General features: G+C 39.5%; 1 protein-coding gene across 1 annotated transcript; it reads right to left on the reverse strand.

Moving 5' to 3' along the window:
- Positions 1 to 20,246: 20,246 nt before the first annotated feature.
- LOC139722767 (oxysterol-binding protein-related protein 11-like) lies at positions 20,247 to 44,356 on the reverse strand. The gene is made up of 17 exons (XM_071634056.1): positions 44,349 to 44,356; positions 41,534 to 41,639; positions 40,939 to 40,986; positions 39,801 to 39,959; positions 39,101 to 39,364; positions 38,060 to 38,101; positions 37,310 to 37,452; positions 29,514 to 29,647; positions 28,762 to 28,892; positions 28,205 to 28,290; positions 27,932 to 28,013; positions 27,059 to 27,293; positions 25,881 to 25,991; positions 24,481 to 24,641; positions 23,407 to 23,523; positions 21,238 to 21,399; positions 20,247 to 20,564 (listed from the first exon to the last, which is right to left on the reverse strand). Exons 2-17 carry the CDS (start codon positions 41,630 to 41,632, stop codon positions 20,442 to 20,444), a joined length of 2,097 nt encoding a protein of 698 aa, XP_071490157.1. The 5' UTR covers positions 41,633 to 41,639; positions 44,349 to 44,356; the 3' UTR covers positions 20,247 to 20,441.
- Positions 44,357 to 57,119: the final 12,763 nt, after the last annotated feature.

The following is a 57,119-nucleotide window of genomic DNA, read 5'->3' on the forward strand; positions in this document are numbered from 1 at the left end:
CGGGAATCGGGACATGAGAAGGGTTGATGGAAAGCACGTAAGATATAGCACGGTGGTAAAAAACAAACAAAACAAAAACAAACAAGAAACAAGCCAACAAAAGAAAAACGAATCTTCTGAGGATGACCCCTCCATGTCACCGTCGGCAAAATCAAAAGATGGGATGGTGCGTCGACCGACACAAGCGAATTGTCTGTCTGCGAAGTTTCCCTCTACCCAATGTCTGGCGTGAGTAATAAATTCTCTGTTGAGTTACAATGGCGGCAACTGGTACAAGCCAAAGATAGTTGCCTATACAATCTCTTTTTGAACAAGCCCATTTTCTCTGTTCACGTAGGATCAATATTGAACATTCAATACCTACAGCCAATTTCCGCTCGCTGTCCACTAGACCGTGACAATAGTCTTTTATATACAGTCGGGAGTTACGGCTTTTCTTTTCTTTTTTTTTCGCCCGCAGGTAAAACGATTTATCATTTTTCAGACTGTTATTGGCTTCATCCTATGACTGGGACTGTTCCTGTGTCAGCTTTGTCATGGTTCTTTCTGCTGAAACATTTGTTGGTTCCTGCAGGTATAATTATAACAAATAAAGCAAGAGACAAGATAATGCAGCTGGTTCCTTCATGCTTTATTATAGCCATCAAAAGTGACTTTTGATGAATTCGTTGCTTCATGATTTGTTGAATGTTGCATATTATGTTTCATTGCATGACACATTTTTAGTGTTATTAGAGCAGGCGGTATCTTAAAATGTGTCAATTGTATTTATAGACGTTACTGAGAGAAATAATTCTATTAATTCTCCATCAGATAATGTGTTGCATCGCTATGCCTCACCACTAAGATTAATTCTATTCATTCTCCATCAGATAAAGTGTTACATCGCTATGCCTCACCACTAAAATTATTTGCTTTCTCTTTTAATTTCTCTCGCGCTCTGTGTCTGTCCGTCTCTCTCCGTATCTCTCTCTCCCTCTCTCTCTCTCTCTCTCTGTATATATATATATATATATATATATATATATATATATACATATATATATATTTATACATATATATACATGCTACAAGAATCTTTTCACAAGATAACCACTTTTTGCTCAGATGCCATTATGTCTGCGCATAGTTGGGTCAATGGTGAAATATATTTCATTCTGTATCTTCGTTATGACGTGTTATTTCTATGGGAGTGCAGTTTTTCTGCAAATGAAAATTGATATGACTATGCACTAGCTCACTTCTGCTTCAATGAATTTCTCCCCGATTTTAATATGTTGTAGCTGTGACTTTGGGCTATCGTGAATGTACCCTTCCTTTTTTTACACGATGTCGGGATTATGTTAAAAACTTGGTTGAATTTAAATGTAACCCCGGGTTACAAGGTCTGTGATGAAGACCACAGAGTTTGGAGTCTTCAACCTCAGTATATACATACACAACCCCTTCCTCTCATATGCACATGCCCTCTCGTGCATTGTCCTCCAGTCCCTGCTTCTGTCCTTATCTTTCTTTTCCCCTCTCTCCTTCTACACGGGGATGCAGACCCCTAATGTACGTAAGTCTCTCCTCATCTCGTATTCGTCTTTCCCCTACCAACACCAATACTGCCAAATTTTGGGAGATAAAGATAAAGTTCCCATAGTGCCACGTCCTCTTGCCCCCTTGGACGTTGGAGAGAGTGGATGTAGTAAGGCGTGGTGCTGGCTCCTTTCAAGGTACCTCCTTTCAAGGGTTCTCTTCATGGATTCATCTCCTCGATAGTCTACACGCGAGACCTCAGTGACAGTAACGCGAAATTTGGATCTTCTTTGGATGTGACCCCCCTGATTTGTTTAACGTTGTTGAAGGACGCTCTGCTGTTAATCCAAAGTAGCAGTTATTTCCCCATGAAACAACGCTGTTAATAGTTCTCTGCTGATAGCCGTTGGAGGATATTTGAAGAATATTTATTGATGCCCTTCTCATTGAACCCCATGTAAATTATATGTGTCAAAGATATTGTTGCTCCAGCCAATAGTAATCTGTGATTAAAAGGAGGAACATCCACACGTGTAAACATAACCGTTGAATTGTACATTGTATTTATTTACATTGTGCTAAGAGAGCGAACCTGGTGTTACAAATGGCGACCCTGCCAGGACCTGCTCTCGATTAGATTTGTGTTATGTGAATTGTCACAATCTATATACGATTTACACATTGTTTTGATGTTTGTTATTTGATTATTCGTAAAGGAGCCAGCACCAGCGCATGTTAATGATATAGTGTTGTATTGTAAAGAAAGTACATCACATTAAGGAGGTATTTACATGTATTTTGCATATGTGCGCAATTTACCAAGCAAGTCAAAGCGACCTCCTCTGAAGATAAATAGGTGATATTCTGTAGTTGTACGGAGTATATGTTCTCAGAATTTTGTACTGATTTCTATTACATTGAATTTCATCGTGATAGACTATGGCCGACTTTAAATCAAACCTTCTTGCCCCTGCTAAGGCTTTATGTAAGAAGGAAGATATAGCCCTTGATATGGCGTTATTACTCATTGGGGAAGAGGTAGATGGTGTGACCACGGATGAGCTAATAGTTGCCTTGTCTGAGGTGGTAGATTGTGTTCGGAGTGGCATGGTTTTGGAGCGTCAGTCTCACATCCAGTCTCCCTCTGTAGCACTCCTCGTGGAACTGGAAATCAAGTCCTCCCAAGTGATGATGCGGGACCAAAGCATTCACTTGAACATACATGGGGCACCTAGGCCGTTTTTCTTGGCACTACTCTCTGATGTGGCCGGACCCTCATCAAGACGAGTGACACTTGCGGAAGCCAAGAGGAACTTGAGGATGGCAGATCCTGCCCCATTGCAGCCTCCCTCATCTTCAAATTACAGATCCGCCTTACCACAATCGAGTCAGGAGCATCAACATGCCTCTCCGTACAAACATCAACAGGCAGGACAAAGCTTACCCATGAGTATCCCTGCTACTTATAGGAAACTGCGACCCTTCTCTGGATCTCCGTCAGCCAAGGACGAAGATCCCTTCGATGTCTGGGTGGATCAGGCCGAGGGTCAGCTAGAAGAGTGGACGGATGCCGGCATTGGAGAGGTGGAGAAGAGAAGGAGGATAAGTGAGGCTCTCAGACCACCTGCTTCGACCATAGTGAGGGACCTGAAGCTCTATAACGTTCACGCTTCGGCTGGAGACTATGTTTCTGCTCTAGATGCTGCTTTTGGCACCACTGAGAGTGGAGAGGAAATCCTGCTGAAATTCCATGATACCACCCAACAGGAGCGAGAGAAACCTTCAGATTTCTTAATGAGGGTTAATGTGGTACTCCGTCGTGCCATCCGAAAGGGAGGAGCAGAACCGGAGAGAGCAGACTACCTGAGACTCCAGAAATTCATCAGGGCCGTTCACGATGAGATGCTTCTCATAAGCCTTAGGTTGAGGGACCATCTGCCAAACCCGCCCTCCTTCATAGATCTACTCAGCCGAGTGAGGAGATATGAGGAGGAGGCCTCCCAAAAGAGGCAGAGAACACCTACCAGGGGTAGGAGCCTGCAGGCCCTCGCCGAGCCATCTACAGGTGTCATGGAAGCTCGCTTGGCAAGATTGGAAGAGCAGATGGCTGCGGTGAAACTGCCGAACATCGCCATGTATAACGCCTACCAAACACCCCAAGCTGCAACCAAACTCCCTGACTTCTGCTACAAGTGTGGTCAAGATGGACACTTCCGCAGAAATTGTCCCAACCCTCCCGACTTAGCAGCAGTGAACCAGAAGTTGTTGAAACATATTAATCAGCTGCAGGGAAACGAGCAAGGGCGCCGGAGTCGGAGCAATCAGGGGCCCGGATCAACTCAAGCTCCCCAGACCTTCTCCCAGCAGCAGTAAACGAACTTCATCCAGATACAGAAAGCAAAAGTCAAGGAGACGTTCCTGATGGTTTGGTGGGGGAGAGAACCACATACCCCTGCCTCATCGATGGTCAGCCCTCAAAGTGTCTCTTGGACAGTGGCTCCCAAGTCACCCTACTCTCCGATGGACTTAGCAAGAAGCTAGGCAAAGAGATTCTGCCATTGGAAGACCTCATCCTATGGCATGGTGGGGGAGGTCACATACCATATATTGGATACACACATATCGAGCTCGGTTTTGACCCATCATTCTCAGGGACATCCAAATGCGTTCATACCTTGGCCCTTGTCATCCCAGACAATCCAAACACAGCTATCCATCCTGTGGTGGTAGGCACAAATTCTGGAATCTTTGAATCCCTGCACCAAGCTTGTCAAGTAGAGAAAGAAGGTGAAGTCAGCGCAGTCTGTGCGGCAATCTACCAAAGAATGCCTGCTGAGACGAGAACGGATGTCAAGCAGTTACCGATCCAGTGGGGACCCATCCCACAGGTGGCAAAGGATCGTCTGGTCTATAAACTTCAGGAAAGGTCCAGTGTTTTCTGTCTCTCTGACCAGGATTATGGAGTGACGAGTAGAATAGAGCACCGGATTAGACTAACAGATGAGACCCCCTTTCGAGAGCGTTCGAGAAGGGTAGCTCCCTCCGACTTGGTGGATCTACGGGCCCACCTGCAGGAGCTCTCCCAAGCAGGGATCATAACGGATTCGAAGAGCCCCTATGCCTCCCCAATCGTCCTCGTCAGGAAAAAGAACGGGAATCTCCGTCTTTGTGTGGACTATCGCACATTGAACTCTCGAACTGTTCCTGACCAATATGCTGTACCCTTGATCCAGGAAGCAATTGATGCCCTCAATGGAAACCAATGGTTTTCTGTGATAGACCTGAAGTCGGGGTATTATCAGATCCCTATGGCAGACTGCGACAAAGAGAAGACGGCGTTCATTTGTCCAGTAGGATTCTTTCAGTTCGAAAGAATGCCTCAAGGCGTGAAAGGAGCCCCCGCTACCTTTCAGCGGTTGATGGAACGATGTATGTCGGGTCTCCATATGTCCGAAGTCTTGGTTTATATGGATGACATCATTGTCTTCGGGAAAACTCTGGAGGAAATGGAAGAACGCCTTCTCCGTGTTCTCGACCGTCTACAGGAGTATGGACTGAAGATTTCCCCTGAGAAGTGTCAGCTGTGCTGCACCTCTGTGAGGTATCTTGGGCACATAGTTTCTGGCGAAGGTGTGAGGACAGACCCAAGCAAGACAGAAGTGCTTCGAGACTGGCCTGCTCCCAAGACTGTGAAAGAACTGCGCTCTTTCCTGGGATTCACCGGATACTACCGGAGATTCGTGAAGGGGTATTCGAAGATTGCTCGACCTCTTCATGAACTAACTGCAGGCACATCACAAAAGGGACGCACAAAGGAAGCTGGGAGACCCAAACCTTCAGCAAACATCAGTGAGAAGTGGACTCCAGAGTGTTCTAGGGCCTTCAAACACCTGAAGGATGCCCTAACCACTGCACCTGTATTGGCATTTGCGGACCTACAAAAGCCGTTTGTCCTCCAACTCGATGCCAGCCGAGATGGGTTAGGTGCAGTTCTGTGCCAGGACCACGACGGACACCTGCGTCCTGTAGCGTACGCCAGTAGGGGCCTCTCCAAGTCAGAGCGAAATTACCCAGCCCATAAGCTGGAGTTCTTAGCGCTGAAGTGGGCGGTTGCTGAACGTTTCAAGGACTACTTGTATCTTGCCAAGAACACCGCCATATTCACTGACAACAACCCTCTCACCTACGTTCTGAGTAAAGCTAAACTAGATGCAACAGGCCACCGATGGGTGTCAGAACTAGCAAATTATGACATAACTATCCACTACCGTCCCGGTCGAGTAAACACCAATGCTGACGTACTCTCCCGACTGCCCAAGGTTAGAGGTGCAGATGACTACACAGACCTCAGCTACCTGGAAGCCCGGCTGAGAAATGAGGTGGCAGAACCGGACCAACAGATCGGTCTTGAATCTACAAATGCCGTCTTGATGTCTGCGTCTAGCAAGGAGGACACACCTTCTGCACATCTAACTTCTAGTCCACTGATAACCTGCCTTTCCATACGTGCCGAAGCCATTCCCGACGATTATGAGTTCCCACATATCAGTAATATGTCCAGCCCAACCAACTGGAAGAGTGCCCAGAATGCTGACTTAACCATCAAGAAGGCTACATCTTGGGTTCAGGCTGGTCGAAAGCCAAATGGACGCACCCTGAAGACACCAGAGGAACGCATCCTTGCACGAGAGTTTCCCAAACTGAAACTCATTGAGGGAGTACTTCACAGGATGCTGAAGGACCAAGATAGCGAGCCCGTTTACCAGCTAGTGCTTCCGGAATCTCACAGGAAGGATGCACTCCGCAGACTTCATGATGAACATGGACACTTGGGCACTGACAAGACTTCCTCCCTCATTCGGGCTAGGTTTTACTGGCCCAAGATGGCCCAAGACATTGAGAAATGGATAGGGAACTGTAGAAGATGCCTCGCCCGCAAGACCCTTCCGACTAGGAGTGCACCACTCCACAGCCTCCAGACAACTCAACCGATGGAGTTGGTCTGTATGGATTTTCTGGGTTTGGAAATGGATGGAAAGGGATTCAAGTCCATTCTAGTCGTAACTGACCATTTTACGAGATACGCACAGGCATTTCCCACAAAAGATCAATCCGCTCGCACTGTCGCGAAAACTCTGTGGGAGAAGTACTTTGTGCATTACGGCCTACCTCAACGACTACACTCCGATCAGGGCCGAGAGTTTGAGGGCAAAGTCATAAAGGAGCTTACTCAACTTCTTGGCATCAAGAAATCCCACACTACACCCTACCATCCCCAAGGAGACCCCCAACCTGAACGGTTCAACCGTACCCTTCTCAACATGTTAGGCACCCTAACAGATGAACAAAAGGTAAACTGGAGCCAACACGTAGCAAGCCTGGTCCACGCTTACAACGCTACGAAGTCAGCGAGCACAGGGTACAGTCCTTACCTGCTTATGTTCGGCAGGGAAGCAAGACTCCCAATCGACGTAACGTTCAACACACGACCAGATGGGACATCTGCCCTAGACCACGTGAAGTACGTCTCAAAGTTGAAAGCTGGTCTTCACCGAGCATACCGAGCAGCGAAGGAGGCTTCGGAGAAAGCAGCAGCCACCAATAAGCGACGCTATGATCTGAAAGTTCGTGGTGGAGAACTTCAGAATGGTGATAAGGTGCTCGTGCGAAATGTAGGATTGAAAGGTCCACACAAACTGGCGAATCGATGGAAACCTGATTCGTATGTTGTGGTGGGACGCAAGAATCCGTCCCTGCCCGTATATGATGTCCAGCCAGAAGCCGGAGGTAAAACTCTGACGCTGCACCGAAATTTGCTTCTCCCTATTGGGTCAACAGATGTGCCCGATGATGAGCACCCACCTGTCCCCTCTCCCCGGACTTCAACCACTAGACGCCCCAGAGCGAGGGGGCGGCGAGTTAATAGAAGCCCGCAACCAACCACAGCCCCGCCATCGAGTGAATCTGAGAGCGATGGATGGCTCATACCTCCTTTGCCATCACACCGTCGTTGGGACCAGGCGATCCCCAATCAGCAATCCCGTGGTCAGCAAAGAACAGGTCAACCCGAGCATGTTCAGGCTCAGGCCACCGGAGACACCCCTCAGGAAGGAAACGTCACTGAAAATCGAACTCCCACTGCAGAACGACAACACCCCGAGGCAGGAATTCCCATGACTTCTGAAGAGATTTCAGAACAGGATGCTCCCATGGCAAACGACTCTCCAGAAGAAGTTCAGAGCCCTTCCCCTCTTGATGTCCAAAGTCCAACATGCGAGCTGCCTGAAGAAATTGATTCACCAGGCGAGACACCTGCCGTTGGAGATACCAACGTTCCTGAGACTACTGACATTATTGGCACTCCTATCGACCCTGATAGAGCTGATTCCCCAACTTTAAATGGCGTTCCCGAAAATCCGCACTCCCCTACTCCAGACCCACCTGGTGAAGGCAGAAACATCGCCACTGATGAGGAAACTGCAAACCACAACGAGGTTGCTCAGGGAGTTGGTGGTGAGACTGGCAATCCCTCACCGTCGTCTTCTGGGCATACACATTTGAGAAGGTCGTCAAGACAGAGTGTGGCACCTGAACGACTAAACTATTTCGGACGAGGTCAACCACTGAATTGTTCGGTTACGACCAGCCCAAAACGTGAAGGGTTGTTTACTGCATTAAGACAAAGACTGTTAGGCTATTGATTCGAGCTAGATTGCTAATCATGTATTGAAATATGTTTAAGTGAGTTATATTATGCCCTTTTCTTCCACCGGGACGGTGCGAGATTTGGTGGGGGAGAGTGTAACCCCGGGTTACAAGGTCTGTGATGAAGACCACAGAGTTTGGAGTCTTCAACCTCAGTATATACATACACAACCCCTTCCTCTCATATGCACATGCCCTCTCGTGCATTGTCCTCCAGTCCCTGCTTCTGTCCTTATCTTTCTTTTCCCCTCTCTCCTTCTACACGGGGATGCAGACCCCTAATGTACGTAAGTCTCTCCTCATCTCGTATTCGTCTTTCCCCTACCAACACCAATACTGCCAAATTTTGGGAGATAAAGATAAAGTTCCCATAGTGCCACGTCCTCTTGCCCCCTTGGACGTTGGAGAGAGTGGATGTAGTAAGGCGTGGTGCTGGCTCCTTTCAAGGTACCTCCTTTCAAGGGTTCTCTTCATGGATTCATCTCCTCGATAGTCTACACGCGAGACCTCAGTGACAGTAACGCGAAATTTGGATCTTCTTTGGATGTGACCCCCCTGATTTGTTTAACGTTGTTGAAGGACGCTCTGCTGTTAATCCAAAGTAGCAGTTATTTCCCCATGAAACAACGCTGTTAATAGTTCTCTGCTGATAGCCGTTGGAGGATATTTGAAGAATATTTATTGATGCCCTTCTCATTGAACCCCATGTAAATTATATGTGTCAAAGATATTGTTGCTCCAGCCAATAGTAATCTGTGATTAAAAGGAGGAACATCCACACGTGTAAACATAACCGTTGAATTGTACATTGTATTTATTTACATTGTGCTAAGAGAGCGAACCTGGTGTTACATAAAGCTTATCTGTAATGTACTGAGATGTTTTTATCTTTCTGCAACTTTCTTTGCAATAACTCAAGAAGAACAGCCCCATCACCCCCAAATTTTGCACATGTTTAGTTCATGTCACGTACATTATTTTATAAGATAACAACTATTGATCGGACATCATTTTGGGTATGTAAATTAGGGTCAAAGGTCATAAATGTTTCATTCTGTATCTTAGTGAATCCATGTCTTATTTCTCCCATATTTTGCACACGCAAAGACTATGTTATAAGAATCTTTTCACAAGATAACCACTTTTTGCTCAGATGCCACCATGTCTGTGCAAAGTTGGGTCAATGGTCAAATATACATGTACTTCATTCTGTATCTTCGTTACGACGTGTTATCTCTATGGGAGTGCAGTTTTTCTGCAAATGAAAATTGACATGATTATCTTTTTCGAGCACTAGCTCATTTATGCTTCAATGAATTTCTCTCAGATTTTAATATGTTGTAGCTGAGATCTTGGACTATCGTGAATGTACCCTTCGTTTTTTCATACGATGTCGGGATTACGTTATAAAACTTGGTTGAATTTAAAGCTTATCTGCAATGTATTGAGATGTTTCTTTCTTTCTGCAACTTTCTTTGCAATAACTCAAGAAAAACAGTTTCTATCACCGTTAAATTTTGCACATGCTTAGTTCATGTCACATACATTAATTCATAAAATAACAACTTTTTGATCAGACACCATTTTGGGTATGTCAATTAGGGTCAAAGGTTATAAATGTTTCATTCCGTATCTCAGTGAATACATGTCCTATCTCTTCCATATGTTTTACATTGATATAGCTGATTCTGGGTGCATGCACTGGTCGGGGAGGAAGGTCTCGAGCCTCGGTGATTAAGTTTGCCTTTTCCTCCCCTGGCAACCAGCAGCATGCACCTGGAACCACCACAATTTTTATATCATGTATTTATGATTTTCTGTTTGTATTTTATATCAGCTTGTATTGTACATTGTATATTGAATTGCCGAATAAATAATAATAATAATAATATATATGATATTATATAATATTATATATATCTTTGATATAGTATACAATATACATAATACGGACACAATCATATGCATATATTTATATGTAAGCAGTATTATGTATACATAGTGTGTATAATCAATACATTATATGTTATGTTCTCTGTGTGTTTGTGAGCGCATCTATAGATGTGATGATGAAAAGAATAAATAGCTGAGGATGGGGTATACTGGGAGGAGAGAGAGGAATCAGAGGGGAGAGGGCGAGCGGGTGGGTGAGGAGGGAACGATAGGCCCGGAGGAGGAGGAGGAGGAGAGAGAGAGAGAGAGAGGGGGGGGGGGGGGGTTGGGGGGGGGGTACAAGAGTGGTATATTCAACAGCCAGAAACTTCCATTCATCATCCATTTGGGATACCGCAAAAACCGATTACAGCTACACTATGGACGTCGGGAAGTGCTTCAGACGAATTTCCTTTGAAAATAATACCGACGTCAAAAAGCCTACATAATGATATCAGGTATCTGGTTGATATACATGGTTCGAAAAATATAATATGGGAAATAGTAACTGCCTACGTATGATAAACATGCGTAAAGAAATTAATTGGTGATAATCGTCACCAATTACCCACACACACACACACACACACACACACACACACACATCCACATCCAAACACATAGTATCCTCCACACAGTTTCATCGAACTGTAAATATTTGAAGACCCTATACTCTTGTCAATTAACCACATTATTTACCCACCATAGTCTATTACGGTCATGGAATAGAACCAAGAAAACTAAACCGACGGTGTCGGGAGTGCCGTTATGGATAAACCATCTTTGAAAAGGAATAGCTGAACTCGCCAAGCTGCAGTACTGGAAGTCCGGGACTTCCCACGAAAGATTCCGGAGCCCTCACCAGTAAGTAACCATGCATCCTCCCACAAAATTAACAGGAAGTCAAATATCAAGTGGGAATCATAATAATGTTTGTTTGCTTGGCAATGTTTGCTTGCTTGGCTTGTTTTAATTTTGATTGCATTATTTTATTGCAGTAATATGGGCAAACAATGTCCTTTATTGTACCTTCCCCTTCCCTTGTCTTCGATATTTTCATTGAATAATGACGATTCCATCATGCAGAAACATCTTGAGGACGGTTTCTTTTTCCACGGCAAAAGAAGAAGAAGAAGAAGAAGAAGAAGAAGAAAAGAAGAAAGAAAGCCACCCGGTCCTTCTTCTTTTCTCACTTATTCACTCTCAACACTTTGTTCTCTGACAATGTGGTAGACATCCAGAAATGGGATTATCCCAGCTACGCTTCCCAAGTTCTTCTTACTGTCTACATTCATGTGGACACCACGAAAGAACTTACTTTTCATTTCCCTCAGAGATTGCTTGATAATTCACTCAGGTCGCTATATCAAGAGAAAAAGAAAGATGGACAGAAGATCTTTAACCGTTTGTATTCTGAGAGTGCCGATTGGCCCAGAAAACCCCATAGCATTGTATACATTGTTCGAAGTCCGTGGTACGGAAAGGATTAAGAGCGAAGAAGTCGTCACGCACGATAGACTGGCGAGAAGGATTATCCCTTAAGCCGAAGCAAAATGTGATCATCCCCAGGTCGTGTCATCATTAGGATTACACGGACGACCTTGTAACCGTCTTGTAGCTATTTGAGACCGAGCTCACTCGGATGCATAATAGCATCTTTTTAGATGTTCTACACGGAGGGTTTCTAGATAGAACTTATAGCAAGCTTTAGATCTACGCGGGGATTCACGACGCTAATCCTACTCACAGAACTCTATCTGTGATCCTACCACGACGCGGTTCAGGCAGAAAATTTTGTTGTGCACATGCGCGAGACAATTCAACCCGGGCCGGGGGGGGGGGGGGGGGGGGGGGGGGAGGGGGGTGACGGGTCGCATACAGTTAAACCCTTTTTACACTTGTGTTTCTTTACCCCGTACTTTCTCTGACCCGCAGGACTATCGTTAATCCCGTGCTATTTTTTTCAGCTTTTTACACTTGCCAATAAATCCCGTACAAAATCTTGTCCCGGGCTAAAGAGAAAACTGACATTTTTACACTCGTATAATTAGTCCTGTACTTGGTGTGGTTCAGGCTTCGTCTCCGTCGCTTAACCCCGGATTATTTCTTCGTTCTGTTTACACTCGCTTGCTTGGCACCGCAATTGCGGTACTAACCCTGCTTTTTTGCAGGGCCAGATAGTACGGGATTATCGGTGGGGCTAGCCCACTTTGGCAAAAACAAGTGTAAACAGAAAGTGGGCTAAGGAAAGTCCAGTACCAACGGTGGGGCTAAGGCCCCCCCCCCCCCCCCTTAGCCCCACCGCTGGTACAGGACTAAGCAAAAATTTGCAATATTTAGTGTGAAAAACCCTTTAGTGTCGCTGCAGATCCAAAAGCTTGCTATGCTAATTCAAGAGATGTGACGACGGTGTACATACATTGTAGAAAGCAAAACCGAACAGGTCAATAGTTTGATGACAAAAAGAATATAGGAATAGGAAGAAGAAGAAGAAGAAGGAGGAGGAGGAGGAGAAGAAGAAGAGAGAAGAAGAAGAAGAAGATAAAGAAGAAGAAGAAGAAGAAATGGATAAATAAACAAAAGAAAACAAGGGTGGAAAAAGTGAAAATGGAGAAAATAAAATGGAGGAAGATAAACAGGAAGAAAAAAGAACAAGATAAAGAAGGAGAACTCATGAGATGGAGAAAAGGTGAGAAAAAAAGAAGATAAAAGAAAAGAAAAGAGAAGAAAAGAAGAACGTTCATAGAGGAGGAAGAGCAAAAAAAAAAGAGGATGGGAAATAAAAGATCAAGAAAGAAAATGAAGAAAAGACATTGATAGATAGGAGAAAAGGTCAAGAATAGGGTTTTGCACTGTATGTTGATTAATCACACAATTGAGATTCAATAACAATGTCAATATTTGATCATTTTAATGATATTATGTAGAATATGATATGTTTATGGGAGCATGAGAACACAAGCATAATAGGGTGCCCTCTCGATGTGAAACGCACACTCACACCAGGGGCGAATCCAGGAATTCTGTAAGGGGGGGGGGGGGGGAACAACTAATATTTCTGATGCCACTTCCGGATTTCATTTCATTTTTTTTCTTTTAATTTCTCTTGTTTAAAAAAAAAATAAGGGGGAGGGGTGTGCGCACCGGGTGCGCCCCCTCTGGATCCGCCACTGCACACACAAACACACACCATTTGGTTTGTATATTTATTTGAATTTCTGTCAATATCAGCATCGTATTCACAATGAATGAATGCAAACAATAAATCATTCACGCAAAAAAAAAAAAAACACCCCAAAACGAACTAGTACAAAACCTATAACCATGTAGCCTATATTAAAAAATCTTCCAAATTAGACATGTCTTATGATGGCAGCATGACACAAAAGCCTGCAATAAACTCAAATCACACACACACACACACACACACACTCTCTCTCTCTCTCTCTCTCTCTTATAATCAAACAAAGAAACACATGTTTCAGCTCACAATCCACAAACACAAAATGCAGTCAGCTACTGACACACCACACAGCACTGATTTCTTCATCTGCACGAAAACCTCTCTACATATCCTCTCAGTATTAGTAATAACTTGATAAAATCTTATAAATTTATTCATATTCTTCTTTTGCAAATAAAAGTAAGCATTTCTTTGTCTTGACCTGACGGCCACTGACCATCACGTGCTGACTTCAAAAAGTTAACATTCACTGAGCAAAACATTTTCTGTAATAATCAGATTTTTTAAGCAGCCAGCAATGACATAAAATGTTTGCAAGCATGGTAACATATGGCGATACAACATGGGGAATACATATGAACCTCAGAGAAATACTTGCTCCATGCTATAAAGCCACTGTTCGACACGTTCCTACATCAGAAGCAATAATGACGTTTTGGCAGGAAACAAACAATTAAGAGAAATGAATCTTCTTTCAACCGAGATACAACTTCCTATTTTTGACACCACAAAAATTTAAACATCAGTACAGCAAATTGCATCATTTGCTGTAATCACAGAAAGGGGATCTCCAATGTGATAAATGATGAGCTAGATGGAAATGAATACAGAAATACAGAGACATACAAATTTTGGTATAGAATAGTGATGCACGGATCAGAATACATGTACAATGGACACTCTGTTTTAAGAAATCCCAAAGACCAGACGATTCTGCTCACCATGTTGTATACCAGTAACAACAAACGATAGATGACAAAAGGAGTTTAATGCACTAATAACAAAATCGACAACAAAGACCAAGTTTGAGAGAGTTTACCATACTATTTACATGATACAATGTACCTTTGTACTAGTGAATATCTGGCAAAAATGCTGCCCTCTTTGTCAAAATATAAGACAGTCTCTGGTCACTGCAAGAAAGTTTCTCACACAGAATACATTCAACACGAGTTCCCGCACTCAATGGTTCGTACATTACTCTGTGTACGTAGAGGCATTACCATAACTTACTACTATACATTGTACACTGTAGGAGGCATGGTTACTTCAGGAAGGTAAAAGAGACCGCCCTGGTTACTTGGATACAAATTTTTTGATGCATCTCATTTTCACCTATTTTTCCTTTCCATGGGGATTAAAGATAATGTAGAACTCTCAACTAGAAATCATGTATTATAGAGACCAGCTGCACAGGGGTGTGCACTCAAAAATGACCCACATGCATATCATCTCCCTTGTCCATTGCTGTTTTGATGGACAGGTGACAATATTCCATATCAGATTATGAAGTCATCTTTCAGGAAACATTATTGGTATAAAAAATGCCCTACGAGCTAGGTTACTGTTTGATATGTGCGAAATGGTAACTGCTATTGCACTTTCTTTTTTCTTGTCATTATACATCTGTATTTGCATTACATATTCATGCTCTTTGGCATGTGTGTGTGCGTGTGTGTGTGTGTGTGTGACTGTGTGAGTGTGTAACGTCTAAAGTGTAAAGCAAAAAGTGTACACCACTACACCAAAACTACCACTGAAATGAATTTGAAGTCAGTGATCAAATACTAGTAGTTTCCATCGAATCACATGAATTTTAAAGCAAGATCGATACAAACAGTCCTGTCACCTGTACATCAACATCTTCATCATCACTTAAACAGGTGAAAAAAAGAAAGAGACATAAAAAAAATCACAAAAATTATATTGAGTACATTTAACAAATGCACAGTCCCATGTCAATCATTTCTTTCAAAGTACATTGTATGTTCATAACTTTGGCATTGAAAACATCACATCCCCTCATCCCATATATTCAAACTGAGAATACACATCGGACATATGGAAGGCAATGGAGACAGCTCTAGAGCTCTGATAATGGTAGGCTTACCATTAACCCTTCGGCCTGAATTCACGAAAGTGGTACAACTGAAACCATGGTTTAAACCATGGACAAAGACTGTAGTTATGTATGGGGCGCCAAGTGCCTCATGGCCTATTTTGTTATGAAATCAGTCGTTTTGTCGATTTCGTCACCGAAATTGTCATTTTGTATACGAAGTGTTAACATAATGTCGACGAAATGATCATTTCGTTAACGTAATGGTAATTTTCGTCGATGAAATGACTGATTTCCTAACGAAATAGGCCATGCGACACTTGGCACCCATACAAAACTACACTGTCTTTGTCCATGGTTTAAACCATGGTTTCACTTGTTCTACCTTCGTAAATTCGGGCCAATGTGTGCTTTGATTGCCGATTGGCTCAGAAAACTCCATAGCGTTATACACACACTGTCCAAAGTCCCTGGCTCAGAAATGGATAACCATGATCAGGGATGCCAGTTAGAATGAAAGAAAGGTTCTGAAATACATCTACATGAAGCCACTTTGTACAAGAAAGGGCCTGAACTTTGATACAGTACTACCAGGGCCCTGTTTTATGAAGAGTTAAGGTTGATTATAATAGTTGATTTCAACTGTTAGTCTATGGCAGCTTGTGTGGTAACGAAATTTAGTATCGATTTCATCTTTTGATAAAACGGGGCCAAGGGCTAATTTCAGGTTTTTGCCATAAAAGTACATGGCTTCCTTGAATGACATGAAACAATAGGGGCCAATTGAAGAAGTAAGACTAAAAATCTCAAAGCTTTCAGCTGTAATACGTCTGCCCGGACTTCATCACGACTCAACAAGCCTTCTTTTGATTGTTTCGCCTCGATGCAGTAACCATGGCATCAGGGCAAACACATACATGCCACTTTTCATTTCATACACATACATTTGTATGTAGTACTCACACGTTGAGCTGGATTATATTTTACAACTTTCAAAAATTATCATTCATTATGACATATTTACATGTTCTAGAATTATCTTGGGGGAGGGGAGCGGGAAAAAATATGCTAAATATCTTGATTCTACAACTGAAGAGAAATAGATGCTAAGTAAATGCTTGAGTAGGATACATTAGGACACCAAACAAAGATCAAATTTTGATAATTGAAGTATGCACTGGGTACTTTTCATATGAAATAGACAAATGAATCACTTCACTTTTGCATTTTCATCAAGGCAAAGGTCTCTACCAAATTTACATGGCTGATTCAGACGATTCTTTGCCAAGTTTGCATATTCTGCTCAAATAAACAACCCTCCTTTAAAGTAGAATAAGAGAGCAGCATTTCTATTCTTTCTTTTTTTTTGACAGAACCCCAAATCAGACTGGCATTGCATCTTTCCACTGTGAAGTGAAGTGGCTGATATAAAATATATCTTTGTACATGTACAACAGCACATTCACCATTTAGTTGTGCCAATATGTGGGACTGCAGGTAAAGTTGGGACAATAAAAAAGGGTAGACGTCTGCTAAAGATCAAAGAAGAATACTTGAACAAAAGATAGACTTCACAAGACAAAAGCGTGATGTGAGCAGAAAAAAAAGATGAAGGGAAATATATAAATAGTGAATACAAGTCTAATCACAGACATACATACGGGAATACACGTGTTGGGCCTATGCACCGACTGCGCATAGGACCTACATCAGTTAGTGTTAACAATATATCAGAACACAACAAAACTATGAAACAACCTGCGAGAGAGAGAAAAAAAATAGTAAGAAACAAGCAAATAGACAAGAAAACACATAAATCAACTTTTGAGTGTGAAAGGACACTGCTTCTACAGGTAGAGTCATGATGCCATAATCATCAGCTGGGAGAGAAATTTCCAACATGGAATGGACACCTTTCTGGTTTTGTACAACAATTCTTAATGCAGCCTCTGGTTATTGTTCACATATTTAAACTACACTCATTTTACATGCAATAATTCCACCTCAAGATCAGTTTTATACTTAACCCTCGGGTAACATGTAACTCTTTCCCCTTTCAACACCTCACACTTCACCCTACACATTACATTCTGGGTCCTATTCAGGCTTCACATACCCGATAACCCTTTCACATTTTATATTTTACCTTCATGTTACCTTCACACTTCTCATTTCACCCTTTCAATGCTTTACATAGGATTATCATTCTTGAGAAACGCATTACACTTTTTTTTTCACCCATTACACAGAATCAGACAGTCTACCCTTCACTTAACTCATAGTTTTACACTTCACACAGTTTACACTTTCCTCCAAAGTAACACTCCATGTTGGCTCACAATTTGTTCCAGCTTCAATTTCCAACCTCTATCACAATTCATCACTGTGGTGAACCCTCCATGTGTCTAGGCACTTATTAGCTCACCCTGCAGGGCTTTTTCACCAGCATTCAGCGATCGATCGTAACTTGACCTTGATTCTCACTCTATTCTTCCTTACCACTCTCTCTGTTCCCTTTTCTACCATCTCCACTAGTGCAACTTCAACTTCCAGCCCATTACTGCCGCCACTCTTCACTTTTTGCCCTCCTCACGACCCCCATATCGTCGCTGGGGCGACAGGACCTCGTATCTGCAAAATGTCAAATGTTCAGGAGAGCCAAAAAACATGGCGGCCAAAGCACTATAGTTAATGGGATAGCCTTTCCTATGACATGCCGTGGGGGCTTCATTTTTGGAGTAAGACAGTTGGGATTTGGACAGGACATCACTTATCCCATTGTTTGACCATTAATCCAAAAAAGTCATTATCACCAAAATTTCAGATACAAGGTCTTGTCACCCCAGCGACGATATGTCGCTTCCCTCCTCAATTCTCCTCTTTCTAGGCTCCCCTTCTGCCAAGCAACGATCCAGCTAAGGTCTACATACACATGGTGTCACAGCAAACCTTTCTCCCTCATTTACTTCACCATGCAAACCTTCAAGCAACACATAACTAGACCTAGTTGTTAAGTTAGCAAGCCCACTCAGGTGTAACAGTGTGCCTCAGACCAGCAGGCAGGCCATGGTGACACAATAGGGATTAAGGGGTTCAGCTAATCTCTATTCATTAAGGGGATTAGATAATCTCTATTCATTGACAATTAGTCTCCACACATCTGTACCAATCAGGGAGCACTCTTAGTGTGTGTGCCAATCAGTGAACAAAGGACAGAGAAGTAAGTCAGAAAGATGCAGTTGGTGCTATTGATCATGAAAGCTTGAGGGAATTCTTCATGGGTTGAAAGCTCACTATCCAAATCAAGGATAGTGTACTCGGTAACCTACATAGAAATAGAAATGTCCTTTTCCGGTAACAAGGCTGGGTCCAAATGAAAATTGGTAGATATTCAAAAAAAGCTTCAATAATGCCCTGTGGGGATAGTATTGGTTGAAGGAAAAATATACACACATCTTTTTTTCTCTTGTTATGGTTTTTTAGCAAGAGTCGAAACATTTTCTCTCGAATGCTTTGTCAAGCAATTGCCCTTATGGCATCAATCATGTTGCCTTGCAAAATCAGAAAAGACTGACTGAAAGATTGGGAGACAACATTTACAGTAATGGGGGTTCTACAAAGATATTCAAAAAAACAAAACACTTTTCAGTGATTATACTGTCCTGCAACTTTTTCTTTTTCTTTCTTTCAATCTGGACTATACATTTTGATCAATGTTTGCATTTGTATTTCAGTATTTTCTTCTTCTTCTTCTTTTTTTTTTTTTTTTTTTGGGGGGGGGGATCTATGTGTGTCTTTTTATCTTGAGGTTTGAAGGCATACAATTTAATGAGCTGAACCCAGATTTAGAGAGCTGAGAGCTTTAGGAGATAGCTAGAACAATCAGGGTTATATAAAGACTATCTCAAATTATAGGATTAGATTGAGAAGTAATATTCAAAATACCACCTTTCTGTCAAATTCAACCACTTTATGTCAGACATTAAATAGTATACAAATAATGAATGTTTATGAGTGCAATGGACAGAATATTTCATGAGGTGAAAGATGAAATGATCCATTCAACGAGGCGCAGCCAAGTTGAATAGCTCAAACATTTCATCTCTCACCGAATGAAATATTATGTCCATTGCACGAATGAAAAACATTTATCATTTGTCTCATATAACACCTAAACTAGATCCTTGTCATTTGATGTTTTAAGAATTTAGAAACAAGAGAGAATGTGCGGGATCTGATATCAACAGAGTGCTCACTGAGCGCTATACGCCAGCGCGCCGTCGCATACACACTGCAAACACAAGCATTTTACATGCGTAGCGTGCCTGGCTCTCGGCATGCGTGCAATGGAGCAAATCGTATGGATCCAAGATTGCACGGTAAATGGAGCCACAATTGCAAGGATGATGACGCAATAGTAAAATGGGATGAATGATCAATAGCAAACAACCAATCAAATGACAAGGATCTATCTAGATGTTATATGATAAAGGTCATGGGGGTATTTCAATGTAGCCTTCACATCCATCAATCACATCTTGTATCCTTATGATCACCCCTGTTTAAAGAGATTGGAAGAATCCACTGCATAAATAATGTGTTAATACTGCATTGGACACCTGACACTACCATAATCACAGGGGGTGGACAGCATGTTGGTTTTTAAACATTCCTACCAGCAAATACCGAATGATCAAAACCAATGGTGATATTTGAATCAAACTTGATACATCACATGCAACACAAAAGATGTAATAAATTGACAGCGAAGAAATCAGAAATACTTAATAAGAATCATGATCATGTCATTTAGTGTTATTGTGTGATGTGCACTGTGTCAAGATTCCCAACATTTTAAATTCTTTAGAATAAATACTTCTTCTCTTGTTTATTGTCACATAAAATAGAATACAAACTATGGAGCTCCCCCCTGGAATGAATGGAGTCTTCCATCACAGCTGGTGGCTGTACCACAGTCTGCTATTGCTTGAGAATGTTGTTGTAGACCCATCCATTGTTACTTGTAGGGGAGAACAGCTTGGTTTGCCATGAGGTATTGGTCTCCAGCCTAATCTTTTTCTCCTGCCTCTGTCTCTCCTCCAGCTGAGTAGAATACACAAAGATCAACATAAAAATAACAATAACAACAACAATAATATTATAATTATGTTATATGGACTGGCCCTGAGGGCAATACAACATTTATTGCCTGAACTAGCATTATGTTGCCCGACTGGAAGACTAGGGCAATATGATTCTATCGAGGACGATAACATTAATGTTGTTTCAACCGCAAAAAGCCAGTCCATATTATTATCCAAAAAATCAGACATCTGGAGCAAACTTGAAAAAAAAAAGACAATTAATGAAATCACATCTTAAATTTCATTTCAAATAGAGAGAGATTAAAACACGGTTTTCATTGTCATTGTGTTAGTCTGTCTTTGTACTTAAGTGATGCTTTTTTCTCAATGCATTTATCTGTTTTTCCTTTTGCTGGTGCAGCTGAATTATTATGAAGCAAAGATAATCAAAGAATAACATGTTACATGAAATAGCAGAAATAATACCAGTAATAATAGTACATGTAATAGTAGTAGCAGTAGTAGAAGTAGTAGTAGTAGTAGTAGTAGTAGTAGTAGTAGTAGTAGTAGTAGTAGTAGGAGCAGTAGTAGGAGTGGTAGTAGTAATTTTGGGAAGCAGTGGTGACAAAAATAAAAATGAGAAATGGTGAAATTTGATGGAATATGTGTGAAGGAGAATACACGATTCTTACATATCTCTTGTGTTCCGTTGCGGTGTTAATGTCGCCCTCTTTCAGGCTGTTTGTGACATGCTGCCAAAGTCGTCTTGACTCGTACTCGCCCTGCAAGCTGATTGGACGAACTCTCTTGGGGCAGCCCAGCTGCTTGGCTGTGTCGATGACCCTTCGCTCACCCTGAGGGGAAGGCAGAGAGTCTCTTAGTCTCTTGGGGGCAACTACTTCAAGGGAATTTTATCCTGATATTAACCCACTGAGGACAGACTGATTTTGCTACAACACACATTTCCCATAGACACATGAACTAGAATACTTGTGACTCATTCTCAATGGGTTAAAGTGATGGTACAGTTTCGGTTAAGATGGGCGCTTCAGATTTTAGATTTTTGCATAGAAATTAGAAACCACTCAATACCAAATATCAAAGAGCATATAATTGTAGGAGGAAATCAAAGTTTTTTTGATGAAAATTAGTTTTGAAATGACCCAGATATCAAGAAACAAAGCAAAACAAAGTGGTCCTAATCCTTTGTAGGACTTCATTGTTTCTGGATATCTCAACCATTTCAAAACTGATTTTCATCAAACGCACTTTGAGTTCCTCCTACAACTGTATGCTCTTTAATATTTCATAAGAGGTTTCTCAGCATCTCACAAAAAAGTTGGAAACCTGAAGCCCCATCTCAACCAAACCTACACCATCCCTTTAACCCTAATCCCACTGGGTTTTTTTGAGGGACTTGAAATCACCGGGGGGGGGGGGGGGGGGGGGGGGGGGGGGGGGCCTTTTTGGCCCCCCCTTCAGATCTCGGTCGTGGATCGCGCGATCCTAACGAAAATTTGCACTAAGGTAGAGGCCAATGTAATCCACAAGACTGTATAGTTAGATTTTTCAAATCTTAATTTATGTATTTTATATCAATCAATTTATGCTAATTTATGCAAAAATAATTTTTTTGCCTATAAATAAAAAAATAAAGCACCAAGACTTCTGATTTTTGGTGAACATATTCTTTTCAATATCCTCAACAATAATATTGAAGCAAAAATTCGGCTTCATCATTATTTCTTATGTATTTTATTGTTTATTAAATTTCTTATGTATTTCTTTTTTTACTTTTTGTTTTTGTTGTTTTTTTCGTCAAAATTTGTCGCAGAAACTTTTTAAAGCATAATCAGGCTAAAATAAATCATTTCAGCCATAGAAAGTAAAAATATTTATTTTTATATGAATTAATTGCATAAACACAATTTACACTGGATTTGTACACAAAATCATGTTTTTGAGCAATTTTTGGGTCGACGAATTTTTTTCAAAGGGGCGTGGCTTCAAAACGGTATGCCCGGGAGTGACAAATTTGTTCTTAAAAGTTGCACGATACTTGAAAGAAAAAAGTCATAAAATGTTGCGGCGAGAGCATCATGCGTTGCGGAATAATCACGCAAAACGTCGAGGGGAGGCCCAAATGCCCCCACCCGTGGGAATAGGATTAAGTTGCTTTGTATAAGAAGACAAAACGAAGGGAAGCAGTAGATTGGTGATTTTCAGGAAAAATTATCAAACATACACAGACAAAATTTATGAGCAGCACAAGTTTGGACTGCAAGACAAATTGTCAACTATGTGAGGTAGGTGTTGAGCAGCTTCATGGTTTTTGTACACAAAATTCACATATTTTCATTTTTCTCCCTAGAAAAATGTTCTTCAGATCTTTTCTTGCTATATGACAAGAGCGATATTTTGTTGCATGTCACCCTCAGCAGATAACAGTCTTGGCTGTACCCAAATATTTGAGAAAAATATATGTATATCTGTTTCCCTCTATCTGCTTGAACATATTTAGGTTAGGCAGTTCAATCAATCAACAAAAAACAAAAAAACAAATCCATACATAAATAATAATCATAACGATGATGATGAAGATGATGATAACAACAACAACAACAACAACAACAACAACAACAACAATTATAATAATAATAATAATAATGATAATAACAATAATAATAATAACAATAATAATAATAATAATAATAATAATAATAATAATAATAATTTGAAAAAATATAAAGATAGGAGAATAAATGCATGAATGAACGAATAACAATAATTTTTGGAAAAAAAAAAATGAAATATACGAACAAACAACCAACGAAGGGGTGTATTATTTGCATACTGCTCACCGAAGCATAAGTGATCTCTAACGTTCCGTTCCACTCGCCCTGCGCTCGACAAACGATCTGATTGGCCGCATTCTTGACCTCCGCACTCAGACGATGAACTTTGCCTCCATAGAAGGGCTGAAGGCCATGATGTAGAAAGAGGTCAATAGAGGGCGGTATTACTCAACTAGAAGTACATTTATTTTAATAAAGATCCTCATCAATCACCTAAACCAGATAGTACAAGTTTATTTTATGAAATATCAATCTAGTTTGACATAGACTGCAGGAAAAACCTTCCCAACTGCAGCTTGCTCTCTCTTTCAATAGGCCTACGCTGAAAAATAATGGACATGTTTGCTTCGACTTAAAGGGATCGTATAGTTTTGGTTGAGACCTAATTTCAGGTTTCTAACATTTTTTGGTGAGATAATGAAAAACCTCATATGAAATATGAAAGAGCATGTAATTCTATGAGGAATTCAACGTTTATTTGATGAAAATTGGTTTTGAAATGGCTGCGATATCCAAGACAGGGCGATTCTAATAAAGTGTGGGACCCACATTTTATTACGATCGCTTTGTTTTACTGTGTTTTTGGATGTTTCAGTCATTCCAAACCCGATTCTCATCAAATAAACTTTGAATTCCTCTTAAAATGGTATGGTCTGTACTATTTCATAAGTGTTTTTTGTGGTATCTCGCAAAAACTTAAAAGCCCAATTCTCATCTCCACCAATACTGTACCATCCATTTAACAGCAGTGCATCAAATGCAGTGTGAAAATGGCACCTTTACCTCCAACCATATCTTTGAATTGCCTCCAAATTTATTCGTCAGAAACTTTAGCACTTCAATCAAACCTTAACGTTGAAATACAGCTTTAATATCTAGAAAAGGGGAATTTTTTCTTTATCTCCAGATTTCGTCTTGCAGCATTACTGAGCATGGCTTCAAAGAGTAGAGGAATGGTAGACATTCTATTGCAATGCTTTATAACCTAAACTTGTGTGTTTGCATGGATTACGAAGAGTTTCCACTACTTCTACAGTGCGACCTTCCTCGAGATAAGAAAAGGCGGACAACTTTTCTCACCTTCGTGTGGAAGACGACAGCTGCTGAGTAGTTTGTCTGAGCACAGTGGATGTTGACCTTCCCTCCCAGCTCCATCCAGGGAATGGTGAGAATGGACCGTCCGTATGCATTGGGAAAGCTCAGTGTGTACACTTCTCCATGGTCCAACACATGGACCGAACCTGACACAAAAGACAATGGTGCAGTATTGCATATGACTTGAACAAGCAAAAGCAACCTCAGAATTTCTCACAAAAATGTCTTTAGATTTACAACAAACCTCAGGCTACTTCATTCTTTATGAATAAATCAGTGGTAACAGGGCTGCCAACTCTCACGCATTGAGCGTGAGACTCACACATTTTGGTCCTTTCTCACGTACTCTAAAACTTTACTTCATTTGCATGCATTTCTATTGATCTCACTCATTTTGACTCCTAAATTATAGCATTGGCCTTTGGGAGTCTCACTCTCAACTAGTTTCCAATGTTGGCAGCCCTGTGGTAAGATGGCGACCATAGAGAGATGATACAGTACACAGGATGGGTGGGGTTGGGGGTCACTGTAGTCGGGTTGGCAGCCTACTAGAGGCAAAAACACTTGCATTTATATCTTACATCCTAGGCATGCACTATACACGGTACCCAATGTACAGAATGGCTGCAAGAAGGATTATTTCAAGTGGAAATCTAATGCAATGCAGATGGACAACTTTTGCTCCTCACAAAAACTTGACAATGACATATAGGCCTACCTTAACTTTCTACAAGTCATATTTCATCTAAAAGTCTTCCATTCTGTATGTGTGATTCTACCATCTATTCATGAATATATCAAAGTAAAATTAAAACACGAAGTGGGATTGTACTTCAACCCTTACTGTGCATTGTTCAGCAACTGGTACAAATGCCTGCAAATTAATTGTCAAAGAATAGAGATTAGCTAATCACCCTAACCCCTATTGTGTCACCCTGGCCTTCCTGTTGGACTGAGGCACATTGCCACACCTGAGTGGACTTGCTAACTTTACAACCAGATCAAGTTTGGATGAACCTAATGGCTGAAGGCTGATGATAAAGTTATTCAAGTAAAGCCATGTGCCAGGGAACACTAAGGCCCGAATTCACGAAGGTGGTACAATTGAAACCATGGTTTAAACCATGGACAATTTGTACAGAGCACCAAGTGTTGCATGGCCTATTTCATTATGAAATGATCATCTCATTGATGAAATGTTGTTATTTCGTCAACGAAATGACTGATCTTGTAACGAAATAGGCCATGCGACATTTGGCGCTCCATACAAATTGTCCATGGTTTAAACCATGGTTTCAATTGTACCACCTTCGTGAATTCAGGCCATAGTAGTTGATTGACAGTCTATTTGCACTTGTGAGAAATCTCTGAGCTCGCAAACTTACATTCACCAATCATGTTGACCCCTATTGACATCCCGAGGAATTTTGACTTAGTCCAGACGTAAGCGTTCATACACAGGTTCTTTGACGGGCATTCCGCATAGAATGCTGAAACTGGTGGAAAGAACAAAGAGCAATTAACAAAAATGGTCAAAATGAAAGGTACCTCAAATAGATGTAAACAAGGTACAATGTACATGTACCTCAAGTAAAATGTTTATCTAAGTACAAGTATATAGATGTTTACGGGTTTCTCATGTAGATGCCTGAAATAAAAGCTATGCACTTGGTGGAAATAATCTTCATGTTTAAAGATTGCTGATACAGGAATAACTATTCCATTGCATAGGAAAAAATAAATAATTTCATATCTAACTAAATTGTGATATCTATATGACTGAAATGTTAAGCTAATATCATATTGAAACTATCTTTAACCTTTCATACAATACCGAATATCTGCTCTCCCTTCCTTATACCAATAGTCTGCACATGAAGGCTAATACGATGAAACCACAATTTATCGGGAATATAATGAAATTTTGAAGAGTGCAGGTTAATTCCTGCAATTAATTGAAACATCAGGTTGATCAAGCATGAATTCCTTTTAATAGCTAAGAAAAAGGGAGTTAATGAATCAGTAAGTGATCAAAACCCGACAAGAGCTTGCTGTACAATCCGTTCCCTTATCCACTCTCTTCCCCTAATTTTACAAACAAAGCAGATCATTCTTTTCCATCACTATATTAACTTTTGTCACCTAGCAAAGTATGCAGTTTTTTTTTTCTCATTATACATTTATTCAGAATTACATTTTGTATTACACAATATGACTTGCACTTCTTAGATTTTGTCAAAACAATACATTTTTTCAAAGGTATACATCACATTATGTATTATTTTTTGTTAGAGAAAAATAAAGTATTAATCTAAAAAAAAAAAAAAAATTAATGATAAAATTATGTAATTCTGGATGCGAGTACAGTGGTAGCGATAACAGAGAAGTTGTTTGTGTAAAAATTTTCAGTAATGATATAAAGACTATGGGTTAGAGGAGCTATTAACTCGTTGAGGAAGAGTCCTGAGTATACTCGGGCGAATGTATATGGGAAATGCATATTGCAGCAAAATCAGTCTGTCCTCAACGGGTTAAAGCAAGAAGTCACATGACTATTACACACCTGGAGGATGATGGGATACCTGCTCCGCCACAAAGGTCACCCGATCTTGTGACCTCCCAACGTGGGAGGCTCCGCCCACTCCTCCTAAACCCACTCCATCCCCCACTGATTGGTGGTCGCCGTTCAGAGCGGAGTCGCCCGATTGGCCAACGGAGCCTGCAGCTGACGGCACATCCCACGAGCAGTGGAAAGTCTCACCGAGGATCGGGTTGTATGGTTTCTTGGCGAGTGATCCCTGGGGGTCAAAGGTGACAAGAAAAGGTCATTAATAATTCCATAAGTTTGCCACAAGGCCAGCACTGAGATTTAGTCATGAGAGAATAACTCTGAACAACTGTTTTCTCATTTGAAAGATTCATTATGGGACACATAAACTATTTCAATATTTTGACACATGCAGATGAGCTGGACGTAAGAAAAAAGATTCCACATACTTATACACCAAGTACATGTATATCATGTACAGGAAAACTTCTTCCATAATCACAGATTTATCACAACTTTTCCAAGACATGAGGGCAATGATGAATCAGCCACAACTACCATTTAAACAACTTTTCTTTCAAAGGTTTTTCATAAAATACTTAATAAGCGATTTATCATTTCTAACTTTGTCAGGCCATCTCATACAAAAACAAAAAATCTCTCAATATCATAAAACTGGAAAATTAAGGCACAAATTTTTGCATTATATTTCCCGTAATTTGATGTCAAACAACATTTAAATCATGAAATACATTGATGACAAGAAATCACACAGTAGGCCCCTACACCATTTTGCCTCTAACAACTCGGCAAAAAACAAAAACAGGTGAATCATTAATCCACAATGACTGTGTAGTGCGCACAGGAAGTGCAACCCTTTGAACTGACCTTTCTACCAACGTGGAATGAGCACAGGTAGTATTCTACCACTGCCAGCATGCGAGCCTCGGCGGTCGGTAGCGTTGGAATTCTGCGAGAGACACAGCAAGAGAAGTTGTGCAGTGAAAGTTTAGGTACAGTAGTTTCTAGTCATTTTCTTTGTACCGTCTAGTAGAGCTCTAATTGCAAATCATATTAATTTAAAGAGAATGGAGTTAACACACTTGGCAATCAAACTTTTTATTTTGATTTGACTCCATCTGTAACACCTCCATGGCTTACCTGACAAACATGTGAGGTAAAGCCATGAAGTCTGCAAACATTTCCAGGAGGGACCGCCTCTCCAGGATGAACGTTGGCAAGACAACCTGCACGAAGAAAAACAAACAAACGGCAACAAATGAATACACACACAAACCCACAAACATGCACATTTAAATTGTTTATTGTATTGAGGCAACCTACATCGAGAAAACAACAACAACAAATGAATGTGTAAACAAACACATTCATACGTGCTGATTGCACATAGCTAGCATTATGAAATCTACTTTGGGTGGTAGAAGGCTTAAAGGTGCACCACGTATTCTTTCCACTCACTTGCTCATTCCTTTGAGAACAGCGAGAACATGCTTGCCGAAACGTTGGGATTGGGTAGGCCCTTTTCAGGGCTACTCACATACTCCAGAAAGAATACGTGGTGCACCGTGAAGCCTTCTACCACCCAATGTTCTACCACCGCGGAAGCCTTCAAAGATTTCGAAATCTACTTTATTTGGTTTAACACTTTCATTATGCAGATAGAGATCCAAGAGACTGCCGAGAAGTGGACATCTCACCTTGGTGAGGTCCATTCCCAGTTTGAGTTGTGACAAGAGGTGGAGGATGATGCTCTTGTGTTCTTCCACTCCTCCCAAGTCCTTATCCGCATCATCGTCGCCGTCCGGTACCTCATCATCGGGGTTGACCACTGGAGATGACAGATACGGATTTTAATTAAAAACAAGGTTCAGTTGTGTTTCTTCTATGTAACATTTTCCATGGTGTAATCTTGTTGTACAGTGCACTCCCGTCATAATGAACATGGATATAACGAAATTCCGGTTACAACAAAATCAAAATTCAGACCGCAACATTGTCCACTCTGTGTATTTTTATCGTTTATTTGTTCGGTTTTAAAGAAATTCCGATAAAACGAAAGAAAACTGTGGGTCCCGAGGACTTTGTTTTAACAGGAGTCCACTGTAGATACATAATATAATGTATTCTTCATAGGTGTTCCTACCAAGTTCCTGCCTGATATATATTTACAAAATAAAAGCAAAACTTGTGAGGAAGGACACACTCTAATTATTGCCAAAGCGATGAGCAGGAGGAGCAAAAGAAGGAGGAGAAGAAGAAAAGGAAGAAAAGGAGGAGCAAGAGGAGGAGGAGGAGAAGGAGGAGGAGGAAGAGGAAAAAGAAGCAGAAGAAAAAGAAAACATAGAAAAAGAAGTAGAAGAAAAGGAAGAAGAAACAAAAGAAGAAGATGGAAGAAGAAGAAGAAGGAGGAGGAGGAGAAGAACTAGAATTCGTCGGATGTCGCCTGGACACCTACTTGGAACATTGTGAGATGTGTTGGAGTTGGCTGCTGATGATCTCGTTGCTAGGTGACCCGAAGTAGACGAGGCAGCTGCATTCTCCGCGCCTGGCTTGGTGTCGGGTAGGTGTGTTCTGATGTCCACACTGGAAGAACAAACGTATTACCATGACAACGTCTTAGCCTCTCCAACTTATCTCTGTTCTTGTTTAACCCATTGGCTTGAATTCATGAAGGTGGTACAATTGAAACCATGGTTTAAACCATGGACAATTGGTATGGAGAGCCAAGTGTCGCATGGCCTATTTCCTTACAAAATCAGTGTTTCGTCAACAAAATGATCATTTCGTAATGAAATAACAACATATCGTCTACTAAATGAGCATTTCGTTAACAAAATGAACATTTTGGTCAACGAAATGGTCATTTCGTCCGAAATGACGGATTTCGTAACGAAATAGGCCATGCGACACTTGGCGCTCCATACAAATTGTCCATGGTTTAAATCATGGTTTCAATTGTACCACCTTCGTGAATTCGGGCCATTGAGGACAAGTCCCGAGTATACTCGAGCAGGGGTCTATGGGAAATGTGTGTTGTAGCAAAATCAGTCTGTCCTCAACGGGTTAATAATGTTGTAGCACAATCAACCTCATCTTAGTCAACCTCGTATAAGTTGAAAGATAGGCTAAGTCGATGAAAAATTCTAACTAGGTGGACACAAACATGTGCTAATTCTATTGTGTAAGTCAAAAGTTGGGCAAGTTGAAGGATTTTCCCCATTTCCCTTGGGTTCGACTAAGGCTAGGTTGGCTGCAGTTTTGAAAAGTCTCGACACGGCGGTTCTGTAGGGCCGTAGAAAACGTTGTAGTACAGTCAACCTCACCTTAATAGATCTTGTATAAGTTGAACAATTGGCTAAGTCAATGAAAAATTCTTCCCAGATGGATACAAACATGTGCTAATTCTATTGTGTAAGTCAAAAGTTGGGCAAGTTGAAGGATTTTCCCCATTTCCTTCGGATTCGATTAAGGCTAGGTTGGCTGCAGTTTTGAAAAGTCTTGACACGACAGTTCTGTAGGGCTGTAGAAAACAGCGACAGTGTGTGTGTGTGTGTGTGTGTGTGTGTGTGTGTGTGTGTGTGGGTGCACTTGGTTTGTCTTTCTGCTACTGATGGTGTTAAGAGTGCATTTTTGTTTTTGTTAAGTTGTGTTTGTTTGTTTGTTTGTTTGTTTGTTTGTTTGTTTGTTTGTTTGTTTGTTCCCAAGGGGGGGGGGGGAGGCATTGTGGGAGGCTGGTCTTGTCATTCATGTTGCTCTTCATGACGGCCTTTATTGACAGTTGAGCCTGTGGTTGGTTGAACTGATCTCACATCACACTGTGAACTAAAAATGTAACAGAGTGGGATACATGTACCGGTATGCTACTTTCACCAAATCACACTGCACTTGCATGTTACCTTACGTCATGCAACACTAAATGCTGGATGCTGGATGGGAGGCACTGTATGTGTAAAGTACAGAAATATACACCAGAACACCATTTGAACATCTAACACTACCATGTAATGCAACAAATACACCCATACATGCTGCAGTACAACAAACCATGCACTGAACATGTGAGTGTGGTACACAACATCATCTACACATAACTCCTATAGAGTATGATCACACAATGTTGCAATCCAGGATATTACTTACAGAGATTCCCTGACAAAATTGAAATCCTTATTACCACAACTCGATGACAGTTACTGTGTTCCTACCCATGAAGGATTTTAGTTGGTGTTAAATGTTTTTACATGTTGTCATTTTCTCTTTTTTGTAAATGTAATGTCAGTTGTTCAGTGTAGTATTGCACTAATAGTAAGTGTTGTCTTATACTATTGCTCAAGTGTTCTTTTTTTTTAAAGTGACTGTGTAATATTCTCCCTTCACATGGTGTTAAACTCTATTCCAACAGTGTTAAGCTACACTACACCTGTTGTGTCAAAGTCCACTACCAGGTGTTAAAAATGTTCCACACATGCTGACTATCTGCTACACTACAACGTAAGGTCAACTCTCATTACCCGGTACATCCCATTCTTTAGACATTCCACAATATTCATTGATGTCATTTAATAGCATTCATTTATCAAATATACAACACATAATAAAAGAATATCTATTTTCCAACCACTATCAACAATAATAACACATAATTTTGCCTGAGCAAATTGAAAATTGAAATGCTGTGGCCATTTCAGAAAGGCAAAATTTGATTCAAAGGACTAGGGTCTTTTGTGATTATTTTTGTTTAAATTTTAGTTGTCATGAAGAAGCAAAGTATAATTAACAAGGATAAAAATGATTTGGCAACTGCTATCTGTGACCCTGCAGAGGTCCCCACTTCTTCGCGGACAAGCCCCCAATTTGCAATGAGTTCATACATGTACCTTGTTCTTAAAGGACAAACAAACAAAAACCTCTTCACCTTCTTATGTGACCCTGCACCTCAAAACAAACAAAAAGTCGCCAGATATGAATTTTTAGTTAAGACCATATTCTGAAAGAACAGACTTTAAGCTTTAAAATGATGTATAACTCAAATCAAATGGACTCTCCTAACCTATCTAAATATTGGAAAGAAAGCACAAACTCAGGAAAAGTGTGAACTGAGAAAAGAGGCTCTGAAGTACAGTGTCTATTCAAGCGCTTAATCTTTACCAAACCGTGCTGGCTGTGCGATGAATGGGACAAAAAACAGGAAGTAAACCACCAGAGTAACAACAATGAAGTGATTATCAGATTAAACTGAAATTAAGCGTGCCTCATTAACACATTCTGTCCATAATTAATGCCAACTTTCAAAGCAGTAGCACTATCCTTTCAAAAGTTATTGGAGTTGAAAGTGTAGAGTGTGGACAAGGTTTTTCAGAAATGAAAAAGGGATTCTAAAGACACACCTAATTACACTATTCTACCAAAAATGTTTGAGATAAACTGCTCAAAAATACACTTTCCTGCCCGTTTTATGATACCAAATTTTAGCATAATGTAAAAGAAGACCCGCTCTTTCAGAAAATATGAAAAAGCCAAGTTCGGCTAGGTTGACCCATGTCACTTATTTCCAGTCCTCACGCAAAATCAGTGTGTGCGACTTTATGTTCGTTTTGAGGTGCACGGTCACTTATGCCCACAACCAATGCATGCAAAACTTAGCTTTCCAGAGGGTCACTTATAACAACATACAGACACTGAACAGTAGATAAATTCTTGTTAGTACTGTATACGGTCTGACATGCAGGTTACTGTCACATGCAAACAGTTCCAAATCAGGCACTTTCAGACTCAAAATAAATTTGAGAAATATCTCATCAATGGCTTTATTACAAAAGAATTTCGGTCTCTTTTGCAGAGTAGAAAACTCATGATCACAGTTTTTTTTTTCTTGTTTTTTTTTTGTCCAAAGACTTACTGTAAAGTTGTCATTATTCAAAGTAGGCACACAGTAGCATTTGCAAAGGTAGTGATCTAGGGCAAGCATTTTATTACATTCAAAATTCTGCTTACTACTATTACTACTGCTACGGGTACAGTGACACAATGAAGTGAAAACATGTTGAAAAGAGTACACAGCCACACTACAGAATGTGTGGTGTATGATTGACTACACAGAGTGTATGACTGACAACACCAGGTGTATGACTTTCTCCACAGGGGGTATGACTGACTAAACCAGGTGTATGCCAGTCCACACAGAATGTGGTACTTACTACACAGAGTTGTATGACTGACTACACAGTGTAAACTACCATGACATAGTAAGAAAACAGGGCATGTTTATGGGTACCCTGTGACACCTGCCTGTTTACAACTACATGCCAGCTGGACAGGGTGGTTTTCATACGGCACATGGCTGCCAACATTAAAAGCAATGAAATTCCAAAGAGCAATCAAGCCGAGTGATTCTAGTGTTTTACGTGCATGTAAATACAAGTGTACCCACAGATAAACCCAGAATCAGAGAAAATATATTCATTATATCATATATATTTAAGGTGTGAATTTTCTTCAATTTGTCTCCCTCTACCTGTTTTCTGACATGTTTGTTAGATTATAGATCAGCAGCAGCGATCTTTAATACAAATTTCTTCTGTAGAGGGAGACAAATTGAAGAAAATGCACACCTCAACCTTCACACCTCTGCTTAAAGGACAAGTTCACCTTCATAAACATAAGGATTGAGAAAATGCAACAATATTAGTAGAACACATCAGTGAAAGTTTGAGGAAAATTGGACAATCTACGCAAAAGTTATGAATTTTTAAAATTTTTGTGTTGGAACCGCTGGATGAGGAGACTACTACAGCTTGTGAGTCATATGCGTACAACAGTATAAAGAAAATGTAAAAGAAAATTCAACATATTTTCACTTTTTTCGCATAATAAAGAGCACTTGACTTGCCTCTTTCTAAAGGCAGGGGGAATAATATTACCCATAACATTTGTCGGTAACAAGTCAGGGGAATGTGTACTTTTTTCAAAAGATGGAATTTTGTGAAATTCTCTTTATATTTTCCTTATATTGTTGTACGCATGTGACATCTAAGTTATTCATACACTGCAGTAGTCTTCTCATCCAGCGGGTACTGCACAAAAACTTCAAAAATTCATAACTTTTGAACGGATTGTCTGATTTTCCTCAAACTTTCAATGATGTGTTCTACTAATATTGCTACATTCTCTCAATCCTTATCTTTATGAAGGTGAACTTGTCCTTTAATATTATCTTGCTATCATATGTATTTTATATTTTCTTACAAAGATATGAAGAGAAATCAAATTTTCAGAGAGCCTCCTACCAAAATTAGGGAGATTTGGCAACTCTGCATAATTTCACAAGAAGTAAATTCACTCCTCTAATGCAATCTGTAAGCAAGCAGACAATATTGTATGATTGAACAAAGTGATCAAAATTAAAATTCTATTGATAAACTTCAGCCTCTAGGGATACTGGAATGTGAAACCATGATTTCTGTATTCAAACAACAAACTTTGTATTCTCTTGATGAAAACAATATGAAAAAGGAATTCTTAACTTTCCTCAGTAAAATCACCCTGAAGTCCATAAATTTCTTTTATTAAACAGCCAACATTTATAATATTACTCCCCCCCCCCCCCGAAGATACAATGTATGTTACCCAAACTTTACTTGCAAATGTCATCAGTAAGCTACATAGTCAATGTACATTTGAAAACTTCAAAGTATTGTCCAATCAACATCAATCAATTGAGAACTGATGAAGATTTTGCTGAAGATCCCAAAACAAAGAAGTCTTGTAGCTCTTTCCATTATTGTACGCACAATATCTACTTCTTCTATTTTTTTTTTTTTTTTTTTGGGGGGGGGGGGCACTTTAAATACATCTCTTGGGAGTACTGTAAAAGTGGAGAATTTACAACACTCATTAATTCACATTGGCTAGTACTAGTATAGATCTCTCAAAATATTTGCTTCTTCTCATATTTACCCACTTTTAATAGCAAAGAGCAAAAAAAAAAAAAGTGCCAATTTCCATACCTCGAAAAATGACAATGTTTACAATACCTCATAATAGCAGCCCTCATAACCATAGCAACACGATATATTTTAGGGTGACAAAAACAAAGTGTAGGTACGTGAACAGAATTTGTTACAGAAGGTGCAAGACTCAAGACCATGAGCAACAAAGATACAGGTGTCATACCGTCATACTCAAGGCAATATATACAACAGTTAATAGAGGAGAAACTGACAGCCAAACAGACAGACAGACAGAGAAGACATACAAACATATTCAACATTCATGTGTACACATTGAGGTGAGGTCATGCTGGGGAAAAAAGAACGGTTTTGCTCTCATTTCAAATGGGAATACTGCACAAGTGGAAACTTTTGAATGAGTCAGTTTTTTTACCTATTTCTATCTAACCTTCACTCACATGTCATTCTAACAGACAACAGTATTTCTGCATATATTTTGACATCATCCAATAAATACATAGTATTCAATAGTTGTTTGTGTGGGGGCTAGTCCGGGAGAGTACAAAACTGGCAAAAATGTCCACATAATGAAGAAATATAATTTTCAGGGCAATTTACACAGCCAGAAAATTTCATCAGGAGCTGGTTTCAGGATTCAGAATAGACTATGTCTATCTAGTACATACAAGTAAGTACATCTACAGCTTTGTCAGCAATATAGGATAGTGATCCTCTCTGTAGGCCTCCTAATGTCTCGTATACTTGCCTGTGGCCTTTACCAGTACCCATGTTGCAATGCAGCAACCATTTCAGCAGATACATATAGTACCCCAACACAGCTACAGGGAACTGCGCTTAATGCATGAGTACATTCTTTAACGATTGCCATACCAGCACAGTAAATATGTACAATTTTTTTTTTTTTTTTTTGCTTCACAGCATAATGCCATGGCCACCATGTTATATTTGAATCAATGATGCATATTATGGAGCAGAATTCACCAAGAGGCTTTTTTAAAGTAATTTTTTTTTTTTTTTTTTTTTTTGGGGGGGGGGGGGACATTCTACCGCAAATTGCACTATCTTTACTTTTTTCATCAACATTGCATTGCTATTTAAATGTATTTCCCCCTCCTCTACATATCAATTGACTGAGCACAGCGTATTATGTTCTCAGTCAACTGTGATAATGATATGTACACTTTGTGTGTATATACTGCTAATCACATACAGTGCATGTGAAATCAAGAAAGAACATTAATTTTCACTTGATAAAAGGATATTTCTATCCTGTATTACAAAGTGACTGTTAATATCTCTACTCACACTGGAGTATTCTGTTAAATAGGACTGTACATAGATTAATCTTGGCCCATTTTGAAAAGGAAAAGAAGAGTGATATCTATAGACAGAGTGACAGAGAAAGGGGACAGAGATCAGACAAGCTGCTGCTTTTAACCCATTGAGGACCAGCTGATTTTGCTGTAACACGCATTTCCCATAGACACCTGCCCGAGTATACTCTGGACTAGTCTTCAACGGGTTAATACAGGTAGACATTTTGTGTGACGCCGAGATGCTCCCCTACAGACAGACTATTGTTACTTGAGCTAGCTACATTCGCTCTATACTATTCCAATCCCCAGATTCCCACACATTGCAAGTACTGTACACACAGATACATCCGCATACAGACAATAGACAGGAATGACGAAGGTTTGTAAACCCCTGTAAGAACTTTCATTCAATGCATGCACAGGAAAAGTTTAAATATGCATTAATCATCTAATACTCATGATTGCATCTTTTGGTGACAGAGATAGGGGCCAGAACAGTGCAATCCATTGATATAAAACAAGGGAACCTCATCGTAACAAGGGCCTAAAAACCATCATGACAATTACCTTGTAGCATATCAGGTTTCTCAATATACCATGGTTAAAAAAACAACAACAAACAAACAAAAACTAAAAAACAATGAAATGTAAAGAGTTGGGACCCTCAAACTCACCTCCTTTTAAGAGGCTTATCATCTCCCACCCCTTTATAACAAGGCTCCACTACAGAATCTTGATATAACAAGGACCTCAAAACAATGACAATTACCTTGTTACATCATGTTTCTCATTATACCATGGTACAAAAAACAAAGAAATATATAGAGTTGGGACCTGGGAAATCACCTTGTTTTATTAAGAGGGTTTTGTTATATCTGACCTCTTAAAAATGAGGTTCGCTTGCACATTATTTCTTCCCCTCTGGTTTGTATCCCCATTCTCTCGCCCCTCACATGTACCTGATGTTGGCCATACTCTGGGAGAGCTCCAGTTCGGCTGGCGACCTCTGACCTTGAGTCAACTCCTGCCTTTGCAGCATGGTGAGACAGTCCTCGAGACATTCCATTGTGGCCTGGGAGGTGGCTTTCAGCAGCAGGCAATCCTGAGGGACAAAATTGTGACAAAAAAACAATGCAATCTGAAGATCTCTAGCATCTTATGCTCAAAACATTGACACAATTTTCAGCACACTCAACTTTCCATCTGAAGTACACCTCATAAGAGTTACACATGGCCTTGTGGTTACACTAAGCTAGTTGTATCATAACTTGTGTGCTTCTTGATAAACTGAATGTGATACTTTTGGACATGATATGGTGTTACAGTCTTCAAATTTCCTGCACACTTATTTGCATTTGAAATCCTTTCTGAGGGTAGGGGAGGAGTAGGGTGACAAGGTGTGCATTCTATTTATTCTCCAACATACAAAGTCTTGTAAATTTTCTTTTTTAAGATTTGTGTAGATCTCAGTTTTCTCCCATTATATACATTGCAGCATGACATGCAGTGGAATTCTGAAGGGCCAATTTGGTAAAGAAAAGAAGACAATATCCTCAACAAAAATTTCCTCAGGACTTATGGTTTACAGCAAAGAACTATTAGACTTCATTTTTAATTTAAAGCATACATGAAAATCTTAGCGAAGTATATTCCAATCAGAAAACACTGCAGTGGATGTAATATCAGGTATGTTAACATTATCCACTTACATGGTCAAGACTGTTGATTCCCGGCCCAGTGGTTGGTAATGCCTGTGGAGGAGAACAGAGATAAATTGGAGTGTGGCACATTGAGTAAAGATCACTGATCTTTACACGAGGTATCTGGATATCTCATTGGTCAATCATTTTGAAGCCACCAAGCTGCCATTTTACCATGCACATTACCCATACACTTGTGTATGGAGCTCACGACATCACATGATCTTGGTGACGGTGTCTGCTGGAAAATGTGTGCAAGTCCCCATAGAGTGTGCCTGGTAAGATGGCGGCAAGGCGGCTTCAATTGTTTATACAATTTGTATATACAGTGTGAATGGGCCAATGAGATATCCAGATACTTGTACAGAGATCATTGGTCAAGATGGGATTCCAGTATGCTTCACAGAAACAAAGTGGAATTCTAAGCAAAACTATTCTTTGTGTCCACACGATTGCAATATTGGAGTGGAGCAGAAAACCAAACACACACAAAAAAAAGTAAAAGAGTCTCATTTATACCAGACAAAAGTAACAGAAAGACAGGTCAAAAATTAGTAATGCATAAAGTATTTTGGAAAGAGTTTGTACTGTTTGTAGGTATTGTGAATACACAGTTTGTTTCAAATTTTGACGTGAATCAAATATGGATAGTCTTCGTTGTTATCTATTTTTTTTTTTTAATACAACCACAATTGTACAGTGCACTCCAGTTATAGTGAACACAGTAATAACAAATTCCGGTGATTGCAAAGTAGAAATTCGGACCGAAACATTATCCTATGTTTTTTACTGTTTACAAATGTATTTGTTCGGTTATAATGAAATTTCAATAACGAAAGAAAACTTCTGGTCCTTAGGACTTCACCATAACTGGAGTCCACTGCAATTAATTGAATTAAATGGAATACCAAAGGTCCTGGCTTTAACATGACCCTAGAAGAACTATACAAACATCACTCTCATAGCGAGACACAGGCTGGTGAAGGTCCCAAAAGTCATCAGGAAGAGGCCCATATCAAAAGGTTTTTTATCAAAAGAAAAATAGCATACCTCAAGATTTTGGACCATATTCTTCTGTTGTTCCTCAGCCACGATCAGGATATCTTTGGCGTTCCTGAGTGACTCTTGCGTTGCCGTCAGTGTGGCCGACGTTCGGTGTTGCCGTGACAACCCGCCACTGCCTCCTCCTCCTCCTCCTAATCCACCGTGCGATGAGACGGAGCTGCGGGGCGAGTTCCGGTGGAGGCTCCACTTGGAAGCTGTGCGGTTGGTGAGGGACTCGGAGGAAGCATTCAGGGCGGGGTCTCGGAAGTCCTGGGTTGCCATAAAGATGTCGGAGGGACATTTTAATTTCCATGATGGCATGAACATTCAGACTTCTTGTCATTTTTTTTTTTGCTGCTGTTGTCAATCAATTTAGCTTTACCATTTATATGTTCTTGTTATACTAGCACCTCATACACAAGTAATAACTAGTACGCAATACACTTAAACATGAACAACATGTGTGATAATACAGCTTAGCAGGTCTAAGTCTTGGTGCGCCTACAGTATGGAGGAATGCCCATACTTCCTACTTTCTCTGTCCACTGCTGTATTCAACAACTGATAATCAAACCTCTCGCAAAATTGTTACGAGTCCTAATCTGCAAAAGAAATTAGACTTACTAAATGTACAGCATATAATACACGATTTGTACAGAACATGAAAATGTCTTCGTAGTGCTAACGATAACTGTGTGCTGCTTACCATCATAAGTTCTCGTTGTCTCTGAACCACGGCTCTCAGACGGCTCACCCACAGCTGCCTCTCCCTGGCGTCCTGGGCTCGGAGGCGGTACACTTCACTGTTGGCCGCGTTCACCATAAACGTCTGAGAATCCTCGTCGCTGGGCGACACCACAGCCCCCTTAGCAACCAATAGCAAGAGGAGAGGAAAACAAATTAGAGAAAGAATTATATCATCCCAAAGTGCTGAAAATAGCAATTGCATGATTGCTCTTTAGAAACTATTTATAATTCATGTGTACGACTTGTCTTACAACGACATCGTTGAGATGTACTGCAAAACTGGGATGCTAAAACCGTGTATACCAAACACTGGGAGCTATAGGGCAATAGTGTGTAATATAAATCTCCATAGGCACATTTAATTCCCAAATCAGGGCAGCTTCTGTATTCTACTGTTAAGACATGAAGAGATTAGATTCAAGTCTTCAGGAAGCATCGTCCAATGTGAAGGGAAATAAAATATGACAAGTACAGATGTATGACTGGTGTGTACATCCTAAGATAATATGTCACATAATCCAGGAAGTCCACAGTCTTAGAGTAGGCACTAACCACAGGAATATGGAACAATCGGTGGGTTCCTTCTTTCCTTTTGTGTATGGTATAGTGCACCTGCTTGATACCATTTCCTGACTATACATCAAAGCTAGTCACTTGGGGCGGACCATGAAGGGCTGGTATATCTCCTGCCCAGTATTCCAGAGTGTAATTGTTGCGAATCACTTGAACCGTATTCGCACCCAGCCCTTTTGCGAAGGACTGTAGTGGAATATTTTACGTGGGATGTGTGCATGGGTTGTGACTCTCGTATTCATGGGGCCTCCATTTTTTTAATGTCCTATCTAAGGAACAGAGTGTTATGCGTCTCACCAGAGGAAGGGATGGTGTGATATAGACACATTAAAGTGCTCGGCTAGACCAAACCCAAGTCACTTGATTGTACAGGCAGACACGCCCACTGACAAAGCCATCTTGCCACCCACTGCGTGGAATCAGAATTGGTCTCTACATTCCCCCTAACTCCATTTCCACACCCCTCCATAACCCCCTTTTCACAGCTGCTACCCCATGAGAGAGAAGTAAGACTGCATACTTACACCTAGATGGATAGCTCCTCTTGGCTTCTGTCTCTTGCCCTCCTCATTCTAGAGTGGGAGTAAAATCATTCATTAATGATAAATCAATCAACTAATCAATTAAGTAATCAGTTAATCTATCTATCTATCTATCTATTCATCAAATGATCAATCAATCAATCGATCAATCAACCAATCAATCAGTCAAGCAGCCAATCAATCAATCAATCAATCAATCAATCAATCAATCAATCAATCAATCAATCAACTGATCAACCTTTCAATCGATCAATATACCTGTCTGTCTATCAATCAAACAATGAATAAATAAATTAATTAATTAATCAATCAATTAGTAAATGAATTGAATAACTATTAAATCACATTTAATCAATCAAAAGCATGCATGTCCTCTGTAATGGTCATTGTTGGTATACAATGTAAATTACATTTTGAGACAGTGTTCCTGAAAGGGTAAACCATCATGTTGTTATTGTTGTTACTGGTATTGGCATTTCAATTCCACTTTGATATTGAACACCACCTTAGAGATGCTCCTTCATTGGAGTGCTTCAGGTAGGTATCATACAGATTGTATACAAAACATCCCTCTTACCATGAAGTACTCCAGGTACCCCCTAGCAGGGTCCATGACGAACCACCTGTACTGCCAGCCCTTCACCACATTGGTGTACTTGTACAGCTGGCCCTCCATCGGCTGTCTGTGTGGGTGAGAAGATGTTGATGCCATCACTGGTTATTATTATCAGTGATTTGTTGTTTCATTTTCCATCAGAGAAGATGGCTGGATAGCTCACATTCAGCTGCACAAGCTGGTCTTTTCATGGGGCCCATTCAGATGTGATTTCTTGACTTTAACTCTTTATGTGCCATGGTGGAAACCCCCTGTGTGCCACGTTATTCTAAGACACGAAGGTAGTCATGCTTTGAAAATGAATTCTGTTTTTCCAATTTGTATAACTTCTACAAATTTCTGTTAAGATGGGCATAATACTAAGCAACGTTAAAGAGGAATGCCAAGCTTTGTTTCGATATAAGTTGTATGACGAATCTAATGTCAATTTTTTTTTTGAATGACCAGTTGCTACATTACTATAAAGGCATGACTTTTGCCCATAAAACCGTGATAGAAACTTAGAATGTACGAGCAAATCTAGTTGGGAACACCGCTTGATAGTCAATCACCACATAGAATCCAAGCCGTATGTGAGAAGAACAAAAGCACGAGAAACGCTTTCATTGTGCCGCGGGATTAGCAGTGATTAGCGATCTATCGATCGGTTTTGGCGGCTTTGTTTGTTGAGCAGAATATGCGAAGTTGGCACGCCGTCGACTGAGTCAGACGTGCGAACGTGGCACATAAAGAGTTAATTGGCTATGGAAAAATGCTACTTTAGCTATGATGGTACATTTGCATATGCCTTGCATATTACAGCAGATCGCAAAGTTTGTACACCTCCCATGCCTAAGTGCCTCCAACCTGCCTTTTCTTTTTTATCACATTGTTATGGGATTTCGAGCTGGCAAAAAAAAAGAAGCCCACTACCAGGGTTAAAACCACAGTACCAAGGACCAGTGAACACATACAAATTGTACATGTAGCTTACTTCATCATGTTAACTTTGCTCCATGGCATGATCAAATTACACAGACCTATCTCTTGGGTTACTATGGGCATGTCTTGTCGCACCAATCATGAACACTTGACAAATATCCTAAATTGTGCCCTACTTCAAAACACAGCACACCATCAAAAAGCTCTACAATCCTACATTAATTTTACCCTTTCACTTGCACACGTGTGTGTCTCAACTTTCAATTCCAATGAGAAACCACACAATACCTTTGACCTCACCCAACGTTCAATACCATACAAACAGCGTACTTAGCCCACTGCTGCTATCGTGAGAAATTCAAAAGAAATTTACCTTCTGTTTTCTGCTGACTCCATCGTCAAAAGATCTACTTTATATCTGATCCAGAAAGCTGTAGTTGTGCACAGAACAGTACACACTGCCTAACACCACGTCTACCGTTAAAATGATTCTCGGCATCAGATCCTGTTTGTAGGTTTGGTCCTCAGAAGGGTAAAGCTTAATTATCCAAGTTCTGATGCAGTGACCACTCCTGTGTAATTATCATTCCAATGTCTAATGCTACCGCCTATCCTACACTGTGTGCTTATATGACCTGCGTATTCCAGCAGATTGTAAAGTTTGTACACCTTGCAAGCCTTCAACCTGTCTTATCACATCGTTAAGGGATTTTGAGCTGTGTGCCCATCACACACAAAAGACAATGGCTCTTATCTTTGGACAAATACTTGTACAATTTCGGTATGTGTGGCTGTGTAGAGCCACCCAACTTCAAATCTGAGGTCTCACACATCTTCACACAAAATACCTGTATAGGCTGTAGCATGGGTGTTTTGAGTCATAATACACTACTTGACAACAGGTATTGAGCAGAACTTGAACATGATCCTCCACTACTGAGATCATGGGGAAACAAAGATGTCACCATCCCCTGATGATTCAAGGTGAGGTCTTGTTTTTCAGCTAATTTATCAGATTTAAGGCACTAACGGCACCTAGATATTATGCACAAAATTGGCTTCTTTTTAAAGACCTGTTTCCTCATGTGATGAGAAAAGCCACGCTTGCCTTTAAATCCGTAAGTGAGGGGACAAAATTTTCGCTATGAGGTGGTTTAGCTTTGAGGTTTACATTGTAGTTGCTTAAATTCTAGTTACGGTACCGGTTGCCATCTGCTATTCAAACACAAATTTGATTATACTCTCTAAAGATTTATCGTCGCTGGAATGATGAGACCTTGTATCCCAAATTTGGGTGAAAATCACTATTTTGGATTGATTGTCAGACAATCAGGCAGGTGATGTCCCATCCAAATCCTAGCTGTCTTTCCCTCCAAAATGAAACCACCACAGTATACAAGTGTACCAAAGGAAAAGTGATCCAATTTGTTACAGCGCTTTGGGTGCCATGTTGTTGTTTGTTTGTTTTTCTCTCCTGAACATTTGACATTTTTGAGATACAAGGTTTTGTCAGCCCAACAGCGTCATACACCATGCTTAACCCTATATGTGCTTTTACAGTTTTTCAATCTTTTTGTATCGTGATTCTCCTAAAAATTGACCATTTTTAAAGTTGATTACCTAGACAGCCTCAATTTGACAGTAAGGTTATGGTTACACAATAGGGATTAGGGACATTGGGAAATTTCACGATAATTACTTTTCCAGATACAAGTGTATATTGTATCAATCAAGGAGCACATTCCAGTGGGTGAAGCTGTGTCCATTAAGGGCTAATGGCTCTACCACTGATGCAAAGCCTAAATTCTATTAACTCCTTCAATACCGTCATTTCTCCATTTAATATGATACTTACCTAAATACATCCTCCTCCTCCATCCTACACAGCGTAGGTTGCACTTCAGGCGTATTCCCTTGTCAATGTAGAGTCACTCTGCAGACAAAAAAAGAAGAAGAAAAAATGACCAAAAAGGATCAATTTAAACAGCAAGTGTGGACATTTTGTTGGAAAGTGTAAACTGACATTAATGATTGTTATTTCCGACCTATGCATTCAGACTGAACAGAAAAATGGTTAAGCTACTAATCGCACACAGGGAGAAATCATCAATTTCTCGGACCGTTTTGCACATGTGCGTTAATATGGCTCAGCGGTCTAGTGCATGTAAATGAGGAAACAATAGCTGGCCACTGTAGCTGCATGCTTTTTTTTTTTTTTGGCCGGCCACAAGGAGTGATCTAAACAGCAAGTGAAAGTCACAAGACAAAATTGCGAGGTTCCCGCTGTTAAGATACAGCAGGAAGACTCACAATTCATATTTTTTTAGCTTTTATTGCATTCTTTTTTAATGGTAGGGTGTTTCCTGATACAACTAACTCGCACATAATGAATCATGTGTGATATGTTGTACCTTGAATATCACTGCTCCCAATGGTAAACAACTACATTGTACCTTTAACCAACAATGTACACACTATCCAGTTTTGTTGCTCATTTATTGTGCATGCTAACAACTCGCTGATAACATGTCCAGTCATACCAGCAAAACAAGAGATTCTAAGGGGATCTGTCTGGCAGGAAAATTTTGTTTGTTTCCAAGTGAAGGGCATCTCTCCGACACAGTTCTACAAATCAGCAAGCCCACTAGCCTACGGCTACTAAAGCCCACTTTTGGGCAGATTACTGTATACAGTCAATTTACACCATAATCATCATACTAACATTCTGTTTTATGATTGATTGAATTAGACTTGAAACAAAATCATATTTGATGGGACTTCAACGCTCTCAAAATGTCTGTTAAAAAGACAAAAACAATGGTGTGTTTAAATTAAAGTACAAGGCATTGTGGGGTCCATGTATACATGTTAAACTTACAGACATTGCTGCTGGCTCACAAACTACATGTAGGTCAAAGTCCATTTAATAGAGAGCCTCTGTTTCTCTTATTGCTGTGTGTCAAAGACTGTACATATCCTCGATTTGGCTGTAAAGATCTCATCAAAAGTAAATAACAGATCACACTGCTCAATATCTCCTCTGGCTTGTTTGATCTTCCGTTTAATCAAACAAGTGATGATAGGGAGCTGCATAGTCTACACTCAAAAAACCAATTCCAAGGACTCTTTTTAGCAAAGCCCATCAACCAAAACCTGCTAAATTGACAAGACTTGAAGAGTGTATGATATCAAAGGTAAATTACAATTTGGGAGCTGGCATTGTCGTGATCATCACATCTGAATACAGTTTTGGGCGGCTGAATTAAAGCATCATGCGCCTGGAACATAGGCTAGTACAGGAATAGACAAAAAACATCACCTTAACAAGGTCTAGGCCCTACCCAGTAATGTGGCAAAATATGGGGGGGGGGGGGGGGGGGGGGTCTGCTTGAATTAATCCTCAATGCACCACGATGCATTCAAACCCACATACTATGTGACCCTGCATCACAAAACCAACAAAAAGTCGTCAGAAATGGATTTTTAGTGAGGGGTAGATTCTGAAAGACAGACTCTGAGCTTTAAAATGATGTATAACTCAATTCAAATGGACTCCCCTAACCTACCTAAATACTGGAAAGAAAGTGCTCTAACACACTTTGGAAAAGTGTGAACTGAGAAAAGGGCAAGTCCAAGATAACGCGCACGTTACGAATGGGACATTCAGAGACTTTTATGACCTGAAAAATAGTGTTAATGGCCTTTGATCATATTGAACTTCATCATGGTGATTGATATCTAGGAGAAGTATAATCATGTAAAAAATTGAGAAAAATGACCTTGACAATTATATTCTAGAAGCGAAAATATGTGCCGTTACGTATGGGACCAGAAAAATTTTGTTTTTTTGAACATTTTTTTCAACCTCAAAACTCTCTGAAAGTATATCATTCTACAACTTGTAACTCACTGTGATGAAAGTCACAACACTCAAGATTATCACAGGTAAGTTTCATGTCGTTAGGCAAAAAGCTCTAATTACAGGTTCTAATTAAAGACAGACATGACGTGTTACGTATGGGACAGTTACGTATGGGACAGTTTGTCCCCCATTCATTTAGTGTGTGAAGAACCATGTTTATGGGTATTTTGCATAATTATTGAAGTTGAATCAGTTGAAACTACTCAAATACTGATCCAGATTGTCAAGGAAACTATATTCCCCAAATATTCACCATCATAATCATATTCAATCATATTTTTATATTTTTATGACCAACCTGGGTATGCATGCCCTTTGTCCCCCATTCGTTTAGTGTGTGGAGAAGCATGTTTATGGGTATTTTGCAAAATAATTTTGCAAAATACCCATAAACAAATTTTTGCATTTAATTATTGAGGTGGAATCGGTTGAAATTATTCAAATACTGATCCAGATTGACAAAGGAACAATATTCCCCAGATATTTACCATCATAATCACATTCAATCATATTCTATATTTTTTATGACCAACCTGAGTATGTATGCCCTATTTTTATCAGGATAGTTACTACTGAAAAATTGAATACCTGGTAGTTTAAAGTGTTTACTTCCATTGATGAAGGGCAGTTTGCCATTTAGTTTCAATAAAAAACAACTTGACACAAGAAATATTAAGTTTAATAAGCAATACCTGCTGCGTGGAACCCAAGTGATCGAGTACATATGTTTGTCTAGCAGTCAGGTCATTGATTCGAGTCACACCTCAGTATGTATACCCATGAATTTTGTTGTGGCTACTACTGAAAACTGAATAAGGACAATTTGTGTATCACTTGCAATAAAAAAAAAAATCATTTTACTTTATGTATATATATATATCACAACCATTTCAAATTGGATCTCCATCACATAAACTTTGAATTCCTCTAGTCTTAGGATTTTATGCTCTTAAGTAATTCATATAATTGGTTTCCAATCATCCCTTTAAATGTTGAAAACTAAATCCCCATTTCTACAAAAAACTATACCATCCCTTTAATGCTGATTTTTCATTGTGTATTTTGCCATTTTCCCCTCCCCCTTTCTGAAATTTGTTCAGTCAAGTTCATGTATTGTTTCAAGTGTCTATAACTCAAAAAGTAGCCACAATGTTGGGATGCTTTCTTCAGGATGATTGACCATTTGTGTACCGAGAGACCTTCCCAGCTAGCTACATGCATTCACATGCAATATGTATGAGGATGTCCCATACGTAACGCATTTGTCCCATACGTAACATTATTTCAATGCCTAATAAAATATATTTCTTTTACTTTTTTTTCTTTTTTCTCTGGTATTTAATTTCTCTAAACAATAAATTAGAACTTTCCACAAGGGCATTAAAATAACCATAGCAATTTCAGAAAAACCCTAAAAAATGACCTCATTTTGTTACGTATGGGACATCTCATGATAGGACACGAGCTAATTTGCATAATCATTTGCATAATCCCTAAATTTTCATACCAAGTTAAATTATGTGATGAACTTCTTATGTCCACATATTAATCAAATATTATTTGCTTTCCTTTGAATTAATATGAATTTTTATAAATGTCCCATACGTAACGCTCTGTTTCACAGATATGCAAATGAAGCCCTTGAAATTTGCATAAATTTACATAATATCATTTTTTCCTCCATGGAAATCAAAACTTCAACTCATAAGCTTCAAAATGATGCCAAACATGTCAATATTGAGCAAAGATGAAATTTTGCCTTCTGAGGGGACCTTATCTTGGACTTGCCCAAAAGAGGCTCTGAAGTACAGGGTCTATTTCAAGCGCTTAATCTTTACCAAGCCGTTCCCCCAAAAAAGGGTTGTAGAAAAACTGCTGAAAACACACTTTCCCATTCGTGTTATGATCCCAAACTAAAGAATAATGTAGAAGAAGGAAAGCTCTTTCAGAAAATATGAAAAAGTCAAGATTGACTCGGGTGACTCATTTCACCTTTTTTGAGTCCTCATGCAAAATCAAGGGGTGCGATTTTTTGTTTGTTTTGTGATGCACGCTCACATATAATGTCAGCCACATGTCGACGAATGTGCATCAAGGCACATGCTCAGACATCAGTAACACTAACTTTACCATTTGCAGATGAAACAAAAACCCCGCATTAGTGCTTTAAAGTGGTTCTAAAATGTGAATAAAGGATAGAAACAACCACTGTGAAAATTTGAATCAGTAATTTAAAATCAATGTCAGGTATTGTTAAATATACTACATGTGAACAATAGTTATAATAAAGATGTTTCCAGACTAAACCATCTACATTTACAGTTTGAGAAAAATACTGATATTTCCTTATATTTTAGGCTTTATTGCAAAAAAAAATATCATATGATAGGATGTTTTGTGATACAACAGACCTACACATATGCAAGAAAGGCGATATCTTGAAAAAATCTTAATCACTGCTACCAAAGGTAAACAGGACCTTTACTTTACAGCTGACTCTAGTCAAGATGCTTCCACGTCCAGCTCTGTGTACTTTCAGTAAACACAGAGATAAGTAAAATATTCCAAATAAAGAGCTCTGTCACCATTCGTTGCAGGGATTCTTGAATATAATCATGATAATACTATTATTATTGAACCGGGTCGGGCCACACCTTCCCACTCCATGAATCCACATGCTATGCCCCTGGTTTCTTTCTTTCTTTCTTTTTTTGTGCCACATCGCATATTTGCATGCCCGATTCAGTCGACAGCGCAGCGTGTGTACGAAGTTGGCATACATTCTACGTATAGGCCTACTGGGTATTTTGCTCAAAAATACATAAATCCGCCGGCCGTCCAAACCAAAAGTGCAGGCATAGACCTCTAGCAATAATAATGTTGTAGATCCTAGACCCTCTAATCGCCTAATGGCAATGCCGCAGTTCAGCATTGTTCAATGGAAGCCTAGCCTAAAATTACGATTTGATTCCTCTTGCATGTGATGTAGCATGTAGCTTGCATTGAATTGTGATTGAATAGCGGTGCTCCATCTACGGGTTTCTGGAGCAAATTTTAATGAGCCATATGCCATGTGCCGTGTAGGCCCTAGTGTAAAACGCTGGATATCAGATAGACCATGGGAGCTGATATAATGACACTTCAGACACTTACGTAAATTCTAAGGTATGGGACTACGTAGGTAAACGTGTACGATTATTTTTATTGGAGGATTGAAAAATAAACATAAATCTGATAAAACACACAATCATGATAATCAAAAGGGACTCTATCAATTCTATGTTACGGTCTGAATATGGCAAAGGAGTTTAAGTAGAAAGCAATTACGTTTACTTGCCGCTTTCATTTACACACCTTCCGAGCAATGCGCAATTTTACGAATGTGTGGTTCCTAAAATACAGACTACTGTACGTACATTGTACGTGAAAACACCCATCCATGATTCATGGCCATAGGCTAGACATAGGTGAAGGTAAAGTAGCGCAAGCAACCGTTCGTCATATCATACCCGTGTGCAAGTGTTACTGCGCGCGATCATTGCAGAGTGAAAACATGCGATATTATCTTTCAAGTCATCACAAAGGGGAATTAATTTGAAAAGAGTAAAATATGACAAGCACCACAGTGAAAATATGGTCAAATTGGACTACTAGTAAAAGTAAGGAAAACATGCAATTTCAAAGATTTGTCGAATTTTGCATAACAGCTCTTGAATAGTTGATAAATTAATCTAGGCCCCATGTAATTGAGTGACCTGAAGATGTCATCACTTCACAAATTAATTTTGATCGTGTGTACAGGTGACAAAAAAAAAAAAAAAAAAAATCAATATGTATACTGTATACTAGTAATATATTTTGCTGTTATTAAAGTGTATAACCCAATGCTGGTCTTGGAGGAATAACTTCACAATAATGATTAGTCAGATATATCAGGATTTGAGACTGGGACATGATTGCGTTTGAATGAAAGAAAAAAAAAACAATCAAGAATCCTATACAAACTATCTGGCAAGTTGTATATCATGATCAAAATGAGCAATTCGTACATTCATCCAATGATATATTCAATTCGTCAAACGCAATTGCGATGCTATCCAGTAGTGCGCATATTCTTCTCTCTCTGAATTTTGAGATTTGTGCGAGGATTTGTTGCTTTTCATCTGCAATTTCTTTTCCAATTCCCATCAGTCAAAAATGATCCGTTTCAATCTCAACTCATGACTCCTTCTCAAATCACCCCCTTCCTTGTTGCATTTTGTAAGAAGGCAACCTTTAAAGGCAACCTTTAAAGGGCCTTGCGTGTTTGTTACCAGCAGTGGCGTATCTAGGGATGACGGCGCCCGGGGCAAGCGCGAAAATTGCGCCCCTAATCTCTGAAAAAGTGTTCCACCCCAACCCCATCCCAGTAGGGACTTTAAACACAGTCCACATGATGTCTTTTTGAGGGTGATTTAAATGTAATGAATGTTGATAAATTTTGGCGAGCGAGCGCAGCGAGCGAGCCGAAAATTTTTGTATTTCAGCTAACAAAACATGGAATTCTTGTCATTTTTTGCTTATTAAATCTTACAATTCTAATCAAGATATAGTGACGACGATAACGATTTATACCAACAAACTGAGGACTTTAAAAAATACTCTAAATTAGTAAGCGCGAGTGAGCTGAAATTTGTATATTTCCGCGGCATCATCACGATTTGTTCTTAACTCTTTTTTTATACATTTTGGCGAGCGAGCGCAGCGAGCGAGCCGAAAAATTTGTATTTCAGCCAACAAAACATGGAATTCTTGTCATTTTTGCTTATCAAATTTTACAATTCTAATAAAGATATAGTGACGGCCTTATAGATAACGATTAATACCAACAAACTGAGGACTTAGAAAAACTACTCTAAATTAGTACGCGCGAGTGAGCCGAAATGTGTATATTTCCGCGGCATCATCACGATTTGTTCTTATCTCTTTTTTAAATAAATTTTGGCGAGCGAGCGCAGCGAGCGAGCCGAAAATTTTTGTATTTCAGCTAACAAAACATGGAATTCTTGTTATTTTTTGCTTATTAAATCTTACTATTCTAATCAAGATATAGTGACGACGATAACGATTTATACCAACAAACTGAGGACTTTAAAAAATACTCTAAATTAGTACGCGCGAGTGAGTCGAAATTTGTATATTTCTGCGTCATCATCACGTTTTGTTCTTATCTCTTTTTTTGGGATAAATTTTGGCGAGCGAGCGCAGCGAGCGAGCCGAAAAACTTTGTATTTCAGCTTACAAAACATGAAATTCTTGTCATTTTTTGCTTATTAAATCTTACAATTCTTACAAGATATAGTGACGACCCAAACTGAAGACTTTAAAAAATACTCTAAATTAGTACGAGCGAGTGAGCCGAAATTTGTATATATCCGCGTCATCATTACGTTTTGTTCTTATCTTGTTTGTTTTGGGTTGTTTGGGGGTTTTTTGCGCCCCACCCCCCCCCCCCCCTATGTTCGAAACCGTTGGCGCCTTCTTTTGATCCAATTGGCGATCGCTTCAGAACGAAAGAAATGGCAGCCGCTGCTCCGTGAAACATTTGCCTGCTAAATATAAAGTGACATGACGTTGTGTGAACACAATAGACATTGTCATTTTGTCCATGTCATCATCACGTTTTGTTCTTACCTTCTTTTTTATATAAATTTTGGCGAGCAAGCGCATCGAGCGAGCCGAAAATTTTTGTACTTCAGCTTACTTACAGAACATGGAATTCTTGTGTGAACACAATAAACATTGTCATTTTGTCGGCGGCATCATTTTTTTTTTTTTTTTGGTCTTGTTTGATTTGGTTTTCTGCCCCCCCCCCCCCTTTTCCGGGCGAGTTTTTTTTTTTTCTTCTTCTTCTTCTTCTCTTTTTTTTTTCTTTTTTTTCTTCTTCTTCGTTTTTTTTTTCCTTTTTTTTTTTCTTCTTCTTCGTTTTTTTGCGCCCCCGGGGAGTGGCGCCCGGGGCACGTGCCCCCCTTGCCCCCCCCCCCCCTAGATACGCCACTGGTTACCAGGTACTGTTGTTGTTGAGGTTGTTTTGTCGACGTCCGATATGACATTGTCATATTAATTATCTTAATACAAATACGTTTCTCTGCCCTTTATACTTGGTATTTTTTTTTTCGGTATACCCATCAATTAATAACGGTTTAATGGAATGCATATCAAGCTCTCTTGTTTATTTCACTCCTTTTCCAACACTTCTCATAATGATTTATTGTTTATAATAGATATTATGCGTATATATAGGCTTCACATGCAGTTAATTATTATGTTTATATCATATTCGATTTACGTAGAATATGATTGCTTTTTGGAATAATTTTTTTCCACTTATCTTTGTTGAAAATGAATGAATGAAATGAAACGCAAATAGAATTTACATAACGATGTAATGGAATTGTGGATAAAATATAAAATGGAAACGCTTGCAAAAACGGGTGCTGTTCGTTATTCCGAAGGTTCGCTATTCCGAAGGAACGGTTATTCCGAAGGTTCGTTAATCCGAAACACACAAATTTCCTATACCTAGAGGTTCTTTAATCCGAAAATGAAAGAGGGTTCGTTAATCTGAACATTATATTGTGGCGTTATTCCGAAGGTTCGTTCAATCCGAAAATGAAATTCGGAATAACGAACCTTCGGAATAACGAATCTTCGGACTAAAGAGCCTTCGGAATAACGAACCTTCGGAATAACGAGCTGTAACCGCAAAAATTACCTTATCAAAATGGCTACAATCGGAATATCAAATTAAATCATATAAAAAAAGAATGCGGTGACTTCAAAAAAAAAAATACGGCTTAAAAAGGACCATACCCACCCTCATAACCGTCAGCTTCTAGAGGTCGCATCTGATCCATACAAAGGGACTATGATACAGAAAATCATTCGACTTACGTGGATTTCGATTTACACATTAACACACAGTAAGGTTTGCATCAATCTAAGGTGTTATGATATTTCTTTAACTTTTTTTTTTAATTTTCCTACCTCTGCGAGGTCGACTTAAAGCGAGGTTACTAGTAAGTGCATGCATGATAATACGTGTGGTCGGATCGACTGTATTATAACATGTATAGTTTGCAGACGATTACAGCATCCAGTTCAATAGCATTCACTCGAAAGTATGGTGCATGTATTTCTCCCCAGCCCTGGATATCCCATGATGATTGGGACCGCTGCCTTTTACACCTATCTAATGCAATTATGACGTCATGAATCTTGCACCTGAGTCTTCCGGCCAAACACGAAGAATGTCTCCGGGGAAACAGTGGAAGGGTGCTCCTTTCGGAGGTAAGATGGACAGCATTTTCCTGTATACTGTCTGACGGGTTGGGAGAGAGAATAATCTTATTATCATTTTAAGAGTTTTTTTTTTTTCATGTTTTTGTTTGGGTCTTTTTAGGAGGAAAATGTCCCGAACTACCTTGTGGTAACTTTTGCTTTTCTTGGAAGACAAAGAAAATGAATAAAACAACGGATGAATAGATAGATAGATAGATAGATAGATTGATTGATTGATTGATTGACTGATTGATTGATTGAGAAATTAATAAAAATACATCGCACGACTGTCCGACTTTGGATCTGAAAAAAAAAAGAAGGGAGTTTATTTTCACGCTATTGTGATGTACAAGTATAATGTCGGTCAGTCGTGGGACCGAAAGTCGTATAGTGTGCCGCAACGATGGCCTTTAGCCTTGACTATGCGCTTCTTCATAAAATTTATGATCGACAAATAATATCATATATACATAATTATATGTATATATATATATATATATATATATATATATATATATGTATATTATGCCAGCCAACGGCGATTATTTGATTCTAGTCATGAGTACCACTTTTGAGAGTAATCTTTAAAGTGATGCTAAAGTTTCTACACATTCTTGTCTTTTTGCTATGTTTGTTTTCCTGTCTGTCTTGATACAACATATAAACCCCAGAAACAAGGAACAAGTTTCTTTATTGTAATAAGAATTTTAGATGTATCTATTTGACAAGATAGAGTACTGGTATGTAATGCATTATAATTGCAGTAACTATGATTTACCTATCTGGACTAAACGAACTGTGTATCTAATGTTCAATGTGGTATAGTATCAATCTGCTATAGCCCTGGAATATCTGTAGATGAATTAAGTTCATAATATCGATTTTTATATTCACAGAAGGATGACAACCTGAAGCAATGAGGCTGACCCAAATCGTCTCGCTATGCCTCCATCGGGATCCCCAGTCCTTGCTGCACGAAGATGACCTTGTAAAAGCCTTTGAGGGGTTTTCGATACTTTACTTACCTTACTTTACTTTATCTTACTAATAATGGTTTTGAGCGGAACGCATGATGAATTCTGCACTTCAGCTTCCCCGGGCCTGCATTATTTCAACATTGTTTTTTTTTAACATATTTTAATAGATAGCATGTATCTATGGATATAGCCTTCTAAATGTGTGTGTATATCATAATATCTATGTATGAAGAATACACTGTACGTTTATTGCTCTTTCATACTGTTTTGTAGAGAGATACTCTTTGTTGAAAATTGAAATAAATGAAATAAAATAAGTTATACATCTTTATATACTTTCGATATAACAAATCGAAAACTGTCGGTCCCGAGGACTTCGTTATAACGGGGGTTATTGGACAGAGTATGTGAAATGTCATTATCATATCAACCCATACTCCAACAGAATAAGCAGCACAAAATAAAACTTATTTTAAATCTGGGAAAGTGTCTTTATTTGCAGAAAACAACTTTGCAAATATTAAAGAGTATAAAATACGTAAAATTAATGCATGTCGTCAAACTACTTTGTAAATAGAGTATACGTAAATATCGTTTATCTGCATGATAGAGGAAAATATGAGATCGGCAAAACACCATTAACCCCCAAAAGAAGCAGTATTAAACTATTTATGCAAAATGGTGATTGAGGCTCAAAATTCTTTTTTCATGCAGCCATAGTCAAATTTCAGTGAAAGCGAGCCGTAATGGGCATTTATGTTCACGAAACAACACACAGAACCGGCTCTGTAAATCATTTGTATAACGTCTCCGTCATATAGATTATACATTAAATAAAAATACCACTTTTGTCAACCACCATAAGTAATTCTCAACGCTCCACACGACCAGATGGATTCAAATGAATAGGGAAACTTTTCCGACATTCCACAAAAGTCTTCACAAGGAACTCCAGAATGCCGCACAATTGCTGTTTGAGAAATATGAAAAAAAAAATCAAATTTCACTAAAAACGTGCACCAGATCGCTGATTTTCAGGTCCAAAAATGCAAAATCTCCCTCGTGTGAGAGGGGTGCATACACCCACAACCTCTCCCGCTCGGTCGCTGCGCTCCCTCGCACATACACATCTTCCAAGAGTTGCCTTCTCTCCCCCCCCCCCCCCCACTCCATTGTGAAAACGGATCGACTTCTCTGTTACTGGGGGCAATGATCGTTTTCATTAGGCAGTCAACACACTTAGGATCGGGGAGACGCGTAGAACCTGACTATGAAATACCAGTACACTGTATCCGCCATGCGTGACTGAGTGCACTTCCATCGCCTCTGATTCACAAACCAACGAAGAACTGGTCGAGGTATTCTTTTTGCCACGTTATGTTCCACATAATATACAAATTGTTACATTTTCAAAAATTATGGGCAATATCACAAATTAACATTCACTGATAGCACATACGTATACATATTTCATTTCTTGAGAAGGCTGACGGAAAATGAGGTCACTCCATCTTTTTACAGTAATTATGACCTGAATCGATAGGCACTCGGAACTCAGCTACTGGAGTATACCATTTTCCTTTCGATCAATATTCTATATATCACATAGTAAGCAGACAATCTCACACTATAAATGCTCTACTGTATACTGATGATAAAGACACCTGAAACTCTTTTTTTTTTTGGTGATATTTCTGAAGATTGACGGAAAAGACGGAAACCCAAAGAGATTATTATTCGAGAGATAGACACATCGAATTCAACATTATTGATACATTTCGGTCGATAATCAATACTACCTTGTAAGCAGATAATTAATTTCATTCAATATACGTGTACATCATTCAATCTACTGAACGTCTAACCATGTGTTATGAACGATCTTTCTCTTCTTCGACAGTTTCAAGAGATATTCTCTTTCTAAAAATCAGGTAGCATCGGGTACAAAGGTGATTAATGCTTGACATCTTCAAAATAATTCAACCGCATGCCAGTAATTGTGTGGCAGAAAATTAAGTAACAAACTTCTTATGGTATACAGGATATCTAGTTTCCAAGGAAGCATTAAATTCCTATACTTGCATATTTTAGGTATGCGCTAACCTTATACGAATATAATAAATATCATTCATTTCTGGTCAGTTTTTCTGTTTGCGTTTGTTACGAATATAATTTATCATATTATCTAACACGGATATTTTAAATGAGTGGTACTTTCTACGAAAGAAGGCAGAAGTATGTAAGTATATAATGTCTGTCGATGATCTGATTATCATGAAATGCTAGTGGTGTAGGTAAAGTACGTGGGTGCGCGTCACGAGTTCGACACCCATAAATCATACAGCCCACGAGACATACAGCCCACGAGTTCGACACTACGCAAACAAGGGCCCATGAGACCTATGAT

Source organism: Diadema antillarum, unplaced genomic scaffold, assembly GCF_040938485.1.
Source record: "Diadema antillarum isolate AM-2024a unplaced genomic scaffold, OU_Dant_1.0 scf00000014, whole genome shotgun sequence".
NCBI lineage: Eukaryota > Metazoa > Echinodermata > Echinoidea > Diadematoida > Diadematidae > Diadema > Diadema antillarum.

Bases quoted from the DNA above. Each gene is read 5' to 3' on its own strand.
- LOC139722767 (XM_071634056.1), bottom strand. From the start codon at position 41,632: ATGGAGGGCCAGCTGTACAAGTACACCAATGTGGTGAAGGGCTGGCAG. The intron at 39,365-39,800 runs GTAAGCAGCACA...ATGGCAACCCAG, and splicing joins GACAACGAGAACTTATGATG to GACTTCCGAGACCCCGCCCT. The intron at 28,291-28,761 runs GTGAGATGTCCA...TTCTTCGTGCAG, and splicing joins TGGGAATGGACCTCACCAAG to GTTGTCTTGCCAACGTTCAT.